This window comes from Leptodactylus fuscus, chromosome 6 (genome assembly GCF_031893055.1).
Source record: "Leptodactylus fuscus isolate aLepFus1 chromosome 6, aLepFus1.hap2, whole genome shotgun sequence".
Taxonomy (NCBI): Eukaryota; Metazoa; Chordata; class Amphibia; order Anura; family Leptodactylidae; genus Leptodactylus; species Leptodactylus fuscus.
Genome location: NC_134270.1, coordinates 147,071,431 through 147,143,519, shown reverse-complemented (window position 1 = coordinate 147,143,519; position 72,089 = coordinate 147,071,431). Strand labels below are relative to the sequence as shown.

The window sequence follows — 72,089 nt, the reverse complement described above, 5'->3', positions numbered from 1 at the left end:
AATAGTTTTTGCAGCAGGCTTCCAGTTCGCTCATCTCTAGTTAACATCTGGTTTATAGGGCAGAACGGTTTTTTGCAAAGTAGATGATCCAGAGAACAAAAACCTTCTCACTAATAAAGTAGGTTAATAAGGTCGGTAATAATAAAGCTCCCATCACCCCCACGGTTTGCATAGCCCACACTATGTCAGCTGTTTTCAGATGTTCGGTTTCCATTCCCCACTTCACTGCCACTTCCCGCCTAACTTGGTAAGACTTCATCATAAGTGTGTCTGGTGAGACCTGGTTTCCAACTGAGCAGTATCTGCGAATGAGCGGAGTATACAGACTGTGCAGATATTCAGTGGCAAATTTTAGAGATGAGCGAACACTGTTCGGATCAGCCGATCCAAACAGCACGTTCCCATAGAAATGAATGGAAGCACCTGTGACGCTGGCCAAGTCAGCGGCACTGGCAATATATCCAAAGTGACAATGTTAGACATAATGCATGTCCTGGATAGCTGTCAGCCCCGGTTCACATCTGCATTCAGGCCATTCCGTTCCCCAATTTGCATGAAATATGCAGAGAGAGAAGTCCTGTAAGCAGCACTTTGCTCTCCTCATTTTTCGTGCGGAAACCACACGGATCCCATTATAGTCTATGAGGTCCATGGGTTTCCTAAGGTAACCATTTTTTTATTACATCATTTTCAAGACATCCCCATACATATAAGATGGCCAGACAGTCCTGCTATAAGCCAAGGAGTCAGCACAGAATAACGATGTATATGGTCAGCTTTAGTGGAGTCAAAGATAGACAAGTTACTTGTAACAACCAGTAAGGACTGAATATTACTGGTTACAATAGGTAGAACGGCCATTTACTGTTTCTATAGGGTTTCATATAGGAGCCGCTTCTACATAACAGATCCTTGGTAAGGTTCTTTGGCTGTGTTGTATCTTATAGACGCCCTGCTGGATTGTTCTATGGCATATGAAATATCCTGGCAAGAGGACATTCATGTCTTTCCTGGGATAACCTCTAAGACAGTATAGAAAGCTTTCCATAGAATCGAGATCACAGCACCAGATAGGCTTTAGAAATGTCAGAATCGGAGACAAGCCTAATGATTGAGCAAGAGCGCTCCCTACAGGCGATTTATGATCTTACAGCTATTCTGTTCTCCATTCACTAAATGAGGAGAGTGACAGGCATTGTGACGGATGACTGGATGCCACTGACAGTAACAGACACCTGTAATGTTGCCAGCTGCTTACTAAGAGGTGAAAGCTCCTTCTGGCTTATAAAACATCATTAGAACACATTACAGAAATTGATATGACATGTGCGCCCTCTGCTGGTGTGTTCTGTTATAGCAGCAGTAACATTGTCAGATATCTAACCACTACTAAGATATAAATACTTTTATCCCTGTACAAATGGCAGCTCTGCAAGTTAATGCGAAGAGAGGAGAACAAAGTGCCAGGTCCTATCCTGTTCTGTGTTACTGGAACAGATAGGAAGACCCCATAGACGCAAATGCATCATGAAACGCGCTCGGATGATACTCGGCCCACATCGGATACACACTTCGTCGTGTGCATGGGGCCTTATAGATAGACAATGTACACGTAGACAGGCAGTCTAAGTCCCCAGGTTTATCACAGTGGTGGATGCTGGATGATAAAGCTAGAGTATATTTACACTATCAAATTGGAGTCTCCATAGAATTCTGCCTAAATTTGGCAGAAAAAAAAAAAAAAGACTTGCACCCCATTATAGTCTATGGGTTTCTGCACTTTTTTTTAGTGGATGGACTGGGTCATTCAGGTGCCCATGAGACACGAACTATGAGAGACCAACGCTAGTGTGATCCTAGTCTTCGTTTATATGACTTTGTTAGTCTGCTCAGTGTACAGTCACTATAAGGCGCTGTTGACATCCGCATCGTAACAGAGTCCCTGTAGCAAATGTCATCGGCGTATCTGAAGGCAAAAAACTAAACAGAAGTGTCCATCATAGATGGGTACCCAACAGGCCATGTATAGTTACCAATCCAATAGATTATAAACCCTTGCGGGCAGGGCCCTCTACCCCACTGGGCCAGCCGGTTATTGTTAGTATTATATCTACCTGTATATTCTGTGTATTGTATGTAACCCTCAAATGTAAAGCACCATGGGAATTAATGGTGCTGTATAAATAAATAATAATAATAATAATAGGGTTGGTATCTGCTTTTTCCCTCCATCCCATGTACATGAACACACCGATGGGTTACCTGGCTTCCCATGAAATTAACCCTACGGTCTGTATATGCAGAAGTAAGATAGAGAAATTACACCTCTGTACAGACAGTCAGGTTTACAGATGGTTTTAGGTTTTATTACAAAATTAAATACAAATAAAAAAATAGTAGAAATGACCAACATTTACAATCCGGTACTGTCAGCAGATCTATTAGGGTAAGTTCACACACAATTACGCGTGTGCATATACCATCAGAGTTGCTGCGATAGGATACTGGTACAGTGCACGACATCCCATCGTGGCTCTCCGCTCCAGATTAGGCCCAAATGAATTGCCTACTCTGGAGGGAGGTGTCGTGAGGCGGAGTACGTCTGGAGAAAGGGCATGTCGATTCTTTTTCTGTGAGCGGCAACATGCCGCTCAAGGAAAAGAAGTAGCCTGGCAGTCTACGTAGACCTCCATTGTGAGGGGGCGGATTATGATGTGGATTCAGCGCCGTAATCCGCCCCCCTCATTGCCTGTGTGAACTAGCCCTTAGGTGTTTCTACTGCCTTATCTGACAGCAGGATATGATAGAGGAGAGAAACTGGCCCTTATAGTCTATGGGGTCCATGCGCTTTGACAGCACAGTGCTTGAGATTGCGCTTGTATTCCGTTCGGGGGGGGGGTCTCCATGCAAACTCCTTCTGGACGGAATACATACGCTAGTGTGAACCAACCCTAAATCCTGATAGGACTTTTAGGAGACAGCGAGAATCCTGATAACTCCCCCTACATAGGATGATTGATAGCTGTTCTTGCATCCCATCCATATGAGTATAGCCTCTCACTTACCCTGTGTGGGTGGAGAAACCAGGACGGTCACAGTCTCTCCTAGCATGTCACAATTTACTCTGCTTTGTACGAAGAAACTCCAAATCATATAACCCTATATATCACAGAGCTCAGCTTCTCTCCTCTATCATATAACCCTATATATCACAGCGCTCAACTTCTCTCCTCTATCATATAACCCTATATATCACAGAGCTCAGCTCCTCTCCTCTATCATATAACCCTATATATCACAGAGCTCAGCTTCTCTCCTCTATCATATAACCCTATATATCACACAGCTCAGCTTCTCTCCTCTATCATATAACCCTATATATCACAGAGCTCAGCTTCTCTCCTATCATATAACCCTATATATCACAGGGCTCAGCTTCTCTCCTCTATCATATAACCCTATATATCACACAGCTCAGCTTCTCTCCTCTATCATATAACCCTATATATCACAGAGCTCAGCTTCTCTCCTCTATCATATAACCCTATATATCACAGAGCTCAGCTTCTCTCCCTCTATCATATAACCCTATATGTCACAGAGCTCAGCTTCTCTCCTCTATCATATAACCCTATATATCACAGAGCTCAGCTTCTCTCCTCTATCATATAACCCTATATATCACAGAGCTCAGCTTCTCTCCTCTATCATATAACCCTATATATCACAGAGCTCAGCTTCTCTCCTCTATCATGTAACCCTATATATCACAGAGCTCAGCTTCTCTCCCTCTATCATATAACCCTATATGTCACAGAGCTCAGCTTCTCTCCCTCTATCATATAACCCTATATATCACAGAGCTCAGCTTCTCTCTCTCTATCATATAACCCTATATGTCACAGAGCTCAGCTTCTCTCCTCTATCATGTAACCCTATATATCACAATGCTCAGCTTCTCTCCTCTATCATATAACCCTATATATCACAGGGCTCAGCTTCTCTCCTATTATATACACCTATATATCACAGAGCTCAGCTTCTCTCCCTCTATCATATCCTGCTCCCAGATAGGGCAGCAGACATCACCTGACAAGTTCACTTGGAGGGGCTGCATGACTGACTTGCCTCTTGGATCTGACAATGCAGTCTCTGGACAGGAGAGCACCTGCTAGGAGGTTCCACTTTCTCATTAGTGTAATGTTCATTATGGAAAGAGCATTGTTACGCTATGATGGAGCAGCTCCTGGGTTACTCTGTGGGATATTCTCTGTCTCCTGGCTGTTGGCTGGTGCTGCGCTACGAGGAGCAGGTTTGGGCAGTCGGATGGCTGTGTAGCGGTTGGATGCCAAATGCTCTTTTAGGTACTCCCCTCCCATCTCTTCATATTCTTTTCGCGTTATCCATCCCTCGTCTGTTTCCAGATTCTGAAGGGCCCATTCAGAGGCACCGTGCCAGCTATCCAGGATGGGATGAGAGGCCAAAGACACCTGAGGGGAAAAAAAACACAACATAAAATATATAACAAATCTGAGAAATCAACAATCAATCAAAAACACTGGGGAAAAAAAAAAAAAAAATATATATATATATACTCATATATATATGAGTAATTTATGTGGTTTTCTGGGACTACCAGCACCAGCACAGATCGACTGACTCAAGCGACCAAGGTGCATTGGAAGAAAGTCTGGCTCCAGCAAAATGGGGTCAGGACATAAAGAAGTCATACATGGAAAGTGGAACCAAAAGGCCTCATCTGCAGCAGCTCATTCTCCATCCGCGCCTTTATTCCTGGATACATCACATTGCCCCCTGTAAGGAAGACATTCTGCACGAGCTCCTGCTGCACTTCTTGTGGGTACCTGGGGAACACAGAAAGGGGCTTATGTAATAGAAATATACTAAATACATTCTTCTGGAACCTGCCATTGAACAGAATAACTATATGCAAACACCTCCAAACCAGGAGCATTTCCACCTAATAGTGTCTTTTTAGGTAAGTGTTTCAACCCCTTAAAGGAAGTCTATCATTCAAATCACATTTTTTCTCAATCACACGTAGGAATAGCCTTAAAAAAAAAAAAAAAAAATCTATTCTTCTCCTACCTTTAGATGTCTTCTCTGTGCCGCCTCCATCTTCTTCAGGAACTGCCTCTCTGCGCGTCTTCTTCCGGAGCTGGGTTCAAACTTCTAGGCCTTGGGCCACAGGAAAATGGCCGCTTATGCCAGCTTACTGTGTAGGTAGACATTTTTCGTGTGGCCGTGGGCGTGCGCAGTTTGCTCTGCCCAAGGCCTAGAAGTTTGAACCCAGCTCCGGAAGAAGACGCGCAGAGAGGCCGTTCCTGAAGAAGATGGAGGCGGCGCTGGAGAGTTCTCTCGCAGCATTGGGGACGCCCCCAGCGCTGCGAGACACCTCATTTGCATACCGAAGAAAACCAGGATTTCTATCGAACGGCGGCATGGAGAAGACATCTAAAGGTAGGAGAAGAATAGCTTTTCTTAAGGCTATTCCTACATGTTAATCAGAAAAAAGGGTATTCAATGATAGGATCCCTTAAGAACTCACCTCATTTCCACATTTTCTATTTTACAATTTTTCTTTTAAAAAAAATTCTAAATGCGCAACGTACAGAAAAAAAATACTGGGTGCGTACTTAATTTTGAGGCGGTTTCTCCTATAATACAATTCTTAATCCTCTATAAATGCTCTCTAGCTTGTCCCTGTGCACACTATGATTTGGTAGTGTCCGAGGAGCGTCCTAGGCTAATAAAGCACAGTGTGTATAGAGTAGTCTAAGAAGGTGGAGGCCATCTTACAGAAAGGGGGGGCTGGGAATACCAAAGAAATTAGATAGTGGGCGATTGGGTATTTTAACTATACATTTACCTTTAAATTATTATTTTTTTTTTCATATAAGGTCACAAATTTTTTCATTTTTGCCTCATGCATTCCATCAGCCAGAACTTTCCATGAAGCTTAAGTACATGATTTGGTTATTTTTCAGGTCTCAGGCTGTAGCAGACTAATACTGAAGGACTTGGAGACTTTTGTTACTTGGGGTGACAGACACAAGACAGAGGGCCCCCCCTTTTCTATTCTTCTTGGGAGGATTCCTTTAATAAGAACTAGGTTAGGTATAGCAGTCACTGAAGGAGTAATAAAATTAAAACATAGCTTTTAATAGTGATGTATAAAAAAGATTCTAAAATCATCCACCAATACACTAACTAATGGTGCTCAGGGATAGAAAGATTAGAGGTATGCCCATACATTATAGGACACACTTTAAGATACATGCCTCCACTAGCCCTGAGTCACCACTAACTACCCCAAAATGAAAGCAGGGGTTAAGTTTGCATGGTCAGTGGCTAAAGTGTTCACCCTGACCTATTTACAAATACGGCTGGGCTATTCCTAGCCTCCTAGCCAGAAAAATGTTTAGCAGTAAAATTGATATCCTGCTCTCAGCATATTCCCCTCAACGCGTTTCATTAGCCCTATTACGGGTCAAATCATCAGGAGGGAGTGAAGTACTCGATACTACTAATCGTAGTGCGGTAAGAACCGCAGTTCCCCCGTCCCGTATGGTAGGACGGAGTACTGGTGTATGCCGCCGGCCGCGGCGTCTCTCGGGATTATGAATCCAAAACTCCGCCCATGCAGTCACGCCTCTCATGACGTGGCGCACCGTGATTGGTCGCGCCCATATACTGAGCCCGGGGCTGAATGCATGGGTCCGATACATGAATACTATTAACCCTAATGCCATGATCATAAATAGATCACCGGCATAATTAAACATCGCTGGTAAATGAAGTATAATGCTGTCTGCTGTATCTAATAGACAGACATTTAATGTCTCACCATTACTATGGTACATTGATGCATATGACATTCCAAAAAGAACCGCATCCTGTAGAGTAAAACTGACCATAAGGTAAGTAAAGACAATATTTGCAATGATGTATTATCACAAGGATATACACAGATCGCTACATTGATATATACAGATCGCTACATTGTATGAGTGCTTAACCCTCATAATTTGCTGCTAAAGATGACATTATATAATGTGTTAAGGGTTCGCAACAGGGAACACCAGTGTGAACTGCTCCCAATTGTACAGGTAAGTATAGGTGTGACATACCAATGGCTATATATATATTGTGAAATCTGGAAAACTGCAAAGGGTGCAAGGATACTATAAGCACCCTAACTGAATTCTATTCATAGGCCATTACCAAACGGAAATTATATAAAGCCTACAATACCATAGCCATATAGTCAGAAAGTTACCATTTGCTAAGATAATTATACAAAAGGGCCTGGAAAACATTAACCCTTAGGGGCTACACAAACCCAACTCCTCTATATAAAGCAAGTGTACCCAATATTTTCATTTAACCCCTTGGGGCTCAATGATTGCATCCTGTATATCCAAGTTGCCTCTTTTTGTAATATCCTTTGGTGTAGATCACCGCCTCTAGGATTTGGTCTGACAATTTCTATACCTTGGAAGTGAATAGCTTTAGTATCACCATCATGATGATCCCAAATATGTCGGCTTAACGGTCTATCTTCGTTACGCCTAATATTGCCAATATGATCTAAAATACGGCGACGTAGTTGTCGTGATGTCATACCAACATAATTCTTGGGGCAACTACATGTTGCTACATATACCACTCCCTCACTGGAACAGTTGATAAAACTGCGGATGTCATATGTTTTCCCGGTGGATACGCATGAGAATTTGGGGCCCATTTTAATAAATTCACACGCCTTACATTTTCCACATTTGAACATCCCGTTAGGCACATTTTTGTTGAGCCAAGTAGTTGTAGGTAATGGGGTCATGTGGCTATGGTTCTTTTTGGAATGTCATATGCATCAATGTACCATAGTAATGGTGAGACATTAAATGTCTGTCTATTAGATACAGCAGACAGCATTATACTTCATTTACCAGCGATGTTTAATTATGCCGGTGATCTATTTATGATCATGGCATTAGGGTTAATAGTATTCATGTATCGGACCCATGCATTCAGCCCCGGGCTCAGTATATGGGCGCGACCAATCACGGTGCGCCACGTCATGAGAGGCGTGACTGCATGGGCGGAGTTTTGGATTCATAATCCCGAGAGACGCCGCGGCCGGCGGCATACACCAGTACTCCGTCCTACCATACGGGACGGGGGAACTGCGGTTCTTACCGCACTACGATTAGTAGTATCGAGTACTTCACTCCCTCCTGATGATTTGACCCGTAATAGGGCTAATGAAACGCGTTGAGGGGAATATGCTGAGAGCAGGATATCAATTTTACTGCTAAACATTTTTCTGGCTAGGAGGCTAGGAATAGCCCAGCCGTATTTGTAAATAGGTCAGGGTGAACACTTTAGCCACTGACCATGCAAACTTAACCCCTGCTTTCATTTTGGGGTAGTTAGTGGTGACTCAGGGCTAGTGGAGGCATGTATCTTAAAGTGTGTCCTATAATGTATGGGCATACCTCTAATCTTTCTATCCCTGAGCACCATTAGTTAGTGTATTGGTGGATGATTTTAGAATCTTTTTTATACATCACTATTAAAAGCTATGTTTTAATTTTATTACTCCTTCAGTGACTGCATATTTATTGAGTAATTACCCCTCAGTGACATATAGGTTAGGTATAGGTACAATGTCTACTCACCGGTCCAGCACATACTGCATCGTCTCAGCCAGGCCAGCCTGGTCTTCTCCAAATAACGAAGGCTGAAATAAGACTTCAGGAACGCGAATCCTCTCTGTGCCCAGATACATCTGATGATACTCTGCAATGTTAAACATGGGCTGGGAAGAAAAATGAAGGGGTGGTATACTGTCAGCCAAACTGTCCAAAATATCTCATATACTCACATACTCACATATTAGAAAAGAAATACAAACTCAGTACCTGGACACTTGGCGTGGGCTTATCAGTTTCCATGTGTTCCTCAGAGTCAAGAGGTTCCAGTTCAGACATGGCCTCCATTTCTTCAGTCTCTGGTGTCTGGAAGTTAAATAGAGGACAATGACAATGCAACCTCCGCACGTAGAAGCCATCTGTACTCTGTGTGACTGTGACATACCTGTGGTTTGCTGTCTATCGAATCTCCCAGTACACGTTGTCTGCCCTGCTCAACAGCGACACTGAGTTTGTGGATGTAAGACTGGAGTTCCTCTGCGGAGTCCATATTCAGCTCCACCAACGCTTTGTGGAACTGCTCCACGTGTCCGTCCTCCAGAAGTTCCTATTCACCAAAACCGCAAAGTTATGAAGGAAAAAGGTGACCCAACCAGGAGTCTTACTACTAAGAACATCGTCATGCCAGTCATCCAGTTTAACGTATCTTGTAAAATGACGGATATATCGCTAATGGATGCCATAACTTTAACCCTTTCCCTGTCAGACACGTATCTATACGCCCTCCCACGGTGGCACTTTTGTAGCAGAGGACGCATCTACTACGTCCTTATTCCTAATGCTGATATCTCAGGATTGGTTAGGGCTGTGAAGATGATTTTGGTTTCTCATCTTTAAAATGATACCAAGTTCTTCATGATCGTACAGGTCTGGAGCGATTCACTGATGAAAACGCAATTCAGCATTGAGATCCCAATACCCAACAGCGATTTGCTCTGAATCTGTAAGGGCTATCATGAAGATCATGGACAAATCTCCTCAGGATCATTGGGAGGCCCAATAACTGGGACCATATGCCACTGGTTTATACGATGTGGATACTAGTGCAGTGCCTGCAAAATAATCCTGTAGGGAAACATTTTATCTGCTAAAGTGTCAGCAACAACGCAGAATTAAATTGGTTTTCTGAGCTCAGGGCATGTTACATTACTATGGCGAAGAATCGTAGTGGACACAGCATCACAGGGTCATGACACGGCTGGCTTTTATGGCCAAATTATGTGTTGCAACTAACCATAAGAAAGGTGGTGGATGATACAACAGGTTTTTTCACTACTAAGTATACTTTAAGGAACCTTATTGTTCACCAAAATAAAGGGGTTTCCTGAAAAACCTTGGAAACCCCCTTAAAAATAAAAAATTTAAGTACAAAGCTCAACTTAAAGGGGTGTTCCCTTTGGGACAAAGGCTATGCTGCAGACAATTCAGGTCTCACATCTATCTCAAGAACTGGGGCTCCCCTGACCCCTGTTTTACTGCAGCTGTGAAGGGAGAGATGGCCGTGCATGCGCTCGCCTCTCCAATCCCTTGTTCTGAATACCCCTTTGAGAACTGCTATCCCCCCCCATATGAATTTACCATGTTTTGCACGTTACTGAAAGTCGACGCTCTTACCTGTACATAGAGGAGTCTCTCCAGCCTCTCCTGGTCTTGCTGTAGCTTCTCTTCCCTCCGTCTCGCATTGAGTTCCTGAAGACGTCTTAACTGCTGCTGCCTGCGCTCCTGCTTCTCCTCTGAAGGCACAGCGCTGCTCAGGAGCTTGGAAGAGAAGGGTAGCTGCATCTTGTGGACGTTCTCCTCATAGTAATCTGGACAGCGCCACTTCATAAGCTCTGTTAGAAGGTAACATTCAGTTTATTCACACACGGGATGGATTACTAATCTGTAACTACCAACAAATTATGCCCCGAATTATGGGGTAATAGGAGTGTCCATGTAAGGCGCTATCCACACCCCATTTATGGGCTACATCAGTCATAATCATAATAGTATAGGTGTAGGGAACCTTCAGCTCTCCAGCTGTTGCAAAACTACAACTCCCAGCATGCATACCTTCTCTGCTGTTCTTGGAACTCCCATGGAAGTGAATGGAGCATGTTGGGAGTTGTAGTTTCACAGCAGCTGGAGCACCGAGGTTGCCTAACCCTGTTTATGTCGAAGGAAGTCTATTGAGGATGGTATATATAGTCTCACCTTCCATATAGTCGTCTGGCACATAGCAGTGCTCGTGCAGGATCTCCTCCATACGGCTCAGTGTAATAGCTTGGAGGTGTCCTGGATACTTCAGCTGCAGCAGCCGGTGGAGATAGGTCACAGAATGGAAACCCCCAATATTTATACGTCTGCAGTTCTTGCCGTCAAACCTACATTAGGAGAACCCATAGTCACTCATATTGGTAGTCTGATTTATTATTTACTGTATTTATTATGCTTCCTTATACAGCGCCATCATATTCCGCAGCGCTTTACATATATTGTCAATCACTGTCCCATATAGGGCTCAATCTACATCTCATATGGGGGTTTACTTTCATCTGGCCGATTTTAATATTGCTTTTGGGCCGTACACCTTTAGCAATTTTTAGGGGTTATCAAATAATTGTTAAGTTTTATATTCTTTGCATCAGTGCTTGTCCAACATTTCTCATTTCTGATGTTATAGGAACAGCTGTCCTTCACAATTGCGGAGCTTTCTGTGTAGTAGCCGATGCTTTATTGGAGTTATTGTTGAAAGTTGTTATGGCTGGATTACTAGCAGTAGGCCTTGACAAAGAACAAATGGTTAACAGAGGCTAAAGAAGTTTTTTCGGACAAAACTTTTGTCCAGAAAAGGTATACTCCCTCTTTTAATGCTGCCTTTCGAGATTTAGGATTTAAGGAACAAATGGTGTCATGGTGGAAGATACAGAGCTTAGAGAATTAGATAAAAAATAACATTGTTCCAAGGGGACTCCGAATCAGCTTATTGCCTGCAAACCGCATTAGAAATCCAAACGTAATGGCAAAATGGGAAAAAGAGGCCACGTGTTCTTCTATTAAATTATTACAATTATTATTGGAGGAAGAAAAACTGTGCCTTGAAGTCCTGGAGGGACAGTTAAATGAACAACTGGATAGGGTTAAGAAGTTCCAGGGTGAGTCTGAGTTTGCCAATAAGGAGACTCAACTAGAAGCAACTAAAAGAACGTAAACCTAAGCAATGTATGAGGGACCTCCAGGACTTCAGGGATAACATTGGGGAAAGACCTAGCCCAACTCGAGGAAGAGTCTGGTCAGTCTTACTAGTATTGCCAACCACCATCAGGTTTGCGGGAACTGCGGTTTTAACCGCAAGTATCTATGTAAGGCACTAGGACAGGGGTGCTCACACTTTGTCAGCATGTGAGCTACTTATAAGTCAAAAGATCTACTACCCACTTCTTGTGGGCAGGGCCTGGGCCACAGCATTGTCAGATTGACATCAGATCCCGGAGAAGTAACAGTGTTTATTATGTTCTCTCACCTCCCCTGGGGCTCCGATTATTATACTCAGGGGTCTGAAAAGACCCCTGAATATAATAATAGCAGTAGAGGGATCGCGGCCTGGCCCGGGCCTATTCACTACTGCCCGCTGCGGCCTATAGTACAAGGGGAAGCGGGGGCGGCAGTGAACAGGTCTGGGGAGGTTGGTAAATAGGCAGCTACCTGCTGGGAATACTCTAGCACAGGGGTAGGGAACGTACGGCTCTCCAGCTGTTGCAAAACTACAACTCCCAGCATGCATATTGGCTCTGCTGTTCTGGGAACTCCCATGGAAGTGAATGGAGCATGCTGGGAGTTGTAGTTTCACAGCAGCTGGAGAGCCAAAGGTTCCCTACCCCTGCTCTAGCAGGTAGGGGCCTATTATAAAACAAACATAAAATTCTCATACTTTCCGTCCTTGATGCTGCTGCTGCTCCCGCATCCTTTTCTCCTGGCAGACGTCTGCGTATCAGCATAGGCGGCGTGATGACGCCACCTACGCTGAAACGTAGACGTCTGAACCAGGGCAAGGAGAGTGGCAGCTTTCCTGCACTGATTCAAACAAAAAAAAAGTTTAAAAAAAATTTAAAAAAAATGTCACGCGATCGACCCATACATCCTTTGCGATCGACCGGTAGATCGCGATTGACGTTTTGGGCACCCCTGCACTAGGACTATCGTCTCCTGATTAGTTTAGCAGTAAATGAAACGCTTTGAGACTATTTACAAGAAAGGGAGGTCTATGTTAGGACAGTAATAGTGTCTCCCTCTACCTCTCTGCATGAGCTCACTATCCTCAGTAGGTTTTGTATGGAGATCCTGTAGATTATATGGGTGATATAGGCAGTGTGCTGGGCTATCAGGGCCAGATTACTATGTCAGGAGTGATTTAGATACTAAATAGACATAGGTAAAGCCGTCATGATGAGCTCATCTTATCACACACCAGCTCACACCCTGTCAGGGAAGTCTCATGCAGTAAATGAACTCCAAGTCTGCACCAGTGAGGGGGATGAGCCTTGCAGAGCTGTAATTGTATGTATCAGAAGCCCTATTGTGTAGCTGCTGATTTGGATGCAGTGTCTTAAAGGCAGTTCAAGCATTGTAGTGCCCTGAATATCTTAAGTGAGGCACTGTTATCTAGCTAGAAGTAGCTTCAGTGTTAGTAATCACTTTTGGTGATGGTTTGTGTCATTTTAAAGAGGACCTTTCATCAGATTGGGCACAGGCAGTTCTATATACTGCTGGAAAGCCGACAGTGTGCTGAATTCAACGCACTATCGGCTTCCCGATCTATGCCCCGGGTAAAGAGCTATTAGTCCCGGTACCGTAGCAGTTTACAGTCAGAAGGGCGTTCCTGACAGTCACAGCAGCGCCTATCGCGCTGTACTGTGGAACGGGGAGGAATGCCTCCTCCCTCTGCTTACAGTGCTTGTCCATAGACGAGTACTATCAGGAGGGGAGGGGACGTTCCTCCCCGCTCACACTGTACAGTGCGATAGGCGCTGCTGTGGAGAAGGACGTACCTGACAGAGTGTCAGAAACGCCCTTCTGACTGTAAAGCGCTACAGTACCGGGACTGATAGCGCTTTACACCGGGCACAGATCGGGAAAGCTGACAGTGCAATGAACTCAGCGCACTGTCGGCTTTCCAGCAGTATATAGAACTGCCTGTGCCCGATCTGATGAAAAGTCCTCTTTAAATCACAACTCTGCGCCCTTTTAACAGAAGTTCTAACGTCTTAATTTTAGTGCAAACCATTAAAAGTTACGTTTTAATTTTATGGGCTCCCTTAAGTGTCCTCTTTCAGAACAATCAAATAACCAACGCATTGAACTCACCTTCCATTGACGACAGGCAGTATATGGGTACAGTGGTAGCCGGAGGACACCACGATGGCACTGGCGGGCAGCGCTTCCTTTTTGTTGTGATAGAAGCTGTACAATCCGTCAATGCCAAATGACACTTTAGGAACCCGATAACACTCGAAGAGGAGCTCTGACACCATCTGCCGGACGTGAAGCGGAGTGCACGGGGCCTCTGTAAACACAATGGGGTGATCCACACAGCCCTGTATGGGGAGACAAATGTATTACTAATCTATAGGGGAAAAAAAGAAAGCTCTATTCCCCAGACCCTGTTCACATTACAATTGGCTCTTCTTTTTGTTTTTTTAGCCTTTGTCACATTTTGGAAGCCATACAGTTTTCATTTTAACATTGATGTGGCCATATCAAGGGCTTGTTTTTAGCCCAAAGAGTTGTACTATTCTCTTGCACCCTTTTAGGAAATATATAGCTTACTGATTTAAGCTTTTTAATTCTCGCTTAACTGGATGGCAAAAAATAAAAGTCAGTTTCACCATCATTTTGTTATGTTGTCATATTTTTGTACGGTGCATCCTAAATAACCTGTTACCTTTACTCTGCCGGGTAGTCCGACTACGGTGACACCAAGTTTATACTGACTTTTTATAATCCCTTTACACAATAAGGTCACTTATTTGCCAAAAATAATTTCTTTTATCTGCAGCGTATTGTGGGAATCGGAACTTTTTAAAAATTTTTTCCATTATCGGAGCTTTGTGATTGTTTGTTTCGTACGGGATCAGCTGTAATTTCTATTGATATCATGATGAGTTATTTGTGGCTTTTAGGTTATTTTTTTATAATTTTTTTGAGACAATGTGACAAAAAAAATTTGAGATAATATCTAAATAGATAAATAAAAAGGGCAGAGCCGCAGTTCCCGGCACCTTCACTACAGTGTACAGACAGGAAGCTGTATACAGTATCCAGAGCTCTGTATACTGTAGCGGTAGCACCAGAAAAAGCTAAATTCACATGAACTGCTTCCAGCAGCCAAAACAGCTGATCGGCGTGGGGTCCAGGCATAAATCTTATAGTGATGATCTATCTTGTGGACAGGTCATCAGTATATAAAACTTTGCTTGGTCATAGACAACCCCTTTAAGTATCTAATCTGCTGAAAATATATACGGCATTACACAAAATACAAGCCCTCATCCTAATTAAAAATATATTAAAAAAAAATTATGGTTCCCTGAATTTTGCTACAAAAAAAAAAAAAAATGGCAAAAAAAGGTCACCACATTCACATTGCAAATTCACAACAAACTTGAGACTGCTGAATGACCCCCTCGCAGTATACAGCGCTGCAGGATATACCCTTACCTGTGACGTCACTCCCAGTCTCTGGAACACGTGATCACACAGCAGTTCCTGCAGCTCCAGATTCACCGGCAGATTCTTATCAAACGGAGTCCGGAGCAGCCACCGCAATGGCTCCAGGCTGGGGATATCGTTACCCACACGGCTCAGGCTGCGGGGCCCTCCGCGGCTCCGGGCAACCACCGAGCGCAGCTGCATCTTCGGCCCCGCTCCCGCCCATCCTGCCCGCAGCTGGAAGGAGCCATTATCCAACACGAGCACCGCAGGTCCATCCAGCAGCGGCGGCTCATGTACCGGGTCCGGTACGGCCCGGGCATCCCGGAACGTAAATACATTACTCGCCGGCCTGGGCGCAGCCATTTTGAAGACTATGTCCGTCTGTAAAGAAGTCCTCCTAGACAGTGACACAAGGTTCCGGGGTAGAAGAGTTCCTAGACTGCACTAAATGTTTGCTGAACAAATTTTCCTTTTTTCTTATTTTTACCTTTGCAGGTATTTCTATGTGTCTAAGACTAATCTCACATCTGTGCTAAAATCTCAAAGGACAGATAGAGGGTGTGAGAGCAATCCACTCAAAGTGTCACCGCATCGAAGTCCGAAGGAACAATGGCTGGAAAAAGGTCATTTACGTAGAGTGTATAGACAAAGAACAGGCTGGACTAGGAGCCGAATACCATTAGGGTTGGGGGATGAGATAAAGAGGAATGCAAAATAGATGGCAAGGAATCTAAAATGGAGGATACACAAGCTGACATCTTACACAAGGGACAAAATGTGTGCTATGCTATACGTGCCACCCTAAGCTTGGCTTCAGCCACTTCTACATTCACGCCACCCACTCACCCATTTTTCTTTGAGCCCCCACACAGTATAATGTTCCTACAGTCACCCCTATATTATATGCTGCTACATTATAATGTCCCTTTCCAAAATAGAGGGGGATATTAAACTGTTTTTCATACCTCCCCACCATCTCTGGATGTAGAGGAGTTGAATCCGGGACATGCTGACCGGGACGGCGGGACAGGACCCACAATCCGGTGGGAGGCATGAAAATCACTTCACAAAAATATCCTGCAAGTCCAATTTTTATGGCCGTTGGTTTAATTTTAAAAGAACGGATACCAGATGGATCACATTATAGGGCTCCGTAGGTGACCGCTGTTGTAGCGATCCGCCTGTCTGATCCATTGGAAGATCTGTCAATTCATTTGGTTGTATGGGTCACTTAGGGTAAGTGAACACATAGTTTTTTTGGATCGGAGACGGAGGCCACCTCAGGTTCTGATCCAAAAGCTGGGTCACCACAACTGTACTGCATCGGCATCCAGTTGCACTCTCCACTCAGGATTAGGCCCAATGAATGGGCATAGTCAGGAGGTGGGAATTTCTTCAGGCCGAATCGCAAGGCGGAAGAAACGGCTCCCGGAAAAAGCTCCTGAGAGGCTCCCATTGATTTCAATGGGAGCCGTCTTTTTGGTCAGGGTTTTGAGGCGATTACGACCTCAAAACCCTGACTAAAAAAACTACATGTGAACTTATCCTTAGAGACCCGGAGACTGCACACAGTCATGTGGAGGAGGCCTAACTTTGCAGTCTGCATGTGAATTTAGACATAGATTTTATAGCTAATTTTATCCCTCTCATTGAAATAGGTGAAAAGCCCCAAAAAGATTGACTCAGGCCGGGGCCCCACAGGACGTAAACGCTGCGATTTGCCCGCAGCGGAGACGCTGCGGGAAAAATAGCCGCGTTTTACAGTGCAAGCAAAGGGAATGGGATTCATGCGAATCCTATCCCCACTTTGTGGAAAAAAACGCAGTGCGGACACGCTGCAATTTGCAAAGCTGTTGCAGCTTTGCAAATCTCAGCATGTCAATTATATCTACGGAAACACCGTCTGCTTTCCCGTAGATATAATGTTAAGAGAAAGTCTGCAGAGGAAAACTCTGTGAACTTTCTCTTAAAAGCGCTGCGGAAAGAATCACAATGCGTTTCTTTCCGCAGCGCTTTAGCACTGCGATTATGACCCATGGGTCCTTAGCTTCAAGGAAGGTTTTAAAATCCACATCACAAATAAGAGATTTAGAAAATGTAGTCGATTTAAATGCTACTATATTATATTGCAGATTTTCTACGTGAGAATCCACGTGTAGACAATGTGTACATGTAGTATAATGTAACAAAAGCATAGCACATAAAGATCAAAAAACATCCAATATACATAAATGACCTCAAAAAATCAGCCAATCAAGGATATGTCTTAATCGAATAGCACACAATACAAACAGAGAGGACTGGAAAGTTCAAGTAATTAAGACATTCACCGTTATAATATCTCTAAAAATATAGTTTTATTGATACAAAAACATGTAAAACAATGCATATTATACATATGTATAACACACTAAGACTAACAATACTGTAGAAACAAGGCCACCCACAGGGAAGAGACCTGTGTCACAAATCACCATACAATACTGGATCAGACAAAGAGAAAAGCAGCATCGATGCCCTAAAGGTATCTCAATCACATATGTGTGTAAATTTCCAAGTCCCTATGTAGCAGGGCAAAGGAAAAAATAGGTAGAGAAAAAACAGTGTCTCTAATGTAACAAGAAAAGAGTAAAACTCATACACACAAGAACATGTCAGAAATCAGGTAAAGGAAAAATACTGCACAGTCATTCAAGTGTTAAATACAAGGAACATTCATCACTTCAGGTCTGTCCACACTATGTCTCTAGGTCTAACAAAAAGCATTTCTTACCAATAATATTGGTGATTCGAAGTGAAAACACAGGATCCCGCCATGCAGGTGGACCTAGAGACATAGTGTGGACAGACCTGAAGTGATGAATGTTCCTTGTATTTAACACTTGAATGACTGTGCAGCATTTTTCCTTCACCTGATTTCTGACATGTTCTTGTGTGTATGAGTTTTACTCTTTTCTTGTTACATTAGAGACACTGTTTTTTTTTTCTCTACCTATTTTTTCCTTTACCCTGCTACATAGGGACTTGGAAATGTACACAAATATGTGATTCAGATACCTTTAGGGCGTTGATGCTGCTTTTCTCTTTGTCTGATCCAGTATTGTATGGTGATTTGTGACACAGGTCTCTGCCCTGTGAGTGGCCTTGTTTCTACAGTATTGTTAGTCTTAGTATGTTATACATATGTATAATGTGCATTGTTTTACATGTTTTTGTATCAATAAAACTATATTTTTAGAAATATTATAACGGTGAATGTCTTAATTACTTGAACTTTCCAGTCCTCTCTGTTTGTATCATGTAGTATAATGGTTTAGACATTGCATTACAGGGTTGCTACCTGTAAGTGGCGCTCGAGAGACACTGCTGAGCTCATTTGCATATATTTTCCCAGAGACTGTTGCACATTAGGCTACATTCACATGATCAAGGTTCACAATTGCCATGGAAAATGGTAACTTTTTCATGGCCATTTTGCATCCGAGGGGCGCCCATTTTCACAAATCTCTCATATATTTGAGTGTATTGAGGGGTTCAAGAAAAGACAAAAACATAACATGTTAATTTTTTTTGATGGTCCGCTAAACAAATAGTCATGTGAATAAGACCATGGCAGTCTCAAGTCCGGTATTTAAAATATATAGGACTTATGGATTTAGGTGAGGACAGAGTCCCATAGACATTGAGTGGCAGGTCCTGGGGTATAACGTGTCACAGGTAAATCCCTAAAACACACACATCCACTGCATACCCTGAGCTAGACATAACATGATGGATCCATGGTATGCCTTTATGGTATGTGTCTTTCCTGGCTCTGATTGGATGGGTATATACGGTATATATATACTGTATATAGTGTTGTATAATAATTCCGCACTGATTTGGCACAGTCTTGTGTGATTCATCAAAATTAAGCATCACAGGTCATGCAAATGCCGGGAAGGACAATGACAGAGCAGGATAATATATTCTAAAAATATGATGCAAATTGTCATTTGTATGCAGGATATGCAATAAGGAAGTGTTTATTGCAGAGGTGTATATATGAGGTGTGCCTTGGATCCAGTAGGGGGCGCTGCCAGCCTAGCTGGAGCCTCAACATTTTCAGGTGTTGAATTGTTGAAATAGAGGCAAACTCTGCTTGTCCTATATGCAACTCTAACCCACCTTGGTTTGATGTGGATGCAAGAAGCAGCGCCACCTACTGAATCGACGGCAGACCCAGAGGAACCATATTTTACCCATTCCATTTTAGCTTCTACCATGCAGGGCTGCTTTAACCATAGGGCCAACAGTGCACTAATATAATCTATGAGGGGCCACTAGGAGGGACCTTTTATTGTCTGATCCCCATGAAGAGGCATTTGATAGTGTCATGGGCCACTGAGGGACATTATATTGTATTGGACAATTAATGAGGGAATTATACCATGTGGGAGCCATTGATGGGGTATAATAATTTGTGCGGGTCAGGTATTTCTAAGAGATGGGGGGGGGGGCATGTATGATACCTTTACACCGGGCCCACCAATGTGTTAAAGTGGCCCTACAACCGTGTATGCATTGTGGCTATTAATAACAATAGAGGACAGGCATGGAGAAATCATGACCACCAAGGGCTTAGGAGTCCAGTGGGTGGTCCTACTCCCACTAAATTATACATCAGTCTGCTCAGCTCCTCCTACTCTATAACATGCTGCTTATGGGTATAAGGACGGAGAACATTCTTCCTCTCACTACACAACCACCATTAGTACGTATTCTTCCCTACAATACTAATTTATAGGGTTTGGGGTGCACCTGCACCTTTTGCCCTTCTGATTTCTATATATGATTTTCTTGATTTTTTTATTATCTATTTAGTGCCACCATATTCATCAGCATTTGACCCCCATGAGGCTCACAATCTCATTTTTCTATTTCAGACACAAACTACAGATAACAGGTGACTTAGGCTACATGCACATGGCCTAAGTGGTTTTACTTCCTGCAAATACTTATCCGCAATCTCCTTAAAATATGTCAGTATGTCATCCGCAAACATGGATCCAAAAAAAGACTTGTATGATCCCGTACACTTATCTGTTCTGAAAATGCAGCCAAGAACCAAGGATAGGACATGCTTCTCAGTCCTTGTGTTTGGCACGGCAAACAGTGGCAACAACTATAGGCCCTTAGAAACGAATAGGTTTGTATTTTTATCCTCAATTGTGGAAAAAAACTCTGGTTGTGCATGAGGCCTAAGGCTAGGTTTACATCCGTGTTGTAGTCTCCATTGCAGTCTCTGTCTGAAATCTCCAGATGATAAAGTCCTGCAAGCTCAACTGGTAGGACGGGCCAGGGCCTCTGCTGCACTGAATCTTCCAGCCCGCTCTGTGTCCAGCGCAGGGATGGCTGCTGGTTCCAGCACAGGGTAGGCTGGAAGCCTTCGCTGAAGTTTGTGAAGGTACTGGTTTTCCTCTGGCGCCGGCGCCAGCACTTCCGGGGTCAGGGAGATCAGTGGCGGGCTGGTTATTTGTGTATCTGTGGTATCAGCTCCCTAGCGCCGAGCCTCCTGTCTCCTGTTCCCTGTCTCTCATCTCCTGCCTCCTGTTACCTGCATCCTTACCCTGTACCTGGATTCTGTGGATGTGTATGACCTGGCTTGCTTTACAGATCTCCTCTCCATGATCCTGATTTGGACCTTTCCTGACCTCCTGTGTATGAACTTTGACTCTCTCCTGACATTCCTTTTGGATCCTGATTTGGCTACTCCGTTTACCTCCTGTGTATGACTCGGCTGCCCTGACTACCCTTCTGCCTCTGCCTTCTGCTACCTCCAGTTATCAACTCGACTTGCTTGACCACAAATTTGTTGCCTGGATTACCCTGCTTTGCATCTACAACTCCAGTCCATTCTTCTCTCCTGGACCTCACTTTAAGTTTAGTGTCTGGGTCCTCCTACATGGGGTTCGCTGGGTGTGCGTCGCTCTCTGGGCAGTTGCGGATCTGGGCTCCGGACTGTTACCAAGTCCAACTCCACCATCAGGAGCTCTGGTGAAGAACTCCTGGGCCTGGTTCCGCTCTGGTTAGGAGAGCGTAGCACATCCAGGACTGTTTTTGCCTCAGCACTTGGGGATTTTAGTCGCCCAGGACTTACTGAGTTATTTGTTGCATCAGGTTCCTAACACCAACTTTTTGATCTGGCATTTTCAATTAAATAGAATGGACATCCCATAGACCCCATTCTTGCCAGTGGGGTCCCTTAGGCTATTTTTGCAGCTCATTGGTCTGTTCTTTTGGTCTTCCGACGGACCAAAGGAACAGACACCAGGTGGACTGTGGAAAAATAGAGGAATCACAGTTGGAGCATTGGCTTACTTACACTAGGTTCACACTAGTGTTCGGCTCTCCATCATTCGGGTCCGGATGGGGACCCCAAAGACGGAGAGTCTGCTTAAAAAGCAGTTACCCAAAGACATTTGCTGACTCATAGACTATAAATGGGTCTATCGGGTTTATACTAGTTTCATACTAAATCTCTGCTGATTTTAGGCAGAATCTGGACGGAGTGTCCTACGGATGTGAATCTAGCCTTATTTCTCAGCCCCGGTTGTAAGTGATGTGACAGCCCCTATAACTGTGCACACAATATTGCACAACTACTGAACCAACCGTGCAGTGATTTTCCCCTCCAGAACTCCTTGACCTATGCCAGATATTCTGCTGGAAAAGAGGTTTACAAATGTAGTTGGACCAGTCAGGGTACGCCATACACAAGAGACTTCTATATCATTGTTTGTACATACGAGTCTATAGATAGAACTTTAGTTCCTGCACGCTTTTCCATGTGGGCTTTACGTGTGTTATCTGGTGACATGTAAAAATAAGTATTCACCTTTATAATGTTTGCAAAAATGCAATATATTGTTCTCACAGTTTGTGGTGAAGGATCAAATTCTCTCCACTGTGTGAGATCCGATCAGACTGGAACTGCAGCCGGAAAAGAAGTCACAAAGTCTACAACAGTGACTGTCCCTGTATTTCCATCGGTTGGGGCTGTGACTCAATATAATTGTGCGATTGTTGTCCTACACAAGAGATGCCTTATTGTAAAGCTGGGACTTATTGCCCTGTACCACCCAGATAGCCTTAGGAAGACATATTTCTGTTTGCGCTCATGCACACAGGCATACTACATCACCACGTGACCTGAAATATAAAGCGCTTTATGGGGATGTCCAGATGGTTGGAGGTTATTTTATCTAACATAGAAAACCTCAGTGTATGCGCCTGACAACGCCAGCGGCAAAAAACACTCCAAAACAAAAAATGTTTTGGTGTATTCTGTATTTAAAGGGGCTTTCCAGTCCTCAGGTGTTTTTTGAATACTGATTGGTGGGGTCCGACATCCAGACCCTGCAGTGATCAGCTGAACCAGCTGCGTCTTGACTACAGAAGTTACTTCATAGCAGCTCTGTTTCTATTTAAAGGGGTTGTCCAAGACTATTGGCAATGGATAGTTCATGACCTATCTACTGGATTGATAATCAAAATCAGACTGATGGGGTCTGACACCCGGACCCCGCACTGATCAGTAGATTTGGCAGTCAAAAGTTGTGTATGAGGTATATGACTCTAAGCAGCTCTGCTCCTATTGAAGTGAACGAGACCAGAGCTCCAGTTCCTTAGCGCCAACACTATGTTCCATACTCTCTATACAGCTTGCAGCTATATACACTAGCACAGTGGTGGTGCTGAGGACCTGGAGCTCTTCTTACATTCACTTTAAAGGGGCTCTATCACTAGGAAAAACTAATCACACCTTTGCATAGCCTTTAGAAAGTCTATTTCACACCTACCTTTAGTATGTAAATTGCCTCAGTGGTTTCTGAATAAGTCCGTTTTTATTCATATGCTAATTAGACTGTTGCACGATACATTGTGCACACCTCTCTCTGCTGTTTTCTATGGGAGACTGCTGCTGCTGATGACTCAGCTTCCTGTTTGCCTCACACACATAGAAGATAATAGGAGAGAGGAGGCTGCTGGGAACTTCCTGAGCTGGCTGGATGCTCATTAGCATATGAATAAAAAACGGACTTATTCAGAAACCACTGAGGCAATTTACATACTAAAGGTAAGTGTGAAGTAGCATTTCTAAAGCCTATGCAAGCATGTGATTAGTTAAAAATGACTTCTCCCAGTGATAGAGCCCCTTTAAGGGTAAGTTCATACTGGGTTTTTTGGTCAGGATTTTGAGGCCGTATCCGCCTCAAAATCCTGACCAAAAAGACGGCTCCCATTGAAATCAATGGGAGCCGGTCAGTTCTTCTTTCCAGGAGCCGTTTGTTCCAGCTCCCAGAAAAAGAAGCGAGATACTCATTCTTTCAGGCTGTTTCACCTTGCGAATCCGCCTGAAGACACTCCCGACTAGGGGCCTAATCCGGAGTGGAGGGCGCAACTGGATGCCGGTGCAGTGCACTGGCATTCAGTCGCGGCTACCCATTTTTTAGTCCGGAATGCCACTTCATTTTCTGGACTGAAAAACCCCAAGTGAACTTACCATAATAGGAGTAGAGCTGCTTCCAGTGTACGCCATGTAGAAGGCTTCCAGCAACCAAATCAGCTGACCCATGATGACCTTGTGCAATTGCCGTGATCCCTTCAATATTTCTATTGAGTCAAGGACATCATATTGTATGGGGGCACTAAATGACATGGATGGGAAAGGGTGGAGCCAAGTTGCAAAAGGGTAGAGCCAAAGGTGGGGCATACTATAAAACAATTTGTTGTGTTACTTTTTGACCCTCTTTCAGTACAACATGCAACCAGGATACAGCCTGGAACAGAAGGGGGACTGTGAAACAGCATGCTGCCCCCTTGCTTATGGGAAGGCTAGTTGCAGCTATGCATGCATATACAGGTACATGTAAACCTCTACTGCCACCCCAGGTCACTTCTTAGTGGCATACACTTGTTAGTGAGCGCCTCTGACCCTGGGCGGCCATATTATAATCTGCTACTATTTCTGCTGGATCCAAAAAGGTGCATTAAAAACTGCACGTGTGTTTCCATCCTCAGACTTTTTTATGTAGATTGTGAGCCCCATATAGGGATCACAATGTACATTTATTTTCCTATCAGTATGTCTTTGTAGAATGGGAGGAAATCCACGCAAACACGGGGAGAACATACAAACTCCTTGCAGATGTTGTTCCTGGCGGGATTCAAACCCAGGACTCCAGCACTGCAGTGCTAACCACTGAGCCACCATGTTGCCCCCTCCATCCTAAGACTTTTATGTCAGACAATTCCTCATTTACAAAGGGGAAGTCTAGTAACCACAAATACACTTTGTGCAATGTGGAGGAGGGGCAGCATTTACCATCTAACAAGTATTGCCAGTAGGAATCTACAACGTTACATTCCAGCAGAGAACAACAAACCTGAAATAACTCCGAATACTTTGTGCATAGTTACATACGATGTAGTAGAGCTGGAGTTGTCTGTTTTATCAAGTCTCCATTAATTTGTGTGGATTAAACAAATAATAACATCTCAGGTCTGTATAAGAATATACTTGTATTTCCCTTTAAATGGCAATTGTAGAGCATGATTTGTGTTGTTCCTCTGTTACTCCTCCTGGAAATGTATAAATAAAACAACTGAGTACAGTCTGAGAGGATCAGCAGTGATTGGACAATGTCAGGTTATGTAGGACACCCCCCAACTGGTAACACTTATTTTTCAATTTAGTCATACATGATGGTGAAATATGAAAAAAAAAAAAAAATTTGCTCATTTTTTAAGGATTCCTCAATTCCAGTGCTGCGGGACCAGTCTGCTAGATATTTGACCATTGTTTACATGACCAGTCAGCCCATTATTGTCCTCTGTGGTTACGCATGCACGAACAGCCGGAGATCACTGCGACCAGTAAGTCACTTCGTGATGGACGTGACATTATCACTTCTGATGTGGTTATTCACATGAGAGGAATACGAAAGAAAATCTCCTCCCTAGCAGTATTAATGGGATATTCCCATGACGCTTGTTCACTAACCTGCAGGCTGTTGTGCTCTCTTCACTTCCTGCTTTTCTCGGCACATTGGTGGGCGGGGTTTCACTTGCACGGGATTGGTTGTAAATGAATTACCACAGTGTGAAGCTGATGTAGCAGAGCTGGATTTGAGTCAGTTTGCATTACATTCAGAGGTAACGGACTCCCTATCTCAGCCCTTATCAGCCAAATTCAATTAAACCGACTGATAAGAGCTCAGTTTCTCACCTCTCCTATCTGAGAAACTCCGCTACTTAAAAGACACAAACAGCTCAGAGCTGCTCCCAGCCCCTCCCCCCCCCCTGAGAGCAGGCAGCTACATCACTTGACAAATGAGCAGATAATCCCAAGGGCCATAGAAACAGAGTGTAAACAATGAAGTGAATAAATTAAGATAGCGGCCAAACAAAGCAGTTTTGATAAAGCAATGCATTTAGGAAAAGTCTTAAATCCACATAAACTAGCAGTATAGATAGGATCCTTGTGATGGGACAACCCCTTTAAGTGTTGGAAAGTCCCTTCAAATACAGTATAAGGGTGCATTCACACTATTGATATGCTGCCTGATTCTGAACGTAAAACACGTTCAGAATCAGTGGCGTATAAAGCAGTTCCCATTCATTTCAATGGGAGCCGGCATACGAGCGCTCCCCATAGAAATGAATGGGCTGCTTTTCACTATGAGCGCTCCCATTGAAGTGAATGGGAAGTGCTTGCGTGTACGGCTCGGCATGAGCAGAGCTAGCCGTACACGCCGGCACTTCCCATTCACTTCAATGGGAGCGCTCATAGTGAAAAAAGCAGCCCATTCATTTCTATGGGGAGCGCTCGTATGCCGGCTCCCATAGAAATGAATGGGAACTGCTTTATACGCCACTGATTCTGAACGTGTTTTATCATTCAGAATCAGGCAGCGTAGCAATAGTGTGAATGCACCCTTATTCTGTATTGTCTGAACTAGCCCTTAGGCCAAATTCCTATCAGCAACAGCTACATAATATGGCTTGGTTAATTATTTATCAGGGCTTTTTTGGCTTAAGCTGTGTTCACATTGTATCCGACTATTGCAAATCTGTCTATAAAAATCAACGGATGTCTCAAAAAATTGACACAATCGGTAAGACAGTGCATACCATAATATGTCAATGGGTATCCGTCAAAAAAACTGCCCATTTTTGGTGGGTCCTTGGCACCTTCATCTTCATTCTGAGGATGCGAGAGAAGAATGAAGACAAAGAATGGACACAAATGGATTACCAACAGACTTCAATGTAAAAAAACAAACAAAGAAAACGGATTCATTGGTGTCCGTTTTGTATCCTTCATTTTTTAGATGGAGCAAAAGCGCTGAAAGTCTGACTTTTGTCTCCATCCAAAAAGGCGGATGCCTGGTGTAAATTCTCCAAACACCCACCAGCAGATTGTTCTTAAATCCCATTGCAATCAATAGGTTTATTATACGACCCTTTCTAATCAGGTCTTATGATCGTTCAATAAATCACAGAAACGGATTATGCGGAGTTCACACCAGCGTTCGGTCTCCGTTCTGAGGTTTCCGTCTTCTGCATGCAGAAGCCGGAAACCTGTCAGACCGTGTCCTGCCGTGAGCGCCGGTGAGTGTTTTTATATACGCGATATATGCGCACTTCCCATTGAAATCAATGGGCTCTTTTTTTAAGCGCCGCGCTCAGACACGTGTATACACGCGCTTCCCATTGAAATCAATGGACTCTGTTTTGAAGCGCCATGCTCAGACATGTGTATACATGTCTAAATGAGCGGCGCGCTTACGCCGTGTGAAGGGGCCCTAAAGTTGCCCCTCTTTTTCATATTTGTGCAAGATTTATTAATCATTTGCGCCTGTTTTCCCTCTAAAATCCCTCATCATCTTATTTCTTGTGCTTGTTATATAGCACCGCCATATTCTGCCGCACTTTACGGGTATTGTCATCAGTCACAGTCTAAGTTCCCTATCAGTATGTCTATGGAGTGTGGGAGGAAACCCAAACATGGACAGAACATAGAAACTCCCTGCAAACTCAGATTCAAACCCAGGATGCTGCAAGGCAACAATGCTAACCACTGAGCCGCCATACTCACTGTTGTTGTCAGGAAAGGGGGTGTGGCTTATTTTTATCACATTTACAACACGAACCTGAAATAATGCGCAACTGCACTCCAGTACATGGGTAGGGTAAAAAAAAAAAGTCCAAAATATCAGAATCTATTGGAATTCCAATCCCTTCTGGAGTAGATTTACGGTATGTTGCAAGCACGCCTCTTCACGTATTAGTGCGACAAGGGCAAGTGCAAAACAGCACATAAAATTGTGCAATTGATAATGACCCCCATTGTAGCTGGTCACATATCCACTCAGCATTTTGACTCAGCATTTTCACACTAACTATGTTTTGCACACTATAAAGAAGATAGTTTGAAAAGGCCCAAGGACTACATGCATACGATCATGTGCATGTGCAGATTCCGTGTTATTTGGCACATGGATGATATCCGTGTTCCACCTCCAGGGACCCATTCATTTATTTCAGCAAGCCCAGGTTACTAAATGGACAGGAATAGGACCTGTCCTGAGTTTTCCCCAAGCTCACAGTCCTATAAAAGGACCCATGATAATACAGAGGTGTGTATGGGGCCATAGAACATAATGGGCCAGTGTAATAGCCATGAAATACAAACGGTAGTGTGCATGAAGCCTTATTCCCATTGGAAGCGATAATACCATCTGCCCATAGACCTCAATCTACACTGCATCTGTATATCTGTCCATGTTTGATCTGTATCAAATCCTGTTTCCCCAAAAATAAGTCATCCTCCAAAAGTAGGACACAGCAGAGATTTTGTTGAATTGCCTAATATAAAGCACCCCCCGAAAGTAAGACATCCCCCAATAATAATAATCTTTCTGTGCAAAGATTGTATGAAGAAAAACATTGCTGCTGACGCCGCTATTATACGTTGTATCCACTGTTCCTGCTGCTGTAGGATGAGCAGCACAAAAAATAAAATAAGACATCCCCTGAAAATAAGACATGGAATATCTTTAGGACCAACATTTTATACAAGACACTGTCTTATTTTCAGGGGAACACGGTATTTGCCATATGGGAGACAATATGAAGCTATATGAGAGCCCAGACAAGGCGCTCCACATCCTTCTTCTGTATTTCCACATACTTGTCTGAGTATACGTCACCGCACTCTATCTATACAGCTACAGGGTTAAATATTAAGTTCAGCTCTGCTACATCTGTATAGACGACTTACACCCACCATTCCTTATACAGCAGCGCCCGTATACTTGTCAGGGATATACACAGATCCACATACCAGGCGTGTCACTACAAACTGACTGCTCAGAGGAAACAGACAGAGGCATGAAAAGAGGAATTATTCATGGGAACAGTGTATTGTCCGAGGCCATGTGTAGTGTCCATGGGAGCAGCTGCAGCTGAGCGGCCTTAAAGGATCCCTCAGTATCCTGCTCCTCTCCTTCCCCTCCTCCTTGTGGCAGCTGCTATAATCAGTAGGAGGAACAGGCAGAGGCTCCAGGGGCGCAGGACACGACTACTGGACTTCTAAGCTTTGTGACTACCTATCAGCAGGTACTGTACACTCCATGTAAGTTCCCGGGGTGCTGGCTACCTTGTCTTTGTGGGATTTTTTTTTTCACTGCATTCAGGGTTGCGGATGTTAATGTACATGTCATGGTGTTGTTATATAGTTTACCGCTATCCTGTTTAGAACAATAGTTCAATTACTTAAAGGGGAATTCCACTTTTGGAAGTAAGGGGTTAATAGAACACTGTTGTGGTTAAACTTTGTAATAGAAACCGAGACGGAATTCTTGGGGGGTGTTCAGACTTGTACAAGGACCCTGCTGACTTTTATAAGATGAGCTACATATAAGATCTGTATGCTAACACTGCATAATGACGGATATCTATCTATCTATCTATCTATCTATCTATCTATCTATCTATCTATCTATCTATCTATCTATCGTGTCTGTATATAAATAGTTTGGAGAACGTATTTTGAACCTGTCTTGTTTTTGAGAAAGGTATTGTATTTAACTCAATGTAATGCCATGGACTGAAGCTGTAGCTTGATAGTTAAAGGGGATTCCAAGACCCGGTATATAAGATAGGTCATCAGTATCAGATCAGTGGGAGTCTGACACCGAGATCCCGCTCCGATCATCTGATTCGTCTGTTGGAATCCATATAGATTTGCTCCTATTAAAGTGAATGGGAACAGGGCTGCAGTTGCCCAGCACCATCCGTATACTGTATACAACTTCCAGCTCCATACACTGTAGCGTTGATGTCGGGGAACTGCAGCTCTACTCCCATTCACTTCAAGAGGAGCAGAGCTGATCCAGCCGTATACCTTGTATACAGCCTTGAAAGCCAAATCATCTGATCGGTGTGGAGTACAAGTGTTAGACCCCACTAATCTGATACTGATATGGTGTGGATTGGTCATCCATATCCATCATGTCTGGGTCTTGGACACGTCCCTTTAAAATCTACAGAAGGTTTTCCTTTAGTCTTTGGGTCGGTTCACACTAGCGTTTGGATTCCGTCTGGAAGGAGTCCACATGAGGACCCCCCCGGATGGAATACAATTGCAACTGCAAGCGCTGTGCCTTTAAAGCACACAGACCCCATAGACTATTATGGGGGTCTGTGTGCTTGCTGCGTACTGCCTGCACGAATCATCATGTGCGGCAAGCACACGGACCCTATTATAGTCTATGGGGTCCGTGTGCTTTAACGGCACAGCGCTTGCAGTTGCAATTGTATTCCATCCAGGGGGGTCCTCATGTGGTCTCCTTCCGGACGGAATCCAAACGCCAGTGTGAACTGGGCATTAGCTTTGCATATGACTGGATCCAATGTCCTTTATGGCTTTAGCCCAGAGCTGGCTTACAGCTGGATAAACTTGGGGACTATACTTATTGCAAGATCACTGCTAGATGTCATGTTTTTTTTGTTTTTTTTTTCCAATTTTCAGTTTTAAGCTAGGGCTATTCGGCAATTTTTGACTGCGACTAAAGGCAGCTGGGTTGCAATGTGACTTCTTTGCTAATGTTACTGAATGGAGTTGTGTTGTTACCGTTGCAAAATAGCTGAATAGCTGACGTTCAACTTTTTTGCAAATAGAAGTTGCAGCTGCGGCACCCTCTGAGTTGCAAGGCGAATCCATTCAATTGTTAATGGAATCTGCAATGGAAGTTCCGGATGTGAATGAAGAATAAATACAACCCTGTAAGCAAACCCAGGCATAGATCCATTAAAAAACCAAAAAAAAACAAATCACATAGTAAATGGTAGGTCATCTCATTCATATGAATAGCAATTGTTCTGAGATTTTTAGGAATGTGTGATAAAATGTCTAGGTCTTGATGGCGGCCCATACAGATAAAAATATAAGAACAAACCGCCGTCATCCTCAGGATACATTCTAACATTCAGTGAAAGTGTAAAAATCGTCTTTTCACTTAAATATTTGTTCGTATTGATGTATCACTTTTTAAGTAAGTTTAGTAAAACCTAAGAACGACAGTGTTGAAAAAGTGTCAAAAACCGTGGTAATGCGGATTGATAAATAGGCTGGGGCGGCACGGTGACATTTAGTCCTTTACTAATGGAAGTGAATGGCGTTCCAACCCTGAGGATGGTATAGGAGAGACCCTGAGGATGACAGATGGTGAGAAAACTAAAGACAGATGGGAACCAAATGGAAGAAAGAGATTGTCACAGATAAGAAATGTTCTGTTTTGGATGGACGTGTGAATAAGGCCTTATAATGCTATGTGCTACCATTATGACCCAATGCAAAAATAATACCATATAGTGCGTAATGGAAGTAGCAGTGCCACACGATGCTTAAGTAAAAACTACTATATAGTGTCCTAATAACACCATACATAGAGTATACATAGAGTATGGTGTTATTATGGGGGTTGCCAGGCTGTCTCCGGCGCCTCCTTCAACGCAGCACTAAATGATGTCTAAAGTCTTGTGGGCCCTGGTGCAATCTTTTGTCCGGGGCCCCCTACCTTATCCCTACAGCGGATTCTTGATAGTGATGGGTACGGGAGCTAAGGAGCATAATCCACCTTAGTGTGGTTAGGGAGATCTGTGGGTCTCCTTGGATTATGGCCCAGATGGAAGCTGCAATCTCTATACTGCTACCAGTGCTCCCTAAGGCTCCTGGACCCCAGTGCGACTGTACCCCCTCAAGTTATGACCCTGTACCTGAGCAAGTTCGCAGGCCGAGGGGGGTGATTTTATAGTGGATGGGAGTGCCATCCGTTCCCCATTGACTTCAATGGGAGTTCTGTTGTGCTCTGTTCCGATGCCCCAGGACCTGCTATACAATCATTGGATCGAAGCATTAGACCCCATGGTTGTTAATCTTACATTATTGTATAACAATAAGTACAGAGACTGTAACGTGACATATCCATGTAGACTAAGAAAGAAATTTTATTCTGGACATGGGGCTCGCAAACATCCCAGTCTGGAAGGGGTTAATGTTGTTTGAGTCCTCCAGGTGCTTATGTACTGGAACGCTACAAATAGAAGCACTTCTCCATCTATTGTCTACAAGAGGTTGTTCATATGTGTGAGGCTCTTCCATGGCAGTCCTCTCTGTTTATACGCTGATCCATTCTCTGCCCGTCTGACCAAGCAGAACTTGGCAGACATAACAGTCCAGGAACAAGGAAAGCTCCAAGCTCTATAGAGGGTGCCCTAATCCGTGGGTCACACAATCAGACCCCAAAATTTTGTGGGAGTTTCTATTCTAGCTAAACCAGAGACCTGTAGAACAATGGATCAGAGAATAAAAGACACCTGAATATACGCATAGAATGTAATGGGACCTTGTGCAGTTTGAGAGAAATCACTGCCATGTGAATGAGACCTTAGGTACGTGGCCGTGTGCAGTAAAAACGGCATGAGTAACATATGGATTGGTATCCATGTGTCATCCGTGGTTTTCACTGACCCATACGTTGAAAATGAATTGACAGAGCCGCAAGTATAGACGGGTATAGAACCTGCTCCATATTTTTTGGCTCTTCAATTTGGCCTGGACTCTCAGACGCAAACATTATGGCCTTGTGTATGGTCACATTGAAATGTACGGTTACGAACTTCCATCCACAATTGTGAAAGGCCTTACACTAAGCATCACCACTTTACAAACCTGACTTCATATAGACTGTGTGAAAAGGAATATTGAAAAAAGTAGGGTTAAAATCTGGCGCATGCGGTCACACATTCAGGGATGTAACTATACCCCTTCACATGGGCATGATATGGCAAAGCGGGTCTAACCAGAATCCAAAATCCCACATATGCTCGGCTGTGACAAGTGCAGTATAATAGGGTACACATGCCCCCTCTTCACTGCGCATGCGCTGCGGTCCCAGATACAGCCCTAATTCCTAATCTTCTTGCGTCGTGTTTCTCGATCAAATGCAAAATTCCCTTTAAGTAGAAAACATTAAATGTTGAAGTAAAAACCACCTGGTGAGGAAGTTCTCACATCCCAGACGCTTCCATCTAAGACTTTGTCCTTGAATCTGTTTTGATTGTTTGAGGTTATTGGTAAGAGAATGAGGAAATCCACTGATTCAGAAATAACGCCGAGCCGAGCGCAAGTTCCTCATTCTCTGCAGTCAGGGGAATAAGGGCTCGCTTCTATCTTTACCTTAAGGGGGAAAATATTTCGGCTTTCCCGATTTAATCTTTTATCGGGTTTTTTTTAAACTTTTTTGCAAATTGCATTGCCATGTTGTTATGTTTGGCTGAAGAGCAGCACTATTTCTGGTCCTGATATGACGTATTATACAGTAGTTTTCCCCTTGCCCATACTGTAGCAGTAGTTTGCAGTTCTCTCTGAGCTGGTGTGTAGACACTAGCTGACACACACTGCACACACTTGGTATAGTAATGCTCTATAGCCCAGGTTCATGCAGGACATACACATGTATCTAAGCTAACCCGAACTTTTACAATTTTTTTTTTAAACTACCGCATCGATCTATCTGATCACAGAAGACAACAATGAAGAGTCATTAAAATATTTTTGCAGTGACTTTCCATTGGTTTTTGTTGTCTTCTGTGATAAGATGTGACATTGCAACAGTTTAACCAAATGCAGAAGCTTGGGTAAACACTGCTCTATCTTTATATAGAGAAGTAGAGATGTAAGTGATATGTCTTGATTCTGATACAAAGTTTCCGTTGTATTCGTCTAAGGCCTGGTTCACATTTGCGTTCGGGTTTCTATTTGGGGAGTCCGCTTTGGGACTCCCGAACGGAAATCTATCTGCATAAAAAAAAAAATGGTTACCTTAGGAAACCGGTGGACCCCATAGACTTTTTTCTCTCCACATATTTCATACAGATAGGGGAACGGAATGGCCCGAACGCAGATGTGAACCGGGCCTAAGCCTGTCTTTGGGGAAGTTGGAAGCGGATTTTGACGCGGAATACGCCTCAAAATCCACTGCCAAAAATGGCTCCCATTGTCTTCAATGAGAGCCGCTCACTTCTATTTTCTGCTAACTAGTAGTGGGGAAAAAGAAGCGAGCTGCCCTATCTTGCTGTGGATTCCATGGCTGAATCGTCCATGGCGTGAGGCTCCAGCCCATTCATTTGGGTCTAATCCGGAGCGGAATGCCGCGACAGGATGCCAGTGCAGCTGCAACGGAATGTGTACACACGGAACTCTGTGCGAACTAGCCCTTTATCTCCCTGTCTTTCTCTTCCACTCTCCCTGAACTTCTTTAAGCAGGCGTCATCCAAGTCACGTGACCTGGAGTTTGTTGTACAGTTATATATACATGACATATTTACCCCCCCCCCCCCCCCCTCCCTTCCTTAACTGAACTTTGTTCTGCAGCGATCTACATTTGTTTCGGTAAAATTCCAGGTCTGGCCAAAATACGGACCCATATTTTAGTTGCCTGGATGCAACCTTAGGTTCCCACACAGATCTAGATTGCAATACATTTGGCAAAAGGTCAAAATGACATAATGTTATAAGCATGTTCTCCAGTTTCTAATAAAATGTGCGTCATGGATGATCTATGTTCTGGTGTCGCAATCTGGGTAATACATTTTGCTCCACTGCCAGTAGCGGCTCAGGTTGTGTACGTTGTCATAAGACACCTTTATGCGTAGTAGTCACAGGGTCATGAAGTATCATTATTAGAGATGAGCGAGTACTATTTGGATCAGTCGATCCGAACAGCACGCACCATAGAAATGAATGGATGCACCTGGTACTTCCGCTTTGACGGCGGCCGGCAGCTTAACCCCCCGCGTGCCGGCTACGTCCATTCATTTCTATGCGAGCGTGCTGTTCGGATCGGCTGATCCGAACAGTACTCGCTCATCTCTAATAAAGTATCATTATGCTTGAGTGCCCCTTTAGGTATAGGATGGCAGTTTGGTAAGTTCACACGAAGATTTTTGGTCAGGATTTTGAGGCTGTAAATCAATGGGAGCCGCTCAGGTCTTTTTCCCGGGTGCCGGTTTGTTCCGGCTCCTGGAAAAAGAAGCGACATGCTCATTCTTCAGGCCATTTTGCCTCGCGATTCGGCCTGAAGACACTCAGTCGTCCCGACTAGGACCATTCATTGAGCCTAATCCGGAGCGGAGTGCGCGACTGGATGCCGGTGTAGTGCCCCGGCTTTCAGACACAGCTACCTGGTTTTTGGTCCGGACCAAAAAACTCCATCTAAACTTACCCTTAGAATGGTTTCTCCTCTTAGGGATGGCAGAAGGACTGGGATGGAGGCTGCGATGGTAATGGTGGAACAAGCTTGATGGGATATCAACTGACCATATAGTCTCACAAGGCGCAAACAAGTCTCTTGAAAGACAAGAGAATTTCTAATTGGGTCATAGTGCTATCAATTGTATGTTGCCATCTGTTGTTGTCATGTGTGGTGGGTTTTTCTCTCGCTGGACAGACTCGGGCCTACTTCAGACCAGAGCCTCTTGGTGCCCTACAGTGGTGCACTTTAATGACTGGTGCCACCACTGTGACTGCACCATTACACGCAACAGAGGGGCAGGTTTTATTTTAAATAAAAATTCATGGAAAGGACCCCCCAAAATACCCTTCATTTGTCCCTGAAAACCTTGTACATATGTTTGGTAAATTCCCCCAATGTGCACAGAGCATAAGCCTTCTCAGAGCATGAAGTGTAGGGTAAGACATCTTAAACAAGAGCTATCTGTTCTTTAAGGAAGAGGAGTGCGTGACTCATTTACATCATAATTGTACGCAGGAACTAATTGTAACTCTTATGACTTCTCCACCATAATTGCGTTCCCATAAAATTCTGCCGCGTTCCTAGTTAAGGGTCTGTATCTCTGAGTCACAATACTGGCACTGGGCAGCGGCTATTATCTCCGTCATGTAGAGGCTGGTATCTGGGTATTCCTCCAAGGGATTTATTTAAAGAAATATATGCAGTATTGTGCAAATGTTTTAGGCAGATCAGGTAAGAATGCTCTCAGAAATAGAAGGGTTAATAGTTTAGTTTTGTCAATTCACAAAATGAAGTGAATGAAGAAAAGAGAAATGTAAATCTCAACAATATTTGGTGTGACCATCGTTTGCCTTCCATCAGTTCTTCTCGGTACTTGCAGACAGTTTTTGGCAGAACTCGGCAGGGAGGTTGTTCCCACCATCTTGGAGAACTAAGCCCAGATCTTCTGTAGATGTAGGCTTGCTCCAATCCTTCTGTCTCTTCATGTCATCCCAGACAGAGTGAACGATGATGAGATCAGGGCTACATCTGTGTGGGTCATATCATCACTGCCAGGACTCCCAGTTCTCAATGACTTTGGCTGTATGTCTGGTGTGGTTGTCCTGCTCCAGAACAAACTTGGAACCTTTCAGGCTTTCCCTGATGGTATTGCACAATGGATTACTATGCATTACTAGCTGCATTTCTCAGCACTGAGCAGACCATCAAGGGCTTGTTCACATCTGTGCCCGGCACTCCGTTATGCAGGTTTCTGTTTCCTGCATAAAACAGAGCAGGAGACGGAAACCTGCAGGAGTCTTTCTCACCCATTCATTTGAATGGGTGAGAAAGCTGTGCGGCCGTGAGCGTTTTATGCTCTCCGCTGCAAAACTGGGTTTTTTAATCCGGACACAGAGTCGGACATGCAGTACTCTGTGTCCGGATTTTAAAAAACGGTTTTGCGGCGGAGAGCATAAAGCGCTCACAGCCGGACTCGGTCTGTGCTTTCCATCTTCTTGCATGCAGAAGACGGAAACCACAGAACGGAAACCCGAACGCAGGTGTGAACCTAGCGTAATTCTGACTAAATCCCCATCTCCATTTTCGGCACCGCAGTTTCCACGTTTTCCTGCATAATTGAGTCACTTGGCCTTGTTTTCCACATTGAAGGTAAGGCGCTTTTTTGCCACAATTTTTCCTTGAAGACCACTTTTGGTCAGACTTCTCCAAACAGTAGACAGATGTACCTGAGTCCCACTGGTTTCTACTTGTTCTAAGCTGATTTAGGTGACATGTCCCGGTTGGAGGGAGGTATGTCCCGATTTCAACTCAGATCTGCGTCCAGAGGACGCAGATCTGAGTTGAACACATATGCGGCTGAAGCAAGGAGCTGACAGAGGTCAGCTCCTCGCTTCGCCGCTGCGCGCCTCTCTCGCCTACACATATGCGGCTGAAGCGAGGAGCTGACCTGTCAGCTCCTCGCTTCCCCGCTCCCGCCGGCTACTGGCTTGTAGACGCGATCATCACATCGCGTCTACAAGCCAGTAGCCGGCGGCAGCGGCGAAGCGAGGAGCTGACACAGGTCAGCTCCTCGCTTCAGCCGCATATGTGTCAGCGAGAGAGGCGCGCGGAGAGGGAGCGGAGGAGAAGGTAAGTGTAATGTGAAGGTGGAACGTAAAACTGGGGGCAGATGAAGGAGAGGACGGCATGACACTGGGGGCAGATGAAGGAGGGGATGGCATGACACTGGGGGCAGAGATGTGGAGACATGACTCTGGGGGCAGAGATGTGGAGACATGAATCTGGGGGCAGAGATGGGGGACATGGATCTGGGGGCAGAGATGGGGGGACATGAATCTGGGGGCAGAGATGGGGGACATGGATCTGGGGGCAGAGATGGGGGGACATGAATCTGGGGGCAGAGATGGGGGACATGGATCTGGGGGCAGAGATGGGGGGACATGAATCTGAGTGCAGAGATGGGGGGACATGAATCTGGGGGCAGAGATGGAGGGGGGACATGAATCTGGGGGCAGAGATGGGGGGACATGGATCTGGGGGCAGAGATGGAGGGGGGACATGAATCTGGGGGCAGAGATGGAGGGGGGACATGAATCTGGGGGCAGAGATGGAGGGGGACATGAATCTGGGGGCAGAGATGGAGGGGGACATGAATCTGGGGGCAGAGATGGAGGGGGGACATGAATCTGGGGGCAGAGATGGAGGGGGACATGAATCTGGGGGCAGAGATGGAGGGGGACATGAATCTGGGGGCAGAGATGGAGGGGGGACATGAATCTGGGGGCAGAGATGGAGGGGGGACATGAATCTGGGGGCAGAGATGGAGGGGGGACATGAATCTGGGGGCAGAGATGGAGGGGGGACATGAATCTGGGGGCAGAGATGGAGGGGGGACATGAATCTGGGGGCAGAGATGGGGGACATGGATCTGGGGACAGAGATGGGGGGACATAAATCTGGGGGCAGAGATGGGGGGACATGAATCTGGGGGCAGAGATGGAGGGGGGACATGACTCTGGGGGCAGAGATGTGGAGACATGAATCTGGGGGCAGAGATGGGGGACATGGATCTGGGGGCAGAGATGGGGGGACATGAATCTGGGGGCAGAGATGGGGGACATGGATCTGGGGGCAGAGATGGGGGGACATGAATCTGAGTGCAGAGATGGGGGGACATGAATCTGGGGGCAGAGATGGAGGGGGGACATGAATCTGGGGGCAGAGATGGAGGGGGGACATGAATCTGGGGGCAGAGATGGAGGGGGGACATGAATCTGGGGGCAGAGATGGAGGGGGGACATGAATCTGGGGGCAGAGATGGAGGGAGGACATGAATCTGGGGGCAGAGATGGGGGGACATGAATCTGGGGGCAGAGATGGAGGAGACATGAATCTGGGGGCAGAGATGGAGGAGACATGAATCTGGGGGCAGAGATGGGGGGACATGAATCTGGGGGCAGAGATGGAGGGGGGACATGAATCTGGGGGCAGAGATGGAGGGGGGACATGAATCTGGGGGCGGAGATGGGGGGACATGAATCTGGGGGCAGAGATGGAGGGGGGACATGAATCTGGGGGCAGAGATGGAGGGGGGACATGAATCTGGGGGCAGAGATGGGGGGACATGAATCTGGGGGCAGAGATGGAAGGGGGACATGAAACTGGGGGCAGATGAAGGGTGTATATGAAACTGGGGGAGAGATAGAGGGGGGACATATAATTTACGGGTGACTGTAGGAGGATTATACTGTGTGTGGGCACATGAAAAATTAACGAGTGAGCGGAGTCAACACAAAAGTGGGCGCGGCTAAATTTGCCACGGTGCGCTACGCGCGCCACACATTTTGTCCCTCTTTCGGTTCTTCAAAAGTTGGGAGGTATGGTAATATATATATTTAGTGTGTGTATAGATAATGCCGATACAGATAACCTTTAGCAAATCATGATTACATACATGTAAAGTTTCATTCCACTGCTTCTCGGAGTGCTATGTATACGAGATGGGGGGACATGAATCTGGGGGCAGAGATGGAGGGGGGACATGACTCTGGGGGCAGAGATGTGGAGACATGAATCTGGGGGCAGAGATGGGGGACATGGATCTGGGGGCAGAGATGGGGGGACATGAATCTGGGGGCAGAGATGGGGGACATGGATCTGGGGGCAGAGATGGGGGGACATGAATCTGAGTGCAGAGATGGGGGGACATGAATCTGGGGGCAGAGATGGAGGGGGGACATGAATCTGGGGGCAGAGATGGGGGGACATGGATCTGGGGGCAGAGATGGAGGGGGACATGGATCTGGGGGCAGAGATGGAGGGGGACATGAATCTGGGGGCAGAGATGGAGGGGGGACATGAATCTGGGGGCAGAGATGGAGGGGGGACATGAATCTGGGGGCAGATGAAGGGTGTATATGAAACTGGGGGAGAGATAGAGGGGGGACATATAATTTACGGGTGACTGTAGGAGGATTATACTGTGTGCGGGCACATGAAAAATTAACGAGTGAGCGGAGTCAACACAAAAGTGGGCGCGGCTAAATTTGCCACGGTGCGCTACGCGCGCCACACATTTTGTCCCTCTTTCGGTTCTTCAAAAGTTGGGAGGTATGGTAATATATATATTTAGTGTGTGTATAGATAATGCCGATACAGATAACCTTTAGCAAATCATGATTACATACATGTAAAGTTTCATTCCACTGCTTCTCGGAGTGCTATGTATACGTGTGTGTATACATGCACGCACATGCGCACACACACACACGAACTAATATCAGTCATTGCAGGGGTATATAGGGGTTGTCACACCACTTTTTATCCGCAGTCTCAGAATACCATCTGCATAATTATGGTAACATTTTCTTCCAATGATGCCTTTCTTTTTCGGCGCTCAAGTATGTGTCAGTCTTCACTACAGTTCTGGCATTCTGTTCCTCAGCAGGATGGATCAAGATTATTGTTCACATGGTCAGCATTTGCAAAAAAAATTAAATCTGCAGCTATAACTTTGATTTTGGCTTCGGCCTTTCAAAATAAAAACATTGGCGCTGATCTTTGGCTTTTTAGAATGATGAACCTACTGCAGATTATACGTTTTTGGGGAACATGGCTGGAGATTAAAGGGGGTTGTCCCAAGATATGAATATTGATAAAATATTGGTGGGGGTCTGACTGCTGGGATTCGGTTCTCTTGTACATATGGAGTAGCAGATTGATCATGTGTTCTGCCTTCTCTCTGACAGTACTGGAGATGGTCAGCCCTGCCACAAATTTGGTGCAGATTCAGCTTCTGCTTGCAAATCCGGAAAAAAATCTGCAACCTATGAACATGGTTTTACACTGTTTGAAATGATGGTGCCCATCTATTGTATAGTTAGCCTATGAAATATTAGAAACATTCAGATTGTATTACACTTAGGGCTACATTGTGACATTTGGTTGCCAATGGTAAAATTTCAGCATTACTGTGTCAGATCCTTGGCGTTTACTTATGTAGAAAACACAAGAATGTACAAAAAAAATGTGAGTTTTATTGAACTAAATTGCCTTCTATAGGGTAGTTAGTGTAATATGGGCACATTTATGTTCCAGTAATCCTTCTGAATGTCCTGGCCTGCCAGTTCTGTAAGGTGAATGCCTGGTAAGTATATAAGGTTATGGTCTCGCTGGAATACACATAGTTAAATATGATGTTACTTTTACAAAAATGTTCGTTCTTGGATTCCAGTAACTAATAGGGTAATTGCTTTGCATTCTTGTTTTTTTCCTAAATATGTCATGTTTGCACTTGCGTGAACCTGAAGGTTTCTAGTCTCACTGCTGGTGATGACATGGAGCCGTTCTTCAGTACTGACCACTAGAGGACAGTGAATAAGGCTACATGCATATCAATGTGTACATGTGCGGGGTCTATGGGCAAAACTGCACATGGATTATATCCGTGCCAGTGTCCTGAGTTTTTGCTGCAGAGCTCACAGCCCTGTACACGGACCCTTGATAATACACTGTTTTTGGTACAAAACCAATGTGTGATCTCCCATCTGTTCAGAACGGAGACCCTAAAATCGCCTGTACTCCTGATCAATAGGGGCCTGAGCGGTTGAACCCCCCCCCCCCCCCCCCAACAATCTGCAACTTAGGGATAGGAGATGCCTTGACCAGATGGGGAGACCCCTTTTAAACCCTTTGTATCTAACAGGTGTTCATGGTGGTGTGTGACCTTACTGTTTTTCTATGGGACCTTATGGTTACAATTCCCTGCACAAGCCCACTTTTTTTTTCTTTGCTAAAACACTGAAACCCATTATTCATGTAGCCTAATAGATGGTAATATCTTTTAAAGGGATTGTACTGGATTAGGAAAACAAGGGTTCTTTCTTCTGAAAACAGTGCCACACCTGTACACTGGTTCCATATGGTATTGCAGCTCAGCCCCATACATTTTAGTAAAGCTATGCTGCAATACCAGACACTACCCACGGACAGGTGTGGCACTGTTTTTGGAATCATATATAATCCTTTTAGAAATCTTATTTCATTAAATTCCCCTCTTTATATAATATATTTTTTGTGTGTGTTTTGGACCAAGCCTTGCTAAACTTATTGCCCTATCAACTACAATCTGTGGGGGAGCCTGGCACCAACTGTTCAATTTCCCTACAGCACCACCGCAGGAAAAATTAAGCATTACACACTTTCCTTATTACATAGAATGCCCTTTGATTTCTATTTGTTCATGTCAGGTCCTCCAGGACTAGTAGAGGAGACATTACCATTCAGGTCCCCCAATCTATTAACCCTCCAGCAGGGGTATTTGGGATGCATCTGGTCAAGCTAATGTCTGATTTTCGACTGTGACTGCCTAAGTCCTATTAGTCTCTCTTAGGGCCGCACCTTTCCTTCCCATTCAGTATAATACATTAGTTACATAAGGATCTTATTATTGCCACTTCATTGTAGTGGCTAATTATAGACCTTGCCCTTGGGCACCGCTATATATGGGCATGGACAGGTGTGTGTACGGTATACTATAGTATACCGACTATGTGGGTCGTGATGATACACCCATTGATTGGGGACACTTATGAGTGATCTAGAAGTATGTGACATGCTTTCCTATACAAATATTTAGGTATCTCGATGACACATGTGCGAGTTATGTAGTGCCAGGCTATTTTCGGGCATGGAGTTGTAGTGGAAACTCATCCATGACGTCTACATGCCAATGACTTCCAGGTCAGCTAATATAATTGCTGCCTGTAGATGACGAGAACATTTTCAGGTCAGCATCCAGCAGTATGTACTTTGGCGCATATCCAATATCTGAAAAATATGTGGGCTGTTCATTATACTGTACGTGATTTGGACCATGAGTCTCTTTATTGTACCATGTACACTTATGTTGAGGGTCCTAGTCCTAGACGTCAGCCATGGCTCTTCTCTGCTGGGCTACATAGATCTGCAGGGGTCCCGGAATGTAAACATTACCGGGAGTTCCACTGTTTCAGTACAGCTGATCTGCGGAGGTCCCTGGTGTCAGATCTCTGCTGATCTAATATTGATGACTTACCCATAGGAAACTGGTAGAAACTAGATAACCCTCTTGGTAGGCCGATATCTTGGGGGCAGTGGCAAATAATGTGGTCCCAAACTATGAAGACTTCTGTATGTGACGTATAAGGAAACTCCCCTCTGACTTCTGGCACTGCCACAGTGCTATAGGTACTTTGTATCATATCTTCTGAGAGCGCCCACTAATCCTGGGTTTCTGGAAGGAGGTCAAGGCTTTGACAGATGCCTTCTTCCTACAGGGGGTTTGTGAAGGATACCGCCTTACCAAGCCGCTTGGCACACTTACAAGCCATTTTTGCTCCACTGTGGAGCGAAAATTACTTGTAAGTCTTCATTCACCTGCAAAGGCACTCTCCTTAAGGAGTTTTCTTAGTCCCTCAACCCGGTCTACAGTCTCTCACTTAACCAGACTAGTTTCTCTACGCTGTGCTGATGAGATCCCACTAGATCAAAACAGTGCTGTCCACAGCTGGGAGTCTGTTCCTTTTGAAATAGATATACTAGTCTGGTGATAATCCCACATCATGGTATTAGGCTATCTGAAAAAGCCATGCCTGATGTTTAAGGGGGCTGTCCTTGAGGCGACAAATAGAGGCATTGTTTTCCTAATTACATCCTGGAAAACAGGTTTGCATATTCCCCAGAATCCCCCAATGGAGCAAAAATGGCTTGTAAGTCTCCATACTTTCCTTAAGGAGTTTTCTTAGCCCCTTGACCTTGGGGTTGAGAGTCAAGATCCCCTTTTTGGGTTACCAGTGAGCAGATCGGAGGCCGCAAGTATCTTCTGACTTCATTAACTTGGAACTGCTCGGCACAATGAAATCTTCCAAGAAGCCACTCAAGTGAGGACAACCCCACAGGCCGAACCCTGGAGGTGCTTATTCTCCTCTCAGTGGTCTTCATAGTGTAATCGGATAGTTATTAGAATCATGTCAAACCTCCAAGGTTGACCTTCTAGAGTTTACCTCTAGCATTTTTCTGCTATTTATGTTACTAAGTTGTTTGGCCACAGGATTTCTTTTGCCCGTAGACAGTAATTGCATGCTTGCCTTTGACATTTATGAAGAACCTATACACCATTGTTGTATGCCTGAGAGCTTGTCAAGAATTTGTAGATACACTACTCTCAGGAGTCTCTTATGTTATTATGTAGATTTACGAGATCAACAGTGTTGGTTAAAGGTGGTTTGCTATCGAAGAAGACATCTTCTTGACGGTCACATCACCTACCTTCTCACCTACCTACTCAAATAACTGTAAAAGTCGCTATAAGAGTGATATACAGTGTTCACGCAATAGGGTATGCTCAAATAAGTAGGTCAGGGTTAAATACATTGTTTAGTGCAGGGGTGTCCAACTTGCAGCCGGGGCCACACACAGTCTACAACCATTTCGTGTGGCTCCCAACCCTCTCATGACGGCCATGTTTGTCGGCGTCCGGTGGTGGGTCATAGGTATGTGTGTTGTGTAGTATCGGTCTTTCATATCCACTTAAAAAAAATGAAGGCCACCATTGGAAAAAAAATAATCATAAATGCCATTTCCAGGTGACCTCACGAGGACGACGTGTTGTCCATGATTTTCACAGACCCATTGACTTGAATGAGCTGCACAAAAAATGTGTAACAATAGTCTTTGTGTGTGTGTGTGTGTGTGTGTGTGTGGGGGGGGGGGGTAGAACAAAAACCTGAATACACACAGGGAATTGAGTCAAGAGACAGAAATCACTACTGTGTGAATGAAGCCTTATCCTGACCCTGGGTTGGAACTCGATTAAAGGGTTCGACATGGAGGAGTGAGTCCTATTGCACAAAAGAGTAGAAAGCACATTCATTCCAACCCATATGGGGGTAAAATATGGTATAACCTACAATATAAACCAGTTTCCTCTGTGAAGTAAGGAATAATAACTGATGGCTCCTGGGCCCCGATGCAAAGTGTGTAATGGGGCCATGATCTACAATTTTGGCATTTAAAATGGTGGTATATCTTATGTGGCACGGCGACCTTTAGGGCCCGGTAGTGACCGCTACCACTGCACCCTCTACAGCTATGTCCCTGGTCCTGAACAGGTTTGCACCACCTACCATGAACAAACTGGGACCACCCTCCCCTTAGCAGTTTCATGGGCGGCCTCCTCTATATGCCCTTGCTTGCACCCAAAGCTCTACCGCACCCTGCATATGCCATTTCCACGTGGATTTAGAACCCCCCGCCCTCTGGCATGGAGGCATAGCAAAAGGATTGCCCGAAACGGATGGGCTGCTAAACCAGTATAGCAAGTTCACTATACTGCCGAGCAGAAGCCAAGGAGGGAAGGTGGTTTGAGAACACTTTCTACTGTCAGCTTTCTTTGCTTCTTTATACCACAGAGTTCTTGTACAAGTCTGCGCTGGAGGAATGAGATGGGATGAAAGTTTTTCTCCTGTTTTATAATGTTCACTGCCTCTTGGAATGGAATTTCTGTTCTGTCCCTGCTGCCGCCTCTAGAACCTGCAAAGCCCGTGAATGGATTCTAGGATGTCGCCGTCTCCCAGTGTAGACTCTCTCAGGCTGGCACAAGATGCCTCCTTGTTTCCTATTATCCGGATACCAAGACCCCAAATCCTTCTCTCTAGACACTTGTTTCCGCTGTCAAACAGGTAACCAGTGCAGCTACATTGCAGGGCGGTTCTATGTCTTTGTGTATTTCTGCTTTGCACTAGGTAAACAATGCGTATATGATTTGTATAGTGGCAATTCAGGAATATTTTAAGTCCACGTTCATGGGGAGGATATTATTTTTGTGCAGAAATGTGCTTTTTAGGCAAAGAAGAGAAGGATATATAGGATATGGGTTGTTTAAAGGTGTATTCCTATCTATAGAATATACCATATGTGCCTGGGTCTGACCTGGGACCTTCATCTATCCCGAGAGCTGTCCCCATATACAGCTGTAAGTGAATAGAAGGGCCTGAATGGATATAATTCCATAACACAATGGATTTAATTCTATGACCTCCATATGCCTTAATCATGGGACATATGGAAAGGGCCAAGCCTATCTATCTATCTATCTATCTATCTATCTATCTATCTATCTATCTATCTATCTATCTATCTATCTCTCTATCGGATACTCGTTCAATAGTGATAAAAAAGATCTAAGACTTTTTACCCAAAATGGACTGACCCACCCAAAAATGATCTAGTGGGTCCATATTCTTCTCTCTTAAGGCTCGCCACGTTATTTGCAGTTTTTCACGAATCTATAATTTCACCAGTTTATTACTTAGATCTTTCTCCTATATGTTATATGATAACAATGCAGATTCCAATGCACATGAACTTGTTGTACCGTATATAGTTTACTGGCGTGAATGTCTACCAGTCTGACGCTGGATAAGAAGCTTGTATTCCAATGTTTGTGCAGTACTAGGATGGATGGCGCCCCCATTGTGATGAGTGCATAACATGAAGGGATCAAGTAGCAAGTGAAGCCTCAGTAGACTTCTATTGGCCTGTGCACTAGGGGTTAAGTTGAGAATGAGTGCATGCTCGGATGATCATGTAAGAGGCACTTGTGTTGATGTCAGGGTAACCTGGCACATTACGTGTTTATCAGGACAGTGCAGGAGGTACGTTGGATTCTGTGTCTTTATAGGAGGTATATGGCGTAGGACTAGTGGCCTACTATGACGGAGGATGTACAAGGTCTGTTAGCTATTATAGATCTGCGCTAGTACACATATATACAGGACAGGCAAAATGCACTGAGGCCTACAAGTATCTGCGGCGGTTCTAGATCTATATAGCAGGGTTGGCATACCACCACCAGAGGATAATACATTATATGGCACCTTGATTTATAATGACTAATTTGATACATGTATTTGCCCCTGTGATGTCACCACAGATTCCCTTTCTGGATGTGTCTTGTGATGTCACAGCTATATAAGCGACTGAACTCTAAGTGTGATGTCACAGCTGCTACTTGATAGAAACGTACCCATGATATGTGATTGATTTTATGAGGCAAGCTCCTGTCCGATAAGCTTCTATAACATCACAAAAGGGTTTCAGGTTGTTAAGCTGTCATGATTCATTAGCTTATTAGCTTGAAACCAATTGGTGACATCACCAGAGTGTTTTTATCAAGTAACTTCTGTGACATCACATCTGTTTCATTCACAAAATATCACAGCAGGTTTCCTGACAAAGCCCCACTGTGATGTCATAGCAGCATACCTGACTGAAACCTAGTGGTGATGTCACATGAACAGAGGCAGCTATTTGCCTATGTTGTTGTTGTTTCCTTACGGTGTTTTCTCATCTCAGAGTTTCACCCGATCTCCTGTCTCCTCTCCCCACCACTTCCTGCTTTCAGTGACAAGCTGGTGGGTGGGCTTCTCCTCTGTGATGTACAGCTGAGGCCAGCAGTGCGCTCCTGAGACTGTGCTGGTTTTAAAACGGTGTGCCATTTTTTTCTGGATTTGCATCGAGAGAAAACGGAGGTGCCGATCAAATTGTAGACCGGTGCCTGTGGGCAGCAGGATGATGGCAATATGGCACTTTACACGACTGAAACTGCACTCCACAGTGGCAAGGGTGTAGCTTTTCTAGATGCCCCTCATGTAACCACCACCCTCTTCAAGACACTTGGAGTCTTTCTCTGGTGTAGAAAGGACACCTGTGACATGTGGCTTCTCCCTGTAGTCTTGTCTTTACTGCAGCAGATGGTTCTGGTACACCAGATCTTTAACATAGTTACCCTACCACCTCAATGTGTCTGCTAACTCTGCTGTTGTGGGGGACACCCTGGCCGTCGCCACAGAATTCATACTCCTGCTTGCCACACATTTGTTACAGGTGCACTTATTCTCTGAACCAACTGGAATTGCCTTGTTGTTATGGCCCACTTAGCTCAGAAGAGCTTGCAAGATGTTTCTCCCTGAAATTTCTTCCTGCTATCTCCAAGACATCTCCCTCCCCAAAGCTCTGGAACAGATCCTTTAAATAGCTGGCCATATTCCACTTGGGTAGCCTGAGCAAAGCTTGATATCAGCGTGTCAAATCACTTCTGCATTGCAACTCATTGTCACAATGGTGGGGGTTCACACCCAGCACCCCCATTGATCATTTCTAATTGATACGCAGAGAATGGCGCAGGAAGCAGCCAGCACTGTTCTCTTTGTAGTGCCCAGACCAGGGTATTGCTGATCAGCTTCTGTTACTTGAATGGGTGCTAAGCTGCAGTAACTCCGTTTGGCCACTACACAGAGAACAGTGCTGTCTGCTTCCTGCTCCATTCTCTGTGTATCGGCAGCTGACAGTGGCTCATCAATGGCGGAGTTGAGTGTGAGGACCCACCAATCTGATATTGATGGGTCTTAAATATTTTTAGCCTGAGCCTTCAAAGCAATATCACACATGCAGATGTCAATGCATTAAGTTTAAATATGGGAATACCCCTTTAAGATACAGAGCTTTATCCATGTGTACCATACAGTATACAGAACTGGGTCAGTGAGGACTATGACGCAACTATGAACCGCCATACAATGCTGACTGGTTCCGCATGATACACACAAAGCAGTTATTCATACATGTCACAATTTACGTTAACTCTCCGATGATCAGTCCTGAAACTGAATGGCCGTATTATTACTAATATAGAAACTGTCAGTGAGAGATAAGGAGGCGACAAAGCTCCTTATTGTGTCTGATACAAATTGCATGTTTCCTGGAGCTTACTAAGCCTATACTGACCGCCATGTTACATCATACGTAGCGCCATTGTACAGTATTATAATCGCTTTCTTATATATTAAATCGCCCTGCCCTTAATCCTACATTTTACGCCAGTTTCTAGTGTGATAAAAGTGTAGTGGGGCAACACGGTGGGTCACTGGTTAGCACTGGAGTCCTGGGTTCGAATCCTGCCAAAGACAACATCTGCAAGGAGTTTGTATGTTCACCCCGTGTTTGTGTGGATTTCCTCCCGTACTCCAAAGACATACTGATCGGAAAAAATGTACATTGTGAGCCCTATATGGGCTAAAAGGGCGACAGCTAAGGATTCTAACCATGTTGCCGGTTTAATTTGCTTGACCCTGGTGACAGACTCCCTGGACTATGCACATGACCAAGCGAGCGTCCGAGTTGGGGGCTGAGTTTATCCCGGAATACAGTTGGATGACACCCTAGGTCAGAAATGGATTTTTTGGTTACCTGGGTGAGCAGAGTTGAGTTTCTATTAGTCATATGACTATATGGTTCTGTGGCAAGACGTGTGGAAGGGAAATCCCTTGTGGCATCTTGGAATTTCCTTCTTTGTAATGAGGAGGAAGCCCGGACTTCCTTATTTGTGTGTGCGGTGGCCAAGAATTGGAAGGGGCTTCTTATTGAGCTCCTCTTGTACATGTGGTATTCTACTATAGTTTGGGATTTCTTATTTATCTGCTAGTAATGGCTCCGCTTTGCAATGTACTAGTTCCTATATTGTAAGGGTATGTTCACATTTGAACAAATTTATTGCCATTGTTCTGCGAAGATATAGGATGAAAACAAAAAAATTAACAGAAGCGTCATATTTTGTTAAATGATGGGTGTATAAGGCCTCGTTCACACGGGGCATGGGACTGCATATTTTGTTCCTGATTCTGATGCCAGAAGCCGCGTAAGAATAGGACCAAAATGCGCCTGTCGCGGATTCCAACAGTCATGGCTTCCTGCTCCGGAGTATGCCCAAATGAATGGGCCTAGTCCGTAGGGTGCTGTCGCGAGGCGGACGCCGGGGCTGACTCAACTGCGGAATCCGCCTGAAGAAAGGGCAGCTCACTTCTTTTTTCCATGAACCGGAACATACTATTCATGGAAGAAAGGAAGCTAACGGTCTACTAGATCTCTATTGTGAGGGGGCGGATTCGGCATCAGATTCCGCCTCCTCTTGCCCCGTGTGAACAAGCCCTTAGAGTCCTGTCAGACCCACTGAGCATGAAGCCATAAGTATAATCCACATAATGGAACCTGCGGCGTAGCCTCAATGCAGATGTGAATAGAGCCTGACGAGATCTTTCCTTCCTTCAGTCCCTGGCTACTTGATAACTGAGTACGTTTTGTAGGTAATCAAGAAGTAGGGGAGCAGATGGAAGGTTTCTTGGGTTTTCAGCCCCATGTACATGAGCGTATGGGGATTTACTGGTAATCGTGTTGAACTGCGATACTAGACACAGTCTAAAGACAAGAGTGGTTCTGTTTTGTGGAGCATAATATACCGTGTGGGGTCATTATGCAGCATTGTATACCATGTAGAGCTATTGGGGAGCATTTTATACCGTGTGGGGTCATTGTGCAGCATTGTATACCATGTGGAGCCATTGTGGAGCATTATATACCATGTGGAGCATTATATGTGGAGTCATTGCGGAGCATTATATACCATGTGGGACCACTGTGGAGCATTATACTGAGGGTGGGGAGCTTGGGAGTATTATAATGAGAGGGTAGCACTAGGGAACATATATTTTACTGTCTGGGGCAACAGGACAAGAAACTGAAGGATACATTGGGGAGTAGAGAGGCCTACCAGTTTTTGCATTTATAGGGCAAAAATTCTTAATAGCAGCCCTGCTTGAGGTTCTTCATTGTAGAAAAAAAGATGGCTTAAGGATAACCTAATAACTGTGTATAAATACATAACTGGACAGTAGAGTGATCTTTCCAGTGATCTCTTTACACCTAGGTGTGTAAATGTGACAAGGGGCAAAAGGTTTTACACTTATAGACTATATATAGACATGGCTTCTTTAGGGTGTGTTCACATGGTGGAAAATCCAGGACATTGGCATTCTGTTGCAGCTTTCCACCGCTGATTAGTAGACCCTTACAGTAAGAGTATGTTCACACGGCACTTCCATCTTCTATTCCTACCCACTATCTAGCCATTGGTTTTACGCCGATACTCCTACTCGCTGAATAGGTTCAGATGGATGGCTGATCAGCGGAGTGGCTTGTGTTGTGAGTTCTGCGCCTGAACTAACCATGGAAACCATGAGAAGATGGAGAAGGAAACTTATTTCTTGTAACTGAATTGACTACACAGATTCAGGAAGGAAATTGGCGAGGATTTTGAAGCAGAATCTGAATCAAAATCGGTGCCAAATTTTTCAATGTGAACATACCGTAAGAGCGGTGAGACTATAGAACTCACGGTCACAGGATATTGTGATGGCTGATATACCTGTACAAGGTCAAGAGGCGGAACATGAAGATCCTGGACCAACTATAATGTATAGTCTATAATACTGATCTCCGCCTATTGGTAAGAGACACCTTGACGTGAGTGTTCCCCCAAGATACACCCTTGTTAAGAGGGGCCATAAAGTAAAACTATAGGGTAAAACAATTGGAATTTAGTATTTAGGGATGGGATGTTATAGTATAGGAAAAACTCATTTCTAGTACAAGGTGTAATCTTTTGAGCAGATTTATTAAGACTGGCGTTTCGTAGTGCGGTCTTGATCCCCCTGGGCGCCAGTGTGTAGATGCGCTAGATTTTAAGCATATCTCCTGCAGAAGGGCAAATCTGTTGACAATAATATAGTAGTAATGGAAGAATAACTTGTATACATAACTAAATATATTCTGTAAATCCGATTGTGTATATAGAAGGAAGAATCCTCATTACTTGTCATCGCTACCCTGATGTCCTTCTCGCTCTCACGGCTGTCCTTGTCTCCCGCAGCCTGCAGACTTGCCAGTACAACATGAACCAGCCCCAATCCAGTTCCTGCTGCCGGAAAAACTCTGACCCTCTTTCCATGAATGACTTCTGGTTAGAGGTGGAAAATATCAAACAGATGCGGGGCTCTGATGGGGAGGAAAGCAGTTCCTCTGAACCCAGCACCCCAGAAGGTAAGTGACCCTGAGCCCCATCTGTCCTCAGGGATCTGAAAGTGCTATCACTTATCTTTCCACAACTTCTACTTTGGGTGCAGAGAGAATATCTATCCGTATTCCCTACTGAGGTATACGGATGTCAGAGAGCAGTGTCTCGCACTCAGACTGGACACACAATGGACCACTTAAACAGGACTTGTCTTCATGAGTGAAGCCCTCTAGAAATCTAGAACGCATACGGTTCACGGTTGCAAATAAGAGATGCAAAGGGATGTAACCTTCAACTCTATGTAAACTTATGGCCATCTGATTTTTGTATCGGTTAAAGAGGACCTTTCACCACCTGTACTTCTTAGTATCTGTTAATAGTCGCTGCTCCTCAGATTCCAGCACAGTTGGAATTTTCTCTCTAGCCCCCACCATTCCTGAGTAACAATCGCAGTTGGTTTTGGTGCCTGATGTGCTATTTAAGCTCTGTAATGTCAGCTGGGCGGTGTCAGGCAGGGGGCGTGACTCAGAGCTCCAATCAGAGGCAGCCAGTGTCAGAGCTCAGAGTCACACCCCTTGCCTGCTCCTGCCTGACACCGCCCTCCTGACAGTACAGAGATTAAATAGCATATCGGGCACCAAAACTAACAGCATTGATTGCTCAGGAATGGTGAGGGATAGAGAAAAAATTCAACGGTGCCAGAATCTGCGCAGCAGCCGCTATTAATCAATGTAAAGTGCTGGACTTGTTTGAGGTGGTGAAAGTTCTTCTTTTAAATGGATGTAAATAAATGTGATTTGAAAAGAGCGTTAAATCTGCATTGAGCTGGGGGAACACAGTGTGAACAAGCTGCAGAATTTCCTAGCAAATGTTTTCCTACAAACAGCTACAGCAAAACCATTTCCAAAATTGGGTGTTTTTTGCTGCAACTCACTGGCAGCTCTGTCTACAGACCTCAAGTAGCTGTCAACTGTGCATTGCAACTGTCGATTATGAACCAGGAGGCTCAGGATGAACTGTATCTTAAGTCCTGCTCTGATACAAGTGTGTTTACTATCCCCCTCCCATAAATACCTGATCATGGGGTCCAACCAAAAATGGTTATAGAAACAGTTTTTCACAGCTGTATGTATCCACAGTGTCGGCATCTTAACCTATATTAAAGGCCTGTATATACGGCTGTACGAGGCGCACATACTTACTTAATATATCGTATCCGTTGCTACATTCTTATGATAATCGGCAAGCTGTCATCTGGCCAGATCAGCAGTCTAATTTATCAACAGCTGGAAATGGCCGTGGCCGCCAAGCCCTGTTTTTGACAGGCACCTTTAAATTGAATGTAGATATCTTTATCTGCGTCTCCTTACCTCCAGGTCAGTGCGGCTGTAAATACATTACTGAGTGAGTCACAAATTCTTTCAGAGAAAGAATGTAGCAAATACGTGCAACATACCAACAATTACATGTCTTTTATGTAAAAAGGCCAAAGTAAGACCAAACAAGTTGAGGCCTGCAGTACACAGTTTTCCCACTAGATGTCGCTATCATCTACTCCGTACTATATAGCAGTTTCATTGCATCGTTTATATAGAAATAATATATATTTTTTAATTTATTCTGAATCTTAAGTATTGTCAGTGACACTAGGTTTACACCTGCGTTCGGGTTTCTATTCTTCAGGTCCGCTTGGGGACCTGAAAAACGGAAACTTAATCCATTTCAAGAGCGGTTATCCGCAGAAACCTGCAGACCCCATAGACTATAATGGGGTCCATCAGGTTTTTGCTCACCTAGGACTTTTCTCTCTGCATTGTTAAAGTGGAGTGGGGAACGTAAAACACTGAACAGAAACCGGGTTCAGGTGTGAACCTTGTCTTACTGAAATCCAGGAGACTCCTTTCCTATAGTGAACATGAAGCTAGACTTGGTATTGTAGCCTTGGCAATGAATACTTGTCAAATAGAAGAGAAGAAATCTTTGGTCCTATAACCCATTGTCTGTATTCAATAGGTTTTATGATCACAGCACGCACTGATATATAATTTTTGGTTGCCACCAAAGTCACTTTTTTCCCCCTTTACTTTAGAGGGAGAAGCAGAAGAGGATTGGCTGCAGGACATCGGCCTCTCCCCTCTTATCGATGACCAAAATCCTACAGAAGACAACGTCCTAATCTTATCGACCCTTACGCGGACGCAGACCGCAGCTGTACAGCGCCGCCTCGACAGCTATAGCCAATCACTCCGAAAACGTTCCAAACCAGTGCGTGATGTCAGAGATGTGTTCAACAGAGCTAGCAAAGCCGTGAGTATCTGGAACAGTTATAGTTTCGGCTATATATGTGCTATTAACCCCTTCCCAATGCAGCCACTTTTAAATTTAACATTTAAATTTTTTAAAACTTTTTTTAACTTTCCAAAAATCTAGCTGTCTGGTCAATTCTGTACTATATACTGCCATTCAACTGTATTGCAGTATATTGTAAGGTCTTTTCACTTCTATTAGTGGCAGTCTATAATAGAAATATAGCCTAGACAAACCTGGGAGCCCTTAATAGGCTCTTGGCTGTCAAGGAAATGGATGGCTACCCCTGGAATTCGTTCCTGGGGATGACTATCCTCTTCAACATAAAGGTGCCCACATGAATCAGGTCCTTGGTCACACTTAACCAAGGCATTGGAAAGGTTGATTCCCATGATCAGAGAAGACTCAGAATGTGGGAATTGCTGCCTGGTCTCCGCTGTATAAAACAGCAGAGACCCAGTAGCCAGGATGCCTGCTCAGCTCCTGACCGGACGCCATATTTAAATGTCTGCAGTACTATTACGATGGATGTCAGGAAGGGGTTAAATTTCCCGTCTTCTGTTTAAAACCAAAAATTCCTAATAAATACACTATTACCTGGCATCATACTGAGGTCTCAAAGGAATGTTTCTTGCATAAATGAAACTTAATTTTGCAATTTTCTTATACTGTAGGGAGAGGTGAACACTATGGGGTGGGGATCATGTCAAATAGTTGTATCTCTGGTTTTATACCACCGAGAACAGTGCTTTGGTGTCCTATAAAAGCCAGGGTTGGGAATGTGAGTTCTGTCTGTAGCATGAGCTATTGACCTGAGACCTCTCCAGGTTAGTCTTAGCTACAACTGAGATCTTGGAAGCCAATATGACACCAGAACCAGTGTTCTACGTGATATAAAACTGGAGATACAATTATTTGACGTCGCCCCTCCCCCCACCCATCGCCAGCCTCCGAAGTATACTGAACATCAGGGATTGCTAAAATCTCAAGTCAATGAGGTCTATTGAGCTTTAGTTGTGTCCGTCATGGAACAAATCCTCTGCGTTTCTATGCAGTTCATTAGTAGTGCTATTAATTACTTTATAATTAATTTTTCCCTTTCTGTTTAATCTCTTCTCACATAGAACCTTGTTGTGGAGGAAAATGGAACAGAAGAAAGGAATGGAACGGAGACAAATGGTTTCACAGAGGACACAAAGAAATGTAAGCATAAATCCCTCTGTTATACAGGTACATCCAGATAAGGGAATTGTATGGGTATTGAGTTCTTAGGTGTCGAAGTTTCTTTTCATTCCACCTTTGGTGCTGGTGAAGAATTTTTATTGAATTAATTCCTCCCTTTTACTTTTAAAGCTCCTTCAGGCATACACAGAGGCTCCGGAGGATTGAATGTCTTCAATATGGATGTAGCTTATTCAGAACAAGCAGCATTTGGTCTCAATGAAAATTGCAAAACGACCTGGCAACCAGAATCTTTACTTGTAAGTTTCTTTATTAAAGGGAATTTGTCTCCAGTATTGGCTCCCTCACTATTAAGTATCAAACTTTGCTGAATGGTTCCTAAAGAATTATGGTGCATTGCTATGTAAAGAGTTAATTCCTAAGCATAGCTTTTGCTTGATTTCAGTGAGCTCTATGTAATGCTTAATTTCTCCAGTGGTGGCGATGTAGAGGACTTGAACACAGTAGAATTTCCAGTTACGGCAGGGATGGGTAACCTTATGGAGGTGTAAACCTAAGGGATGGTCTTGGGGACACTGTGTGTAAGTCATTGGGGTGTTACCAGCGTCTTAACCCCCCCCCCCCCCCAAACATCTAGTATCTACAGGATACCATGCTGCACATGTAGACTTGCTATCAAAATACACAATAATTACATCCAACGTTTCATGGTGAAATGTTTTCTACAATTGAAGTTATTTTTCCTTATCTTCTCTGTTCAGCCCAGACCACCATGAATGTTTCTTCCAACTATGACTCTAGGTCTTTGCTGGGTTTTCTTTGCAGACATCTTAGGATCTTCTGTATCTTCTCAGCACAAGCTTAATTTTCTGATGGCCCAAATGAGTCCTCCTGCTACTTCTAATATTGTACTTATCAGTCTGCCCAGTTACCCCACATAAGGTGCTGTAGAGATAACGGTATCATAACTATTGTCACCCCCAAAATGATCATCTACAAAAAGTGACCCAAAAATCATAGGGCCACGCATACTTCCCCCTCAAAATTGTTAGCAGACAGATAATACTGCCACAAACTGTCTGCAGATAATGTCCCTGATAGCAATTTAACTTTATCTGAGCCCTCAGGATGGGCAAAAAGTTGAAACTGGTGGTTAGTAGAGCTAGATGAACCTCCCAAGATTTGCTTTCTGTTGGGTGTTTCAGGTCGAACAAATTCTGTAAAAACCACATATTAGATTGGCTTAAAACAGTGTAGAACACTTAGGTTCCTAGGAGCCCTGACAGTATTCTACACTATGTTTTATAGATAGGTTCCTAGGAGCCCTGACAGTGTTCTACACTATGTTTTATAGATAGGTCCCTAGGAGCCCTGACAGTGTTATACACTATGTTTTATAGATAGGTTCCTAGGAGCCCTGACAGTGTTATATACTATGTTTTATAGATAGGTTCCTAGGAGCCCTGACGGTGTTCTACACTATGTTATATAGATGGGTTTCGAGAAACCCTACCTATAAAACATAGTATATAACACTGTCAGGGCTCCTAGGAACCTATCTATAAAACATAGTATATAACACTGTCAGGGCTCCTAGGAACCTATCTATAAAACATAGTATATAACACTGTCAGGGCTCCTAGGAACCGATCTATAAAACATAGTGTAGAACACCGTCAGGGCTCCTAGGAACCTATCTATAAAACATAGTGTATAACACTGTCAGGGCTCCTAGGAACCTATCTATAACATAGTGTAGAACACACTTAAGGGCTCCTAGGAACCAATCTACTTAATTTCTAGTTCCCTAAGGAAATTACAGCCAAAGTTATATCCATTTGAAAGTGACATTTATTGTACTCCTTCATACTCGCCTTCCGTTACCTCTTTTGGGCTTCTTTCCTGAATCAAGCACTCTCTTGGTGACATCCAGCGCTCTTTTGTGTCATCATCGGCCGAGGGCTCACTACTGAGGCCTGCGAGGAGGTCCAAAAGAGGTACTGGAAGCGGAATAAGAATGTTGTTTTTTTTTCCCCATCTCCCTATTATACTCTGGGGTTTGATGCTACTAAACACACTAAGGGTTGATTGGGGTAGTACACCACTTGACCCTCAAGCTCACTTGCTAAGTGGAGGACTTGTAAGACCATTGAAGTGAGGATTGATTTATCACTTTGGGGGTTTATCGTCATCAAAGCTTTTCTTCCCACCATGACCTGGTTATGTGCCTTACCTTTCTATTGCATTTCTTGTGTCTGCAGCATTTTCAGATACAAAAGGGAAGGCTTGGTGTCACAAGGGTGTCCAACTTGTCCTCTCTTGACATGAAGCAGGTGCCTCCACTTGCTCTCATTGAGCTGACTGCACTTTGCGATGTCTTAGAATTGGATCTAAAGAGGAATAAAGCTCCCAAGCGCCGGCCGACAGGTTAGTGCTCACCTGAACTCTCATGTCTTCTTCTTTCACATACACAGTAGTCTATATTGAACCCCCTTAGGCTGGATTCACATTGTGTTTTTCCTAAAAATTTAAGGAGTATTTGTCTGTGGAATCCGTGGTAGAACACCTGAGGATTTTTCTGCCATGGTTTCCATTAGGTTTGCATGCATTGATCATAGTCTTCAATGGGATTGATGAATGTGGCCGTGAGCTGTGGTTTCAGAGGAAATGTTTAAATTGGAAGCTGCGGCGAGATATGGTAGGATGCTTCTTTTTTTCAGCATATTTGGCTTGATTTATACTGGAGCTTTGAGGCATCAAAATCTGGTACAAAAAGCCCCAATCTGCCCCCTATCATTGACCATGTCCTATATCACTGTGGCTTCAAGCCGACATGCTAGACCACACACTGGTCAATCCCATTGAGGCAAATCAGCAGGCGCAAACCCAATGGAAACTATGGCAAAAGCACCTACCCCGGAATCTACAGTTAAAATACTTAGCAGATTCTTTCCAAAAACAGCGTGAACTTGGCCTTGGATGTCTAGTACGTTGGTTCTGAGGAATTTCATGACCATAATCTATACGCTGGCTCCATAACTTTTCCTATTGTCTCTTCTAGAGAGCCGGTTATTTGGAGTATCTCTCAACACTCTACTGGAACAAGATCGAAAACTTATTAACAACACGCAGGTCCCGCTCATACTACAGGCAGTAAGTATTTGGATTAGATTTTTATGATTTTTGCTCTTATTAATTTGTACAATCTTCCACTTGTTCGGGCTGCAGTATGTTCTCCAGAGCTGTTCTTCCCTCTTTGATTTGGCACACAAAGTTGCTAACCAAAACCAAGTTGGAGCTCCAGATACAAGTGTAGACCTCCCTCTTGTCTCCTCTCATCCCTATTTTTTGGCATTGGGTTTATTAAACCCATTATGAAGCTACTGTGCCTACTTTGACTAGTGCACTAGACTCTACTATACATGAGTGATAACGCCCACATGACCGCCCAGTTGTACATCTTTAAATCTAGATATGCAAGTTTCTCTATGTGATTTGCCTAGGTGCTGCCTATAAGAGACCCTTACATGTATTGTAAAGGGTACCGATTACTGTAGCATAGGATAAAGTTTCATCTGGGTGCTGAGACCCCCACCAATTGCCAAAACGAAGCACAGTTCTCTTCAGAGATTGGTGCACTCCCTGTACGGAGGTGAAATCTGCAATGGATAGATTGATGGACTGTAGTTGGCAATAGGACAATCTTCTCAATTTTGGTGCATGAGGCTCCCCATCATCGTATTGGATTGCTTGTATAATCTGCTTCATGTTATGAGGGCATCGTATGGTTCATTCATAACTATTTTTGTATATTTTTCTGCAGATTCTGAACTGTCTAGAAAAGAATGGTCTGGAGCTTCAGGGCATCTTAAGGATCTGCGGCTCACAGGCTCGGATGAAGGTAATAAACATTCCTGGTACTAGAATAGGGTGCACCGATCTGGCAGGAGATCTCGGTAGACCCCCTGCTCTTCTGGTGGTATTTTCAAGTTTAATCCACTCTACCAATTATTGTTTCTGGGGTAGTGCACTAATCACAAACCAATTCCATACAGTATACTGTATGTCTATCAGGATGTGTTCATACAGGTTTATGCAGGCTTATTTTGAGGCCCTGGATAGAGGGTTTTTTGAGTTCTCGATCTCTGGAACCTCCACCACTGCAGTCATGATGTATTGTTTTATCCTCTACACTTTTTGTGACTTGCAGTACAGCCCGATCAAGTGAATAGGGTTGGCTTCAGAGCATGTACAGCGCCAAAATGGAGGACAAACCTTAGAAGGGGCAGCACACTGTGGGATCTTCATTCTCATCACTGGTGTAAGCTCCAGTGTTCAAGTCCCCATTGATCATAAGGTTATGTAATATTATAGTGATAGTCCAACACTTAATAAGATGGGAATAAAATTAACTGTCCACAGTATATGCCGGCATTTAGTATACATGTTAATATAGAACGATCTAGGGATACTTTGACATTATTATTCAAGGGATTCTATCATCACCGTGTTACACGGTACATTAGAACATACCTATGTTATGTAGGTCATGTTTGTAGATTTGGAGATAAGCAACTCTGAAGTTTTATGCAAATGAGGAAGTTAGAGCGTTGGGGGCGGGCCTTAAACATCCTGGAACACTGCTCCTGCCACTGAGACCACTACCATCTCCCCTCTGTACCACCCTGTATGGGGTAAGTTGATCCTCCCCATTATTATTGAGGCAGTTGGTGCACTGGGAGTGGGCCTTCAACATCCAGTAGCACTGCTCCTGCCACTGAGGCCATTTCCATCTCCTTTATGCACCACCTTGTGCCGGGCAAATTGATCCTCCCCATTATTATTTGAGCATCTTGGTGCTCCCGGGACTGAAGGCCCGCCCCCAGTGCACCAACTGCATCATTTGCATAAAACTTAAAATTTTGTTTTTTCTCCAAATCTACATAAATGACATCCATATCAGAGGTATGTTATTTATTACCATAATGTGCTCTGTTGTGGTGGTGGCTGATGAATATGCTTGCGGAGGAGATTGACTATCTTTAATGGAAACAATTATTGAGCAGTACTATGGATCCCAATGACCTTTATAATGGAGTCATTCGGGGTTTAGTCAGAGGGTATGTCCCTATTTCTTTTTTTTATTCTTCTTCTCTCTTGTGGTAATCTTCCCCCTCCAGTATTTATTATAGGAATTGATTCTTTGGACATATTAATGTTTATTACTAGGGTTGAGCGATCAGGATCGGATCCCGATCGGCGATCGAGCAAATATCGGGATCGGCTGGAAAATAATCGAAAATTGGATTTTAAAGGGATTCTCCCATTAAACTACCTTTTTTTTCTAATGAACACGTCGGAATAGCCTTAAGAAAGGCTATTCGTCTCCTACCTTTAGACGTGGTCTCCGCCGCGCCGTTCCGTAGAAATACCGGTTTTAACCAGTATGCAAATGAGCTCTCCGCAGCAATGAGGGCGGGCCCCAGCGCTGAAAGGCCGTTGAGCGCATCCCCATTGCTGCCTGAGAGCTCTTTCCTGCGCCGCCTCCTTGTTCTGCAGCAACTCCGCCTCTTCTGGCTTCTCTTTCTCTTGTAGTTCTATACAGGAGCATAGAGAGGCCACCCCAAAATGGCCACCGGCCGGCTCCTGTATTGAACTGCGGCCATTTTTGGGAAGCCACTCTTGCAGTTCAATACAGGAGCCGGCCTGTATAGAACTACAAGAGCAAGAGAAGCCAGAAGAGGCGGAGTTGCTGCAGAAGAAGGAGGCGGCGCAGGAAAGAGCTCTCGGGCAGCAATGGGGACGCGCTCATCGATGTTTCAGCGCTGGGGCCCGCCCTCATTGCTGCGGAGAGCTCATTTGCATACCGGTTAAAACCGGTATTTCTACGGAACGGCGCGGCGGAGACCACGTCTAAAGGTAGGAGACGAATAGCCTTTCTTAAGGCTATTCCGACGTGTTCATTAGAAAAAAAGGTAGTTTAATGGTATGATCCCTTTTAAAATCGATCCTGAAATCTCAAGATCAACCCTATTTATTACACTTTATTGCTATCTTGTTTTTATGAGCTGTTGGGTGAGACTTCTGTCATATTGAGATGATAAATTAATATGGAAATGTGCTTTTTGTTTGTGACAATTTTTCTGTTTTTGTTTTTTGATACTTCAATATTGATCTTGAAGCCGTGCTGTGTGTTTAGCAGTGCCCGCCTGTTATTAATGTGCATGTCTTCAATATGGCGCCATATGGAGACAGCATATGGTGTTAGAGAGTCTGGAGCTCCATAGTACAGAACTATAGGGACTCCTTGTTCTCCTGTACAGGGATCAGGCTCGTGACTCCACCGTGTACATGAGGCTTAGGGGAACAGATTTGCTTTCAAGACCTTTAATGTTGATTCCATATAATATTATATCTTTGTTTCTGAAGTGTTATGTTATTTTAGTCCCTACAGCAGCGTCTGGAGAGAAACTTCTATGCCGGCCTCTTCTCCTGGGATGAGGTTAATCCACATGATGCAGCTGGACTCCTAAAGCTCTTCCTCCGTGAGCTGCCGACCCCATTGCTTACGGCTGAATATCTGCCTGCCTTCGCTGCCGTACAGAGTGAGTACTTCTTCTAGAGTCCGTATTAGGCAGTGGCGCCCAATGCTTGACATGTGGATTGTAGCAACAACTAGAAAACCAGCGGGGCCACCCTTTATATGGCCGGTGATATCAGGGGTCACCCAAAAATCTTAAGCGGTATCTGTAATGGACAATAAACAGCTCCCTCTGTCTGTGTCCCATTGTAAACAATATGATGGACACTTTCTGTCATGTATATTTAATGTTGTAGTCTGCAGGACTTTTTCTTCCATAATGTTTTTTTACATTGAAATGAATGGAGTCAGACACCCGATGGAGAGTATTCCCTCTATATCAGTCATTTTATGTCCATTGCTCTTCTCCTGTGATGGAGAGAGTAATAGTAGTATGAACTGTTCTCTCCCATGTATAGACCTCTATATTGGTCATGGCCGTAGCCCGATACACTCGTGCTATGGAGCCATTGTCACTGAGGCTGTTGGGAACATGGCTGACCCATCTTGTTACCACACGGGTTATTATAAGTCATTTATTTCCGGTTGGAGCTTTCACGATTGTGGTCAGAGGCCAAGAAATCGAGGTGCGATCTCCAGTAGATCACTCAAAGCACTCCAGCCGGAAGTGAACTATGTCATTTATTACCTGACATGAATGCAGGAATATTACACAAATATAAAATGGCACCAAAAGACTTCGGCCTATACCATGTCTGGAATTTAATCCATATTACACAACACATACTTTATATGCAGAAACTTCCAGACAACCTATCCTCATCATTGTGCAATGGGAGAACTGGTTTATCTTGTATATAATCCCTATATTCTATGTGCTGGTTACATCATGGCGCTTTACTATGTTTTATATCATTCTATTATACAGAGATCACGGATTTAAAACAACGGCTCCAAGCTCTGAACTTGCTTATCTTGGTCCTTCCAGAGGCGAATCGCAACACCTTAAAGGTACCATTATTTTTTGTGCCTGATCTGATTACCCGCTGCATTAGGGGTTAAAGTCCATATAATTACTGTTTTTATAACAATATGATTACGATTTTCTTGGCCAGCCATTATTAAAATACTAAAAAAAAAAAAAAAAAAAAAGTCTTTGGTGCAGGGACATGTGCTTGATTTTCCAAAGTGGGGTCATTGGTAAATGGGAGGGTGTTCCCCATACAATATAATGCTCTCTTCATGCTCCTACACAGTATATAATCACCTAAGTGTGCACAAACACAGCATAATGCCCCTACATTGTATAATGCCCCATGTATAGTGTAATGCCCCACTGTGTATTGCCCCCATGCCCTGCATGGTATAATGCCCCTACATTGTATAATGTCCCCTTCTACTGCTCCCATACACAGTATAATGCCTCACTGTAGATCCTACGCTGTATAATGCCTCCAGCCCCTGCATCGTATAATGCCCCCTACATTGTATAATGTGCCCTTCTAATGCTTCTGAGCACAGTATAATGCTCCACTGTAGCCCCTATACTGTATATTGTCCCTATCCCTGCATCGTATAATGCCCCCTACATTGTATAATGTGCCCGTCTAATGCTTCCTGGCACAGTATACTGCTCCACTGTGGCCCCTATACTGTATATTGTCCCTATCCCTGCATGGTATAATGCCCCCTACATTGTATAATATCCCCTTTAGTGCTCCTTTGCATCGTATAATGTCCCAATCTAGCCCTGTACATTATATAGCCCCTAGCCCAGCCCCCACACATTATAATGCCGCCTACATTGTATAATATCCCCTTTAGTGCTCACATGTACAGTATATAGCCCCTATACTGTATAATGCCCCCACACAGGACCTCCTTCTTTACTCCTGGCATCTGTGCACACTAGGAGGAGTGGGGAGTCATAAGTACTGATCGCCATAACCTCTGCTCAGGCTATCCTCCAAAAACCGCAAAGCCCCTATCAATGGGTTGTCCTTGCTTTTGTAGCTCAGATACATTCACTTCAATTTGCCTGAGCTGCAATACCAGACAGAAACTATGGGCAGAGGTAGCGCTGTTTTTGGAACAAAGTAGCAATCCAAATATAGAGTATAACAGGGCTCAGTAAAAACTATAACGTGGCCAATTCTATCTCTGATATATCTTAGTAACCGTCTATTCAAGCACTATATGCCACTCTTGTTGTATGCCCCTTGTTAGTAACCATATTGTCTTACACCCCTGTTTTGTAGGCATTGCTGGAATTCCTCCATAAAGTGGCATCTCATGAAAAAAGTAACCTCATGTCGTTGTGGAACGTGGCCACCATCATGGCACCTAACCTTTTTCTGTATCGAGGGAGCAATGGCAAGAGCCATGAAGGTGGAGAGAAACAGCAGGCAGAGGGGGTGGCGGGCCTGGTCATGGCCATGGTGCATTACCAAGACCTGCTATGGACGGTGAGTTCCTAGTAGTGGTTTAATGTATACTCTTATTAACGGCTAGACCTGTAATATAGACTTTCATCTATATCAAGTGGGGTGCCATATAGGACCTTAAAAACCATACAAGACACTCCATGCTTGAAGGTAACTCAAGACATATGACCCCATGAAAATATAATCCATGGTCACTGACTGCCTACCGCAGGTTAACAAGGGATGGATCCAACGGGGAGGAGGTTTCTATATGTGACATCAGGCGTATTTGTGCCCAGTTCCAAGATAACACCAGGTAGTATTATTTTATGGTGTCTGTAACTACTATTTTAGAATTGTATTATTGTTTGGGTACTACGCGGCAGTATTGTCTTTCCGAGCCCCTAATATCTATGACCCATCCTTAGGTCCACAACATCAGATCAGTGGCACAGTATGGTGGTATTACTTGGGCAGCAATGGGACAAATTGTCTAAAAATTGGCACTAGGCAGCTATTTTTCTCGTTGTCCCAAACTTTTTGTTATAAATGTTGATCGAAGTTTGCAGTCGCCTTGAACTCCATCTCAATGGGGAATGTGGATGTTAGTGAAGTTGAGACATCTTGAAATCAACGAAGAGACACAGAGAGAGAGAGAGCGCTGGATGCCACAAGGAGGCCCAAAAGAGATGAGGGGTTGAAAATGAGTGGTTTTTATTTTTTTACACCTCCCTTGGGCCTCCACCTATTATACTATGGGGTCCGAAGAGACCCTAGAGGATAATAAATTCTCTACTGGTTCTTTCCAATCTTGTTCGACTGAAATGAGTCTTGGGACGTTTGCCCATTGCTAGTCAAAATATTTTTACGTTGAAAATGCTATGTTTTAGTACGTGGTGTTCATTTTGGTGTTGCATTTCGGCTACTTTTTAGGTTCCCACCTTCTTGCTGTCCCAGGTTCGTAAGCTGAATGAGAACAGCAGTAAGAGATTCAATGAACGGCGCCTACTGAATTTTCTTCGCAAAATGAACTTTGACAAGGACAAACCAGAGAAGAATAGCACAGAGGTGTGTAACTGTCTAAGGGGCCTGGCAGGGGTGCTTACCATAGTTTACCCTTAGGGTCCATTCACACGGAGTAACGTGCCACGTGACCTGGCACGTATATGGCGTGTCAGATTTTGAGTGCCTTAAAAGCTCCCATTGATTTCAATGGGAGCCTGGATCGTATACGCCGCATTATTTTGCAGCCGTGATTTTGCGGCTGGTGTGAATGGACCCTTCTAGTGAAATTTTATATACTTGTTATACTGGCCTGGTATAATTGGATTATTACAATGTATATTGTTAGAGATTTGCCATGTTGTAAATCCCAAATCCCTGCATAACCATCCTTCCATTGTCCTCTAACTACCCAAATTTCTGAGTAGATAACCTGGCTAATTAGGGTACACTGACATCAGAAATCAGGACAGCTTATAGGGGTTGTCCGACATTAAAAAGTCCCATCATGAGTTAATAATGGGGTCCTGCATCACATATGTAAATTGAGTGAGCGTTGAACTTGAGATTGAATAGAGCGACACCCCCAGCCATCAGATGGTTAAATTGTGCTTGAATTTTCATGAAAAGTTGAAATGCAGGTACAGTCTTGCTGGATAGTCTGTTCTATGACTGTGTAAGTCTTCAGATATGGTGTCCTATCCATTTTTCTGCTGCTATTAATCACATTATGGCTGAAACTCCTTTTACCTTTTGTTATGGTCTGGGGATCTCTGACCATGGACTGGCCCCTGACTGATGACTTCTCAGACAGGTTAAAGAAAAAACATACCAAAAACCAGAAGTATGAGCAGTTTGGAACGCTAGTGTGGATACTCCTATACCCTGCCTTTCACAACTAGAAGTAGCCGTGGGCCCAACTAACTAGCCTGAGTGGGCGCGGGCACAGCTGGAGAGATAACTAACCTAGTAGAGAAACAGAAACCCCTGACTAGTTTCACATTTATGAAGGAGAAGCAGATACAGAAACAGCCCCCCCCCCCAGAGGTCCGACTGGACGTGGTGAATATGAGGGAATATGAAGTATAGGGTAGCAAATAAATGTGAAACACAGGAAACCTGAACTAAAGCAAAGGGACCGGATGAACAGAACTTAGTATCACACACAAAAAAACTTTACAAAAAATCCAAACCTCCAAACAGCCAAAATAACCAAGGGTTCACTGCACCCCGAACACTATGTCTGGAGATGGAGCTCAATACTCAGCCAAATCTGGATAGTGTGAACAGGCAGCAAGGACTGGATAGGCCAGGGCTCAGATGCAGGTGATATTGCAGACTTCAGGCAGACAGACCATGTCCGGGACCAGGCACTGAAGAATTAAGACCGGCATCAGACAACATGCCCAGCGGATCTAAATAGGAAGGGCAGGTCTCAGAACCGCCCACAGTCTGTCATAGCCCCCAGCACTGCAGAGGACTTAACCCCTTCAGAGGCCAAGACACACCAGGTACTGATCCACAAGGCAACTCCTCATGTGATCCATGCTTGAGTGCTACTGCAGAAACAGCATGACTAGTGTGAACACTCCGCTGCAGCGCATCAGGTGATTCACGGGCCGAATACCGCCCGCACACTCCACGCCTGAACCTAACAGGCCGAGAGTGCAAAGATGGGGTCGTAACACCTTTGTGTCTCAGACTGTAGGCATGTACAATAAGGAGCAGTCTGCCCCCTCCTTCTTTATCCATTACTGGTACCTTTCTGCCAGTCTGTCAGGAGTAACTGTATAATAGCAAACAATTAGCTGAGAAAAGCCCAAGTGACCATAAAATAGGAGACACAGTAACACTAGATTATAAATATAGTGCAAATACAACCAGCCAAGAAGCTAAAATCCATGAATAGGAAACCATCTATGAGCAGGGTAACCAAAGTTGCTTGCTGTCTCTGAATAGTATTCAGACAAGCAACCAGAAATATACACCAGCACACAGAAGACTGTCATTACATTGTGTCTTTTGCACACAGTCACAGTTTGTAGCCATGTTTGTGCAGGCTGTGAGGAGAATCGGCCCCTCTTCTCTCCATTGACTGTGAATAGAGAAAAGGACTGTCCAATACACTCACTGTCTTTCCATCTTGCCTATATCTGGCATCTATGGAAGGACGACTTTGGTGGAGAACAAATTTGAAGTTCCTGCCACTAGGTGTCGCCCTTAGCTAGACGGGTTGATTGGGCAAAAATAAGCAACTTTGTTCATTGCAGTCCATTACATTTTGTAATATTAGTTACAAAAAGTTAGTGCTCATTTAACATCTATCTTGTGCATAGCTGTTAAGATGTTGTGGGACCAAACCTTGAAGGGAACCTGTCACTTCTATTTGGGACATTAAACCACCAATTGGTCTCTATGGTTTGGTGGGTTCTATGGTTTATTTGGATTCTACACATAAATACAAAAAATCGTGATCCATCCTCTTTAACCCTTGTGTGACTTTGAAGTTCAAAAATTCTCATACAATAAAAATGTAGTAATTTCCCGTTTCCTCCTAATTTTCAGCCTTACAAACAAGTGAAGATACGGGCCTCCGTTTTTGTGAAGGACTCTTTGGCTATTCAACTGAATGAGGGCACACAAGCAGCAGATGTCCTAAAGAAATTCCAGGAGCATGTGAACCATCGCAACTGGCAAATGGTCAGCAGCATGGGCCTCATCAAATGGTACAAGCCTTGTATATACCTACCATCTATAAAGCTGTATACTACATTGTTGGACACATGGTGGTTACTATGAATGGTCATGCCCTTTAAGAAAATTAAGCTTTGTAATTCTTTAAAAATACATTTCCCATTTTTACATTACATCCTCTAATAACCTCCATGTGTGTGTGCTCTGCACCCAATTTAGGATGTCTATGTATGAGATTGCTGTGATGGCGCCACATGGGCAGCCATCATAGTGCTGCATAAACGTTATATTAACATCTCACAGAAGAAGTAAAACATGCCGGCTCTTCTACAACCCCTTTGATCTGGACATTGATGGATCATGAGCCTCTGTTGTTGATAAAAAGTGACTTGATCACAGGGTGTCCTGCTTCTGCAGTCCCTGCTATGTGGAGAATCTCACAGCAAGTGTGCAATCTTCCTGCAGTGCCTCCGCAGGGACAATGAAGAATTGCATGTTTCTGTGATTCAATCAATTTCCTGTTTGTGTAATGAATAGACTTGTAGGGTCCATCAGTGGCGCTCTTTATGGTCTACAAGTAAGGGCTAACAAATGTTGGGCTTGTACAAGAGTCTCACTTTCTTGACTCCTCACATACACACAGTCATAATTTTCTCAGGATTCTCTTTTCCATGGGACCAATTTTTTTTGAATTTTTTTTTTTTCTGTGCTTTATTTTTATTGATATTTACCTGGCTGACTGAACTATTTTTTAATTTTATCTTTCAGTAATAATTCCTTTACGTTTTCAAATCTGGATCTTTATGAAGTTGGGGGAAATATTGGTAAGTATTTTTTTTTTAATTTACACCATATTTTTGATAGCTATAGAATTGATATTGTTACTCTGAACTATCAATATTGTCTCCTATCTAGCTCCAGTTTACACTGTTTTTTGTTGTTGTTCTTTTTAATGTAGATTGTGAGCCCCACATAGAGCTCACAATGTACATTTTTTTTTTCAATGGGATGGACCTGGACAATGGGATGGAAATCCAAGCAAACACGGGGAGAACATACAAACTCCTTGCAGATGTGTGTGTGTGTGTTTTTTTTTTTTTTTTTTCCCCCTTTGCGGGATTTGAACACCAGGACACCAGCGCTGCAAGGCTGCAGTGCTAACCACTGAGCCACCGTGTGGCCCCTCAGTTTACACTGTTGTTAGGCTTAGGCCAGGTTAACATCTGCGTTCGGTTTTACATTCGGGGAGGTGCTTGGGGACCCCCGAACGGAAACCTAATTTACATAAAAAAAGCAGTTACCTTAGGAAACCCATGGACCCCATAGACTATAATGGGGTCCGTGTGGTTTCTGTTCGGTTTCCATCCTGTGTTGTGTGAATAGTGTCTAAGGCTACAAGCACAGAAATGCGCTGGGCCCTAGGTAAACTGGCACGAATGATATACGAGTACCATCTGTGACCTCCAAAGACCCATTCTTTTGCTTCAGTAAACCAGTCCACCAAAGCAGACCAGTATAGGACCTGTACAGAGCTGTGTCCTGGCTCACGGTCCCCCCCCATAGACCAGCCCATGATAATACATGGGTATTGGTATGTGTATGGGGCCATTACAATTTAACGGGTGAGCATGCTAGCCAAGAACAACACAGCCAGCACACTAACCAAGCACACTCTTGTGTGTTTGGAGCCTTAGGCTAGGTTCATATCTGTGTGGGGCCCTGCACACAGGACATTTCTCTCCACTGGTTATGATATAAAAATGTCGGACACCCGACGGACCCCATTACAGTCTATGGAGTCCAGGAGTAACTGTGTTTTAGCAGTCCGGCTCTCCGTTGTTCAGGTCCCCGTGCACAGATGTGAAGGTAGCCTTAGCCAGATACAAATAAAAGAGGATGGGAAAAGGGAACAAATGCGTTTCCTATGACCGCAGCCTTTGCGGGACTGTCAGATAAGCCATATAGCCTGTCTGCAGATTGCACCAATATCCACTAACTAAATTTATGGCTAACTTTAGTGGACTCACGATTTTCTGCACCGTATTTATCTTGTCGGTGGTATATGCTACCAAAAAAGAATCCCAACTGGATCATTTTTAGTAATTTTTAGCAAAACTGCAGCATGTGACTATCCCCTTACTGGAGCATCTTAAAATGTAACCATTGTCTATCTCCCTAGGCGAACACTGCCTGGATCCCGATACCTACTTACTGGACTTGTACAATGCCAACCCTAATGGAGAATGGGTGATAAAACCGAGCCCGCCAACGACCCCTACTTTATAGGGACCAGTTATTGCATTGCAGATAGTAATGGCATTGCAGAGCCCTGGAGATTTGGAGCCCCTGCTTCACGAGACATGGAGTCTGATCTGGCTGGGTGCTAGGTAGACTGCCACAATGGCTGTAAATAGAGACTTCCTGGAACAAGTCAATGTCGCGTTCCTAGGATGTGCGATCATGGGATTGTGTACGTGACCGTATCATGAATATCAACCGTGACAGATACTTCGGAAATTGCCACATGGTTTTTAAGTGGAAGTGTTTAATCTTAAATCTAAAATGTGAATAGTTTAATGGGGATCAATGCAATGGTGTAGTTGCATGACTTCACCACCAGAGGGCACCTTCCTCTCTTTTGTATTTTGTACACAGTTTTTCCCCGGTTCTGTCCCCTCCTGTATTGTACAATGATGTTTGTGCGTTCTGTATGTTGATACCGAGCTAGCCTCTATTATTTTTTTACGTCAGTTTTTGTTACATCTGTATTTAATATACAATAATTAATTAAAACATGAAGTTAATGAGTGTTTATAAAAAAAATGGACTTTCTTTTCTTCACATTTCTATTATTATATTTTTTTTTTCTTCTGCACATTGCCTCTATATTCTATGCATACATGCGGGTTGGTGCCCGTGTGTAGATCACTAGGACAGGCAGCTGTATGCGCCGCGGTGAAATGACTGTAATTATGGAATCAGCCGGGGAACAAAAGCTCTTAATGGGGTGTATTAAAGATGATGGGGGGAGTCGCCAGATGTAAGAATTAACCCTTCCCCCCTGGTCTCCATACTTCTCTTTTGTTGCATCCACATACGGTCAGATGTATGATTTTTTTATATTCGCCTGACTTGGAAACCGTACTTGCCAACCCGGGTTAAGGGCCAGTAAATGTGTAGCAAGGAGATGGAATTACAAAGCACAGACGTGTAACTGGGATACAGGGAGGGAGCTGGACAATGTAAGATGGCAGCTTGTTCACCTGTCTGCCCGAGCAATACTTTATCTATTATCACCTTTCTATGGTGTTCTAGCTGTTCTGTCTGTAATATATTGTTCTCATAAAACTAATACGAGCTGCCTATTCATCTTTTATCTGTAATCTCCTTTTATAGTGTTTTATCTATTCTATCTGTAATATTTCTTATAGTATCTATCTATCTATCTATCTATCTATCTATCTATCTATCTATCTATCTATCTATCTATCTATCTATTCTTTTTGCAGAGTAGCTCCACGTCAAGATTTCTTACAAGAGTGGGTGCAATCCTCAAAGACCCAGCATAAGATAATTGAAAAAAGTTCAGTGTGGATTTATTCCAACCGTAATGCTTTGGTCCAATAAATGTAGGGCCTCCAAGCCTGGAGTGTTGCCTGACAGATTGATAAATCTATCTATCTATCTATCTATCTATCTATCTATCTATCTATCTATCTATCTACAGTCCTATGAAAAAGTTTGGGCACCCCTATTAATCTTAATCATTTTTTGTTCTAAATATTTTGGTGTTTGCAACAGCCATTTCAGTTTGATATATCTAATAACTGATGGACACAGTAATATTTCAGGATTGAAATGAGGTTTATTGTACTAACAGAAAATGTGCAATATGCATTAAACCAAAATTTGACTGGTGCAAAAGTATGGGCACCCTTATCATTTTATTGATTTGAATTCCCCTAACTACTTTTTACTGACTTACTGAAGCACAAAATTGTTTTTGTAACCTCAGTGAGCTTTGAACTTCATAGCCAGATGTATCCAATCATAAGAAAAGGTATTTAAGGTGGCCAATTGCAAGTTGATCTCCTATTTGAATCTCCTCTGAAGAGTGGCATCATGGGCTACTCAAAACAACTCTCAAATGATCTGAAAACAAAGATTGTTCAACATAATTGTTCAGGGGAAGGATACAAAAAG

General features: G+C 44.0%; 2 protein-coding genes across 3 annotated transcripts; one reads left to right on the top strand and one right to left on the bottom strand.

Moving 5' to 3' along the window:
• Positions 1-3,144: 3,144 nt before the first annotated feature.
• Positions 3,145-15,797, bottom strand: ACTR5 (actin related protein 5). Of its 2 annotated transcripts, XR_012716958.1 has the most exons (10): positions 15,432-15,797; positions 14,079-14,308; positions 10,929-11,098; positions 10,350-10,567; positions 9,121-9,282; positions 8,946-9,041; positions 8,703-8,842; positions 4,733-4,865; positions 4,020-4,490; positions 3,145-3,159 (listed from the first exon to the last, which is right to left on the bottom strand). XR_012716958.1 is itself a non-coding variant. In XM_075278779.1 (9 exons), the coding sequence occupies exons 1-9, from the start codon at positions 15,786-15,788 to the stop codon at positions 4,230-4,232; spliced, it is 1,767 nt and encodes a 588-aa protein (XP_075134880.1). In that variant the 5' UTR covers positions 15,789-15,797; the 3' UTR covers positions 3,680-4,229. The 2 variants fall into 2 exon arrangements, 1 of the variants encoding a protein (XP_075134880.1); XM_075278779.1 differs by lacking the exon at positions 3,145-3,159 and having other exon boundaries at positions 3,680-4,490.
• A 29,524-nt stretch (positions 15,798-45,321) lies between these two features.
• Positions 45,322-70,626, top strand: ARHGAP40 (Rho GTPase activating protein 40). Its single transcript, XM_075277550.1, has 15 exons — positions 45,322-45,510; positions 51,594-51,763; positions 53,827-54,044; positions 55,169-55,247; positions 55,398-55,525; positions 57,488-57,653; positions 58,288-58,379; positions 59,050-59,127; positions 61,672-61,831; positions 62,696-62,778; positions 64,026-64,232; positions 65,124-65,258; positions 67,758-67,918; positions 68,655-68,710; positions 70,066-70,626. The coding sequence occupies exons 1-15, from the start codon at positions 45,377-45,379 to the stop codon at positions 70,170-70,172; spliced, it is 1,974 nt and encodes a 657-aa protein (XP_075133651.1). The 5' UTR covers positions 45,322-45,376; the 3' UTR covers positions 70,173-70,626.
• The last annotated feature ends 1,463 nt before the right edge of the window (positions 70,627-72,089 follow it).

Excerpts from the sequence above, each read along its gene's own strand:
- ACTR5 (XM_075278779.1), bottom strand. The coding sequence starts at position 15,788 with ATGGCTGCGCCCAGGCCGGCGAGTAATGTATTTACGTTCCGGGATGCC. Across the intron at positions 11,099-14,078 it reads CTGCCTGTCGTCAATGGAAG|GTTTGACGGCAAGAACTGCA; the intron begins GTGAGTTCAATG and ends CTCCTAATGTAG. Across the intron at positions 9,283-10,349 it reads AGAGACTCCTCTATGTACAG|GAACTTCTGGAGGACGGACA; the intron begins GTAAGAGCGTCG and ends TTTGGTGAATAG.
- ARHGAP40 (XM_075277550.1), top strand. The coding sequence starts at position 45,377 with ATGGATTCTAGGATGTCGCCGTCTCCCAGTGTAGACTCTCTCAGGCTG. Across the intron at positions 55,526-57,487 it reads GGCAACCAGAATCTTTACTT|CATTTTCAGATACAAAAGGG; the intron begins GTAAGTTTCTTT and ends TTGTGTCTGCAG. Across the intron at positions 61,832-62,695 it reads TGCCTTCGCTGCCGTACAGA|AGATCACGGATTTAAAACAA; the intron begins GTGAGTACTTCT and ends TCTATTATACAG.